A 72,089-nucleotide genomic window follows, 5' to 3' on the forward strand; every position below is an offset into this window, starting at 1 on the left:
GGCCGGGATGGAACCACAGATCTCAGAACTGTGAGGCCAGCGCTTTCCAGCTGCGCCACTATTCCGTCTCGTCTCCATAAAACTCTCCATAAAAGTGCATTAGCACAAATTAGCATTAGCTTGCTTGGCTGTGTAATGTTTTGATTGCTTGCGAGCCGTATCATATTAAAAATGTGTCAACATACCTCAAGCAAGTCATACACAAAGTCCTCTCCTGTCCTGAGCACCAGTGTCCACCAACTTGTTTTCCCCCCATTTTCTTCTGATAATACAGTTGGTGCGATGCACGAATGTTGTCATCCCACAGTATGGAATATATTTGGTCGCAAGCGAGTTGACAAGAAAAAGTTCAATGATCGTAAAAAACAGGCTGAGGTTGTATCGGAATACAAGATTTTATTGCAGTAGACTGACATCGTGGTAAGAAAACATAGTAGGAAAACCATCTCTGCAAGAAACCATCACTAAGGCCTGTGAGGTAGAGTGGACAGATGGAAGCGTGCCTGGAGTTTACCCAAAGACGCTTGAAGTACATTCCGATTAAGAGAGACAATATTCTATGTTCTGAGAATACAAAAATTGGCAAAAAAGGCTACTTCCACTGTGTGCTGTAGATATTTTTAAATCATTATTTTTCAAAAAATAAACAATTTCCCCAAAAATATTTGTGCGTGTCTGGGGGTGGTAATTATTTTTTAACATGAGAAATTGTGGAAAAAGTAAACTGTGAATACTTTACAGATACAGTGTAATCTGCTGAGATTAAGAGTGACATCCAAAAACAAATGACTTAATTTGTCTAATTTTTCTTGAATTAAAGAGGGAACCAAACTGATATTTTTATATTACGCCTCCATTTCAAATACCGAAATGAGAACAGTATTGTTTTTTATAAAACAAACTAGAATATAATGCAGGAAGTTACAGTAATATAATAGTGCTACCAAAATTTATGTTTTCAATATTTTTTGATAAAAATTGTGTTTGTATAATCAATGAAAATCAATGTCAAGGTTCACCAATCAGACATTCATTAAACTGGACAAAAAAGGAAGCAAAGACACCAGTTCAAGTCGAGAGAGGAGAGGAACTGTCTCGTACAATTCACCACTGGTTATCCTCTCCTCGGCACCTCTATTTATTTAGTTTTGAGACGCCCCTTATTTACATGGATGTTACAAAAAGGAGACGACAAGCAAAACAGTTTGAGACAAGGTGTAAATGTTTGTTCATGTGCGTGTGCATGTGTGGAAGATTGCTGATCACATGTGTGGTCATCATTTCTTGAACAGGCAGCAGTTCTAACAGTTCTGATGATTAGATGTTTTTGTTCTTGCTATCTACTGCTAGGAGGCTGCCACGTTATCTAGGGCAGAGCAAAGCATTTCTTTATTGTAAGCAAATGTATGATAATTATGATCACAATTATTCCTACAATCAAAATATAATGTAAAATGTCTTTATCAATCTGGTTTAACTGAAGGTTGTATCAAAACAGATCTGACATCACAGTAGTATTGTTTACTAAAACTCGGTTTTCAAAACTCATACATCTGTGTAAAGTTTTCATTTTCCCTGATGGCAAAGCTCCTGGGAAAAATACCGATATTCCCTGCACAGTGTCCTTCCAGCCATTCTTCGTTCACTATAATGAAAACAGAAAGAGAAACAAAATTAAAGGTGACAGTGATAGACTCTATCGTAATATTTAATTTTAACAACTTTCGAATGTCTTGTTTTTCTTTGTACAAAAGGAGGAGGTTACTTTTGGCTTGTCCCTTTCGGGGTCACCACAGCGTGTCATCTCAGATGAATGCACATATATGTTTGGCACAATTTTTACACCGGATGCCCTTCCTGACACAATCCTTCTCAGGGAGTGGAGGTCCCAGTGGGACACGAACCCAACCCACTTACAAAACCAGTGCTCTCACCACTGAGCTACGGGGCCTCCTTACTATGTATAAAAGCCATGTGTCATAATACTTCTTTCGATGAAATGTTGCAAGAACAATGCTGCATTATACCTTCACCCAGGATGTCAATGGTATCCCCTTCACTGAATTCTAAATCCTCAGGACCCTGAGCAGAATAATCATATAGTGCCACCATTTGGTATAGGATGGTATGGTTGCGCAGAGAATCTTCAGCCTGAAGTAGAAGAGTGCAGAGGCAGTTAAGATTCAGATTCCGGCATGTATAATTGTGCATTTTAAGTCATTGTTTGTGGCTGTTTATTTAATGTATGATGAAGGTAGTTTAGAAGCCAACTAGCATATCTCAGTACAGAGAAAAGCCATCACTTTGTGTGTGTGTGTGTGTGTGTGTGTGTGTGTGTGTGTGTGTGGTGTGTGTGTGTGTGTGTGTGTGTGTGTGTGTCAATTTTTCTTTGGCATTTTGTCATATGGAAAACCAATACATACTGTGGAAGAACAAAGAAATTGTTCTCCCTCTCAAGAAACAACAGGCTTGTCATAAGAGACACATAAAGTGGGCATGGAAAGAATGCAGATACCCTTAAAGATTTCATTGTTTGCTTTAATGTAGTCATATTGAAAGAGAAAAATTTAATTGTGGAAATATTTGCAGATGTATTAAAAGGGAAAAAATGAAACATCACACTGCCATAGGTATTCAGACCCTTTGCTCAGTATTTAGTAGAAGAACCCTGACAGACATAGTACATTGTATTCCCAAGCGCCAAAACAGATGTCAGAATGCAATACATCACTACATCTGCCTGTAATTTCTACACAGGCCAACAAATGGTACCGTGTGCACATGAGACTTCAAGACATGAACACGTTCTCAAAACAATTGGCTGAAATGGTTCAAAGTTCCACGAGGCTTCATCTCGCCACCACAACCAAATCAGAATAAGCTTTATTGGCCAAGTTTGTAAAAACACACAAGGAATATTTCTCTAGCTGTCGGTGCTGCCCTGATAGGACATTCAGAACAAAGAACAACAAAGTAACAAGAACAAAGAACAAGGCACATTTCTGTTTATAGGAAGTATTCCTTATAAGAGTCACAGATGTGCAAGTTGTAAAGTCTTTTTCATTTAGAACAGGTAGAAGAGGAGTGTGTCAACGTCCCTCATTGTTGAGCTTGTACAGAGTGTCTTTCCTGATTCGCGGTTTCTGTTGTAGTACAAAGAGAAGCCATCCCTTTGTGTGTGTATGTAGCAATTTTTTTTACATAGACTAGTGCAATGACAATTGTGCAAAGGGAGCAGTTTAAAGTGACGAATTGTGTGATAGTCTACAGTATATATTACTGATATTAATACAGTGGTGCCTTGGTTCTTGAACATAATCCGTTCCAGAAGGCTGGTTGAAAACCAAAACATTCGAAAACCGAAGCACGTTTTCCCATTGCAATGCATGGAAAATGAAAAAATGCGTTCCAAGCCTAAAAAATTTTATTTTTTTAAATCGATGTTTTTTAGCTTTTCCTGATAATAAACTGCATAGTAGAAATATATGTATTGTTTAAAAACTGTATATAATCAAATCATTTAAGAAATATATTTATTTTTGCTTAAAATGTATGCTTAAGGGTAGAAGATTATGCTAGGTTTGGAGTGCATTGCCGTATCTGTAGCGACTTGGCCCCCAGCCTTGTAAACCTTTGTTTTATTAAGAAAAGTAACCTTAAACAAGCAATAATGAGGGGGGAAAAATCAAGTTGTTTTTTATTTGCACAGAAAGTACGTAACGTAAAAATAAAAAACTTGCAACTCGAGGTAGGGTTAATGGAACAAAAGAAAAAAGCAATGCAAAACAACACTTTCTAATGTCGTCAGTGGGGGGACTCTCCCCTTTTTCACAAAGAACAAATCTAATGTTTGTTTCTGCCATCTTTTAAGCACTTTTCTGAAGTGGCTCATAATAGCATCATTAAAATTTTGCAACATTTAGCTTTATTCGGGTGATAAAGTTGTACAAAATTATGGATGTCGTTCCATTTAGCACAGATAGCTTTAATATCAGCACTTGAGACATTCTTCCTGCCTTCAGCCTCATCGGACAACATTTCCTCCCTTCCTCACCAACACTATCCCATGCTAACTGCTGCTTGTTCACGAAAATAAGAAGCAACTTTTCGACTTCCTCCAAGATTTGTGGCCTCTGCTTCGTCAACATGGTTGCTCCTTTAGCAACATCACTTGCTTTGAGGGCATCCTTGTGTTTCAGAATGATGCTGATTGTCGTTTTCGCCATGCCATACTTCTTCGATAACTCCGAAACACGCACACCAGATTCGTGTTCAGCTATGAAATCCTTCTTGAAGTCGACAGTTTTACGCACCACTTTCCTTCTTTCATCACCAGCAGTTCCACTTGCCTTCTTTGGAGCCATGATCAGGAGTTAATGTTGCTCAATTTGAAGAAAAAAGTCACTACAGTACTGGGAAACGTCCGCGAGCAGAGGAATGCGCAAGTCAATTGGTTGCGCCGGCACGTGCGTTACGTCTTTTACGTTTTTTTCGGGGGTGCATTCGAAAGCACAATAACAAATCGTCATGGGTCAGCTGGTTGGGGTGTTGGAATACCGATTTTTGTTCGAAAAACCAAAGCAAAAAAATCTCTAAATTTTCGTTCGAAAACCAATTTGTACAAAAAACCAAGACGTTTGAAAACTGAGTTACAACTGTACTACTATTAATACTAATACACTCACATCCTGATCAGCAGGATGTGTGTGTTGCAACAATTGCACAAGGCAGAAAATCGTAGGTTTGCTGATCAAGAATGTAATGACTTACTTGTCAGAGGGGGGAAAAATGTTCGAATGCCTGCTAGTTTTGACTTACATTGATCTGAAAGCGCTTTCCCGACAAAAGGAGCTGGAAGAGCTAGTGGCCAGGATGTCGAGGGTCCGAAAGGATCCTGCCCGCTCTGGACCTAGTTCGCGGAATGTGTGTCCCAACTACATGCGGATCATACTCCTCCCTGGTAAGGTCGATTTAGGGGTGCTGGAGAGGAGAGGTCCATCACGAAGTCGACTCTCTCAGCAGCAATGTGGCTTTCGTCCTGGCCGTGGAACATTGGACCAGCTCTACATCCTCGGTAGGATCCTTGAGGGTGCATGGGAGTTTGCCCAACCAGTCTTCATGTGTTTTGTGGACTTGGAAAAGGCGTTTGACCGTGTTACTTGGGGAGTCTTGTGGAGTGTTCCCCGGGAGTATGGGGTACCGAATCCCGTGATATGGGCTGTTCGGTCCCTGTACAACCGGTGTCACAGTTCTGTCTGCATTCCTGCCAATCAGTCGGATTCGCTTCTGGTAAGAGTTGGATTCCGCCGAGGCTGCCCTTTTTGTCACCGACTTTCTCCATAGCTTTTATGGACAGAATATCTAGGTGCAGAGGGTGTCTGATTTGGTAGTCACAGCATTGCATCTCTGATATTTGCAGATGATGTGGTTATTTTGGCTTCATCAAGCCGTAATCTCCAACTTTCACTAGAGCTGTTCACAGCCAAGTGTGAAGCGGCTGGAATGAGAATCAGCACCTCCAAATCAGAGACCATGTTCTCCTCATTCAGAAAAGGGTGGTGTGCCATCTCCAGGTATGGGTTGAGATCCTGTATCTTGGAGTCTTGTTCCAGAATGAGGGAAGAATGGAGTTAGAGATCAACAGGCTGATTGGTGCAGCATTTGCCGTGATGCAGACGTTGTATCGGTCCGTTGTGGTAAAGAGGGAGCTAAGTCGAAAGGCAAAACTCTCAATTTACCAGTTGAGCTGCATTCCTACCTTCACAACAAGGTTCTGGAAACAAGTGGTCAAAATGAGTTCCTCCACAGGGTGTCCGGACTCTCTCTTTGAGATCGGATTAGAAGTTTGGTCATCCGGGAGGGGCTCAGTGTTGAGCCGGTACTCCTCCTCATTGAGAGGAGTGTTAGGGTTCCTTGTCGATAAATCACTAAATGGTTTAGGTCCTTCATACAAGAAAGAAATGTTCATGGAATACCAACACAGTAGGGCTCTGAGATCGAACGACTCAGGTCAAATAGCGGAGTGGAGTGTCCAAAGCAAACATGGTGAAGCAGCACTGAGTTATAATCCAGAAAGGCAGATGTTTAGCAACAAAGTGTCTGCGTTGATAAAGTAGTTTCTGATTTTTTTCAGTGTTGTCAGTGACGTGCCAAGCCCACTGCCCTGTGCGCAGCTGCCTCTGGCAGCACCTCCTCACCTGCGCTTGATTGGCAAAAATTATGCCATATATTTAAGCCTTGTGTGTTCTGTTACTTGTTGCCAGGTCGTTGTATGAGACAGTGTGAGTATAGCATGACTTATGGCAAACACCATAGGTCGCAGTTCGACAATCAACTTTGTAGTTGTCTCATCGGACTTGGGACCACAAATCTTGGACACTTTAGTGAAGGGATGCACGGCGCTGTCATCTGATTGCCACCTGGTGGAGTGTTGGCACCGATGATGGTAGAAGATACCAGTCCGACATGGCAGGCCCAAAAGTATTGTAAGGGTTTGCCCGGCACGTCTGCCAAAATTCCCTGTCAGAATGTGTTTCAACTCCCAGCTCCGACAAAACTTTGCTCATGTTCCAGTGGAGGATAGCGACATTGAGTCCCAATGGACTATGTTCCGCAACTCCATTGCTGAGGTGGCTGACCGGAGCTGTGACTGTAATGTGCCTGTCGTGGCGGCAATCCCCAAACACATTGGTGGACACCAATCGTGAGGGATGCTGTCAAGCTGAACAAGGAGTCATTTCGGACATATTTGGCCTGTGGGACTCCTCAGGCAGTTGATGGATACCAATTGGCCAAGCAGAATGCAGCTTCAATGGTCAGGGAAAAAAACTCAGGTATAGGAGGAGTTCTTCCAGTAAATTCTGGTCCACCGTCCGGCGTCTCAGGAGGGGGAATGTGTGTACCATCAACACTCTTATTTATTTATTATTTTAAAGGAAGAGCTAGCGAAGAATGTCTTGGAGGGGAAAAGAGTATCAGAAATGAAATGGAGGGTGTTATGTATCATGTGATTGGCAGCTATACCCCACAGGTAGGATGTAACTTAGAGGTGAAAGAGAAATTCTGGAAGGAACAAGATGAAGTGGTTCTGGGCATCCCAGACACAGAGAGTTGTGATTGGTGTACATTGTAATTGACATGTTGGTGAAAGAAAAAGAGGCAACCAAGAACTGATGGGTAAGTACGGAATCCAAGAAAGTAACTTTGAGGGAAAGATGGTGGTGGACTTTGCAAAAAGGATGGAAATGGTAGTTAGTGAACACTTTTTTCCAGAAGAGGCAGGAACATAGAGTGACAGCAGAGGTAGAAGCACGCAGGTGGATTATATTTTCAGCAGACAATGTCATCTGAGAGAGGTCACTGACTGTAAAGTAGTGGTAGGGAGAGTGTAGCTCGACAGCATAGGATGGTGGTGGGTAGGATAATTAAGAAGACACAGGGAGAGCAGAGAATCATGTGGTGGAACCGGAGAAAGGAATAATCTTTTGCGGCCTATCAGAAAGAGGTTGTCATGATCCTGACGCTCCAGCACGAGCTGTGCGGGTGCCCGCGTGGGTGCCCACGTGGGTGCTCTGATTGAGGCGCACAAATGCGTCTCATGCGGGCTGAGTAGTCTGTGGATTTATATCACCCCGATGACGACTGGGTGCCCGCCAGTTCGTTGAGCTTCATGTCCCGTTCCAGCACTCTCGTATCCCTGATCGTCAACCTATGTGTACCGACCTTCGCCTGTTCTCCGACCAACCTTGTAAGCCTGACTCCTTCATTACTTCTGCCTGCTTTGATTGTTCTCCTGTGTCTCGTGCCTGCCCACTCACCTGCTCTCTTCGCCCGACGTCCCAACTACCGCTGCTGCACCAGACTGCCTGCTCGATCCCCGACCTCGGCATATAATAAACGTTTCTCCTTGAACTACCTTGCATCGTCCGAGTCCTGCATTTGGGTCCTACCCCCGTTCCGATGGGTCGTGACAGAACGACCTGGCCAAAATAGGACCCAGCGGGAGACCATCTGCCGGAGGACCAAGCCTGTCCAATCCGGGTAGGCTCCCTGACGTCCTACGCTTCCGTGTCATACGACCCGCCAGCGAGCTATGAATACGTCCCGACCAGGACCCGTCCGGCTCGTCATATTCTTCTGGACTCTGACTTTTCGGAATATGAGGAGGACCATGATTTGTATGACCGGCTGCCTGAGTACGACTCCGATGACTTTGATTTTGAATCTCTTTGCCCGGCTTTTCATCCCAGTCTGTTTGCTCCACCTCCCCGCATTCCCAGCACCCGAACGTCTTCGCCCGGTGGATACAATACACCAATCCGTTTGAGGGAATCCGCTTGGCCATCTACCCGGGACCTCCGCATGGCGGCCAGAGGAGACGCCCCGGCCGGGCGCTCCCTGGTATCTCCCGCTGCGCAGCAACGAAGACACCCTCCTCCCACTCCTCGCCGGCAACGGTGAGACCGGCAGACCCGCAGCTGGTGGCGAAGCTTCCAGCCCAGAGGGAGGAGGAGCCACCAAATCACGAGGCGTTCTGCCGCGAAATGCGGGCGGAGATAGAGTGGCAGAGCGCCGAATTGGTGGCTCTCACGGCCCAGGTCCGGCAAGGATTGGCGAACCAGCCGAGCTACGCTGACGTCGCAACGGCGACGGACTCGCTGCTGACGCATGTTCACGTCGCAGTTAGAACTGACCCGCTCCCGAGAGATGCCCACGTGTCAGTTTTGACTGACTCTCTGCCTACTCTCGTTTACGTCGCCGTTGAAACAGACCCGCCCCCTCGCCAAGCGCACGCTGCAGTGGGAACGGACTCACCACCTTGCCAAGTGCACGTCGCAGTGGGAACGGACTCGCCACCTCGCCAAGCGCACGTAGCTGTGGAAACTGACCCGCTTCCTTGCCATTCGCACGTCGAGGTTTTTTGCTGTTCTGAGCGGAGCCCACGCGGCAGTTGGAACTGACCCGCTCCCGAGACACGCCCACGTGTCAGTTTCGACTGACTCTCTGCCGACCCTCGTTCACGTTGCCCTGGAAACGGATTCGCCACCGCGCCACGCCCACGTTGCTGTTTCAACGAATGCACTGCAAGCTCACGTGGCAGTGGGGACCGACCCGATGCCGCCTCACGTTGCTGTCCAGGAGGCGACGTCTCCACAGCCGCTTCCCGTCCGTGCCCTGGAGTACCAGTGGCGACCGGTCCGCAGTCGCTCCCCGTTCTTGCTCTGTCGGCGACCGGTCCGCGGTCGTCCCCTCTTCCTGCTCCGACGGCGACGGGCACCTCCATATGTTCCCGTCCAGGAGGTGGCGATGGTGCCACCACCTTCTCACGTTCCTGTCCAGGAGGAGGTGGCGGTGAGGGTCTCGCCACCTTCTCACCTTGCTGTCTAGGAGGAGGTGGGAATGGCGATGGTGTCACCGCCTTCTCACGTTGCTGTCCAGGAGGAGGTGGGGATGGCGATGGTGTCGCCGCCTTCTCATGTTGCCATCCATGTGGGGGCGATGGCACCGCGGCCTCCTCACGTTCCTGTCCAGGAGGAGGTGCAGTTGGTGATGCTGCCTCCGCCTTCTCACATTCCTGTCCAGGAGGTGGCAACGGTTCCCCAGCCACCTCACGTTGCTGTCGAGGAGGGGGCGATGGCACCGCGGCCTCCTCACGTTCCTGTCCAGGAGGAGGTGCAGTTGGTGATGCTGCCTCCGCCTTCTCACGTTCCTGTCCAGGAGGTGGCAACGGTTCCCCAGCCGCCTCACGTTGCCGTCCAGGAGGGGGCAATGGCACCGTGGCCTCCTCACGTTCCCGTCCAGGAGGAGGTGGAGTTGGTGATGCTGCCTCCGCCTTCTCACGTTCCTGTCCAGGAGGTGGCGACTGTTCCCCAGCCTCCTCACGTTCCTGTCCAGGAGTACCAGCGGCGACCGGTCCGCGGCCGTTCCATGCCCGTGTCTCGACGGCGACTAGAGCTGGGGAGTTCTGATGAGCCACCCCGGACCTGGAGAGACTTCGGGATGGCTGTGATGGTAATGGTGGCGGTCATGGCTCTGGTCCTTCTCTCCATCACCCTCGTCGCTCCTGAGGGCTCCCAGCCGCTTCAGGACCTGGCCTCATTGGTGACCAATCCACGGCCTCCTACTGACCAAGGCTCGGTGGCGACCAATCCCTGGTCGTCTTGCAACCACGGCGTGGGAGGTTCTCGTCCGGAGCAGTGGCCTGCCTCGTTCTGGTTCCTGCTTTGCCATTTGGTTCCTCACAGAGGTCGTCTGCCCGAATCGCCCCGTGGGGACCCTGGTGCTTGACGTCCGGGTCGTCCTCCTGACCTGTCCACCCGGACGACTCGCGTTTGGTGGCCTGGATGGCCACCAGACTGGGGTTCAGGGGGGGGCGTGCCCTCTTCCGAACCCCCTTCCGCCCACCCCTGCCTGTGTTAATTATTGTCTGTTTTTTCGTTTAGGCACGTCTGGGAGCCGTGCCTTTGAGGGGAGGTACTGTCATGATCCTGCCGCTCCAGCACGAGCTGTGCGGGCGCCCGCGTGGGTGCCCGCGCGGGTGCGCTGATTGAGGCGCACACCTGCGTCTCATGCGGGCTGAGTAGTCTGTGGATTTATATCACCCCGATGACGACTGGGTGCCCGCCAGTTCGTTGAGCTTCATGTCCCGTTCCAGCACTCTCGTATCCCTGATCGTCAACCTGTGTGTACCGACCTTCGCCTGTTCTACGACCAACCTTGTAAGCCTGACTCCTTCGTTACTTCTGCCTGCTTTGATTGTTCTCCTGCGTACCGACTTCTGCCTGCCCACTCACCTGCAAATGGATGAATGAAGAAAATGAAAAAGAAGGAAGAGTAGAAGAGGGAAGTGTGAAGAACCAGGAAGTAGCAATGATCAGTAGGGGGGAAGTTAGAAAGGCCCTGAAGAGGATGAAAAATGAAAAGGCAGTTGGCCCTGATGCAATCCCTGTGGTGGTATGGAAACAATTTGGAGAGGTGGCTTTGGAGTTTTTGACCAATTTATTCAACAGCACACTAGCGGGTGAGAAGATGCCAGAGGAATGGAGGAAAACTGTGCTAGTTCCTATTTTTAAGAACAAAGGCGATGTGCAGAGCTGTGGGAACATAAGAGGAATAAAGTTGATGAACCACACAATGAAGTTATTGGAAAGAGTGGTGGAGGCTAGACTCGGGACAGAAGTAACTGTCTGCGAGCAACATTATGGTTTCATGCCTAGAAAGAGTACCACAGATGCATTATTTGCCTTGAGGATGCTAGTGGAAAAGTACAGAGAAGGTCAAAAGGAGCTACATTGTGTCATTGTGGATCTTGAGAAAGCCAATGACAGACAACCAAGAGAGGAACTGTGGTACTGCATGCGTAAATCTGGTGTGTCGAAGAAATACGTTAGAATAATGCGGAACATGTATGAGGGCAGCACAACAGTGCTGAGGTGTGCTGCAGGTTTGACAGAAGAATTTAAGGTGGAGGTGGGACTGCATCAGGGATCAGCTCTGAGCCCCTTCCTGTTTGCTGTGGCAATGGATAGACTGAGAGATGAGTTTAGACTGGAATCCTCCTGGGTCACGATGTTCGCAGATTTCCAGTGAATACTGGGAGCAGTTGGAAGAACAATTAGAAAGATGGAGGTATGCACTGGAAAGGAGAGGAATGAAGATTAGCCAAAGTAAAACAGAATATATCTGGGTGAAGGAGAGAGGTGCAGGGGCAAGAGTGAGGCTCCAGGGAGAAGAGATAGTGATGGTGGATTACTTCAAATACTTGGGGTAAACAATCCAGAGCAACGGTGAGTGTCATAAGGAAGTGAAGAAACGGTTCGAAGAAGGTTGGAACAGCTGGCGGGTGTCTGGTGTGTTGTGTGACAGAAGAGTCTCTATTGGATCCAGGGCAAAGTTTATAAAACAATGGGGAGGCGGCTATGATGTACGAGTCAGAGACGGTGGCGCTGAAGGGACAAATGTACGTAGAGCGAAAGTTGGATGTTTTGGAAACAGGGTTCCAGAAAGCAGACTTTGATGGTTTGGACATGTCCAGAAGTGAGAGAGGGTGCTGAGGATGGAGCTGCGTGAGGGGAGTGGGTGTTTGAGAGGAAGATGCAGGAGATAGGTTTCGATGGAAAAGGATGACTCACTGTGCTGGTCCTAATGGGACAAGCAGAACGGAAAAGTTTGACCGTGTCCCTTGGGGAGTCCTGTGGGTGATGCTTTGGGAGTAAGGGGTACGTAACCCTCTGATACAAGCTGTTCAGTCTTTGTACGACCGATGTCAGAATTTGTTCCACATTGCCGCAGTAGGTTGGACTCGTTTAAGGTAAGGGTTGCACTCTGCCAAGGCTACCCTTTGTCACCAATTCTTTCCATAACTTTTACACAAGGGGGAAACCCCGGGGTGACCCAGGACATGCTGGTCTGGGAACACCTCAAGATCTCCCCCCGAAAGATTTGGATAAAGTGGCTGGGGAAGTCTGGGTGACCCTGCTAAAACTATTTCCCCCATCACCTGACCTCATACAAGTGGTAGAAAAAGGATGGAAGTACTGTATCTATCTATTGTGGGTGTGATGTAAACAAAAAGAAAGATGCTTTTGGGAAAAAATAAGTTACGTTCTCACCTGGCACCACAGAGTTGTTCTGCCACCCTCTGAGACCTCTTGTATGGTCCTCCCTGGCTCTAATTCCCATTCAAGAGGGACCAGTAGCCGAGAACCATGCTTCTTATGTCTAATGAGAGAGCAGGAAAGAACAGATTTTGAGGGAGTGGGTGTGTCAAGAAAATGAGAATAAAATATCTCTAAATATTTTAAAATTGATTATTTTGTGTGGAATGGGGAGGGGCAGAAGAAGGACTTTGACTTTTTCAAGAAACTTTTTGAGTACAACTTTTGATAAAACTCAAATATGCATTTTGTAAAATCAACAGTAATCTTGCTCATCTACAGAGCACATAATATTTCAGATCGGCAACATCTCCACAAAATCCATCCATTTTCTTTTGCCGCTTATCCCCACGAGGGTCACAGACAGTGCTGGAGCCTATTCCAGCTGTCAATGGGCAGGAGGCAGGGTACACCCTGAACTGGTTGCCAGCCAATCGCAGGGCACATGGAGACAGACCACAGTCATACTCATAATCACACTTAGGGGCAATTTAGAGTGTCCAATTAATGCTGCATGTTTTTGGGATATGGGAGGAAACAGGAGTGCGCAGAAAAAACCCACGCATGTGCGGGAAGGACATGCAAACCACAGACAGGCAGGGCCGGGATTGAACCCTAGACCTCAGAACTGTGTGGCCAACGCTTTCCCGCTGCGCCACCGTGCCGCCCTCCACAAAATCATCCAGTTTATCGATAATTTTATAAAAAGTGTGCTTCACACTTGGACAGGCTGTCAGCAAGCCTCTCTGACCTGTGAAGCTGATCAGCCCAACCACCTCCTAGCATTTTATTATTCCTGCTTTTCCATATAGGCAATTTTGCAATAACTTATTCATTCATTTGGACAAGCCAGTTAAATACTCGTAGAACATAATCTGGTCAGATGAGACCAAAAATGAACTGTTTGGATGCCACAATGCATTTCAAGTTTAGAGGATGTTGAATGTTATTGCACATCATCCTAAAAACACCATACCGACAGTGAAGTTCAGAGGTTGGAACATGATGATAATCTTCACATTATTGAAGGAAGGATGAATGGGCAAATGTGTATAGACATTCTTGACAAAAATCTGCTCCAATCTACAAGGATGATGAAAATGAAATGAGTGGACATTTCAGCAAGTACTGGCAAAGAAACTATCAATTGGTTCCAAAGGGGGGGAAAAAATTAAGCTGCTAGAATGGCCCAGCCGATCACCTGAGATGAAGCAAATCGAAAACTCATGAAAAAACCTGAAACTCAAGGTCTATTAAAAGAAGCCCACATATTCTTCGAGATTTGAGGACTGCTTGTGTGGAGAAATGGGCCAAAATTACACCATGCATGCAACTAGTTTCTCCATATGGAGGCGTCTTCAAGCTGTCGTTGCAAAAATTTTGTACAAAATATTAAATGTAAACAAATTGCCATGTTCAATACTCTTTCGCTGTCATTTTACATTATCATACAAGTTAATTTCCAAGCTTATCAGATGTGCTTGTTTTGTATATATGGATTTCATGAGTTGTTCCCAACATCTATGAAAATTTCATGTCAATGAATGGGTTTCCAATTACGCTATCTTGTCTGTCACCAACACCCTTAGACCAATCAGATTTCTGCCAAACCGTTACCATTTGGGATATGCTGGACTCGACGTGGTCCGATTAAATCCCCATTCATTGGCATTCTTCTTCCCTCAGCTTGAGTGGACGGCCTGCTCTAGGAAGGGTTCTGGTCATCTCAAACGTGTTCCGTTTTAGGATTATGGAGGTCACTGTGCTCTTAGAAACCTTTAGTGCAGCACAATTGTTTTTTGTAACCTCGGCCAGATCTGTGCCTTGTCACACTTCTGTTTCTGAGCTCTTTAGACAATTTCTTTGACCTCATGATTCTCATTTGCTCTGACATGCCCTGTGAGGTGTAATGTCTCATGTAGACAACTGTGTGGGTGTCCTAATCAAGTCCAATCAGTATAATCAAACACACCTGGACTTCAATGAAGGTGGAGAACCATCTCAAGGATGATCAGAAGAAATGGACAGCACCTGAGTTAAATATATGAGTGTAACAGCAAAGGGTCTGAATACTTATTGCTGTGTGATATTTCAGTTTTTCACATTTAATAAATCTGCAACAATTGTCATGACCCATCGGTACGGAGGAGGACCCAAATGCAGGACTCCGGAGACGCAGAGCCAGTTTGGGAAAAGTGTTTATTCGTTCCAAGGTTGGGGATCAGGCAGACAGTCAAGAAGAGCAATGGTAACTAAGACGTCAGCCGTAGAGAGCAGGTCCGCGGGCAAGCAGGGGTCGGTACACGGGAGATCGATCAGCGATAGCAGGAGTATCAAAGACGTCAAGCTTACGGGGTTGATTAGGAAACAGGCGGAGGTCGGTACACCAGGATTCACGATCAGGAATGCGGGAGTGCGGGAACGAGACATGAGTGGCAATGATCTGGCAAAGGCAGACCGTCCACTGGGTCCAATATATACAGGTTAATCTCTGCCGATGAGGCGCAGGTGTGCACCTCCTAATCAGTACAGCTGTAGGGCTGGACCCGCAAGACCATGACAACAATTCAATTTTTTTAGTCAATATGGGATGCTGTCTGTACATTAATGAGGAAAAAAATAAAAATTATTTTTGCAAATGGCTGCAATACAACAAAGTAAAAAAATTAAGGGGGTCTGAATACTTTCCGTATGTGTATATATGCATCTACCTATGTTTGTCTCAATCTACCTCACACTTCTCTTAACACACACTACAAAAGAAGAAGAAGTAGATGGACAATTTTTATCCCACAGCATGTAAATTCACTGGCTTATTGATATTCTCAGACATTCATCTTAAAAGACAAAACACAGTTTGCATAAATGCTGTAAATGTTTAAACTAAATGAATTGTTTCAAATAACTTGTTGTTTTATTCAATTCAAAGGGACAGACAGAGAAGTTACCTGAGCCGTAAAGAAGATGGTGGCTGATCCAAATGTTGAGCAATTTCTTCCTTTAGTTCATTGTGCGACATATTTGAGGGAACTGACAGTGCCACAGTGTATGTGTAGTGAACCTTTACAACCAAAGAATCTGTTTCTGCTTCTGCTTCTTGGACTGAGTTGTCATCCTGGAAATAAGAAAGTAATAAAAAAAGAACACGTCAACCAAAAAAAACTACACAATAAAAACTGTTGTTGCAAAATTACTTGCAGTAGATAACATTTATATAATGTTTATATTTCATGTATATAACATTATAATGTATTCTTTTATGGTTCCATAAGTCAGTTACACTTCCACTGTAACTTTGCAAAGACCGCTATGCAGTGTGTGCCTGAACAGCAGGCTATTGTTATGTCCATAGGACAGCTGCACTGCTGCACTAGCTATTGTGTACTCATTGAAAACTACTGGATTGAAGGTCGTCTTCATCTGTGTTTTTGACGACACTGATTCGGAGTGTGCTTATTGAGCCATCGTCTCATGAATTCTCAAAACAGTGAAATAAATCATTGGGTGATACTTGTCACACAGGTTAAGTGGGAACTGTATTATAATAGAGACTAACCGTGTTTGAATAAATTAACAAGCAATTTCTAAGTATCGGGAGATATGAATGAAAAAATATTCACAATGTCTAAACCATCCATCCATCCATTATTTACCGCTTTTCCGGGTCGGGTCGCAGGGGAAATAGCTTCAGCAGGGCCACCCAGACTTCCCTTTCCCCAGACACTTCTTCCAGCTCTTCCGGAGGGATCCCGAGGCGTTCCCTAGCCAGCCGACAGACATAGTCTCTCCAGCATGTCCTGGGGGGTCCTCAGGGTCTCTTTCCGGTGGGACATGCCCGGAACACCTCACCAGGGAGGCGTCCAGTAGGCATCTGAATCAGATGCCCCAGCCCATCTGGCTCCTCTCAATGAGGAGGAGTAGCAGCTCGACACTGAGCCCCTCCCGGATGACCGAGCTTCTCACCCTATCTTCTAAGGGAGACCCCGGACACCCTGTGGAGGAAACTCATTCTCATCCCGGCCGCTTCACACTCAGCTGCGAATCGCTCCAGTGAGAGCTGGAGATCACGGCTTGATGAAGCCAACAAAACAACATCATCTGCAAAGAGCAGAGATGCGATGCTGAGGTGACCAAACCGGACACCCTCTACGCCTCGGCTGTGCCTAGAAATTATGTCCATAAAAATTATGAACAAAATCGGTGACAGAACTCTTTATTCACTTATCAGTACAAGTCTTTAATCATCTGATGCCAAATTTTCTCTGCTCATTCCCTGTGTCTGGCCAATCTGTACAAGTACCTTTTTCCTTCCTTTATGTGTAACCTTTGGACACCTCATTGTACACTTTGTTATTGCCCCTTCCCCAGTTAGTTCTATTGTGATCCCATTTCATGTCATCTTGCCCAAACTCTTTTTCTGTCCAGTTTCCTGGATCTCCTTGTCTAATTGAACTTTACTAGCCAAGAGGATTTGCCAAGCACATTCCTCATTCTCTACTACAATTACAGCTTCTGTATCAATCTAATCATTTGCAAGTTCCCCTTACCAACATATAGTGTGCAGGCACCAGGGCGCCACAAAGGACCATATGAGTATTCATGATTGTCTTCTCAAAATAGTTTAGCAGTAATTTCCTTGGAATGTTGTAGAAGTGACCATCTGAGAATCCATGTATCCAAACCACTTATTCTCACTAGGGTCATGGGCATGCTGGATCCTATCCCTGCTATCTTCATACAAGAGGAAGGGTACACCCTGAACTGAGCGCCAGCCAATTGCAGTCATTTGAAAATGTGTAAACTCATTTGTGTTTTGTCCCTTAGTAAATCATTTTTGAAAATTGTGAGGAATCCTGAACATAATTAGTGTCTTTACATAGATGAAAATAATTATTCATCCAACACTATTCTGGAACACTTATCCACGCTAGGGTCACAATTGCGCTGGGAGCCTAAGCTAGATGACTGGGCGAGAGGTGGGTTTGACCCTGGCTTGGTCACTGACTATAAAATAATTGTTAATACTATCAAAACTTGGACAAAAATGTCATCCATTTGTGTATAAAACTTAAATTGATGATTAACATTTGTTTTGAATTAAATTTTTTGAATGTGTTATGAGGCGGCACGGTGGCGCAGCTGGAAAGCATTGGCCTCACAGTTTTGAGGACCCGGGTTCAATCCTGGGCCTCCCTGTGTGGACTTTGCATCTTCTCCCCGTGCCTGTGTGGGTTTTCTCCGGGCACTCTGGTTTCCTCCCACATTCCAAAAACATGCAACATTAATTGGATATTCTAAATTGCCCGTAGGTGTGATTGTGAGTGCGACTGTTGTCTGTCACCATGTCCCCTGCGATTGGTTGGCAACTAGTTCGGGATGTACACCGCCTCCTTCCCTTTGAGAGCTAGGAGAGGCTCCAGCACTCCCCGAGACCCTCGTGAGGACAAGTGGTGAAGAAAATGGTTGGATGGAAAATTTGGCATTTTAGGCTGCAGACCCGTGCTCTAACCAGACGTGTCACCCCGCCACCCATAAAACATCCGCCCATCCATTTTCTTAGCCGCTTATCCTCACAAAGGTTGTGGGAGTGCTGGAATGTGGGAGGAAACTAGAGTGCCCGGAGAAAACCCACGCAGGCACGGGGAGAACATGGAGGTCCGGGATTGAACCCGGGACCTCAGAACTGTGAGGCCAACAGTTTACCTGCTGCCCCACCATGCCGCCATGCCAAAAAATTTAAAATGTAATTTCAAAGGAGCCATGCATTATTAAAAAAAAAAATACGAGTGTATTTGCACGTTTATGTAGGAGCAACACTTTAAATAACATTTTAATGATGTTACTAACCGAAAGTACTTCTTACCAATAATCTGACTTCTGGTGCAGCACGGTTTTGCTGATGGCTTTGTTGTCTGGTTCATATGTCGTCAGATTAAGCTTCATGCAGACATTGAGACTTCCATCCGTTAATCGCAAACGTAATTCAATTTGATTTGCCATCATGATTGTATGATGGTGAAGTTTATGCTGACAAAGGCATGACTGTTATTCGTTTGATTCTCTGCAACATTAAGCAGGAATATTTTGGCATACTCCCCCATCTGTGAATGGCTGTGCTGTCTTGCCGAAAACTGTAGAAATCTTCATCTTTTTTTCTTCATCATTTCCACAATTAGTTGCTGCATTGGACCCTTCTGCGCCTGCGCACATCGACTCTCACAGCTCTGCGAGCGATATGCAACCATCAAAAGAGCCAGATATGGCACGCGAGCCATAGGTTCCATCCCCTGGGTTAAGGTGTTGGCCTCACACCTTTGACAACTGGGATTTAAATCCCAGCCCTGCCTGTGTGGAAATTGCATGTTCTTGCGGTGCATGCATGGGTTTTCTTCAGTCACTCTGGTCTCCTCCCACATCACTTCTTCTTGTTTGCCTTTCAGCTTTTCCCGTTAGGGGTTGCCACAGCGTGTCATCCTAGATGAACGCATATTTGTTTGGCACAAAAACATGAATTAATTAGAGACTCAAAATTTCCCTTCAGTGTGATTGTGAGAATGCTTGTTTGTCTCTGTGCCCTACGATTGGCTGGAAAACAGTTCAGGGTGTTCCCCGCCTCCTGCCCAAAGTTAGCTGGGATGGGCACCAGCACTCCCGCAAAACCTTGTGAAGATGAGCGGCAACTGTCACCAATGACCTGACCTGGGACAGGCACTAAAATTACACTGGCCTCCACTGGCTAGTATGCGGCTCTTCAAAAATGATTTAACTTACCTTTTTGCTGCCTGAATTGGCTGTATACTTGGGAGGTTCTGGGGATGGCAGCTGTGAATGGGTGGCAGACGAGTAAGATGGGGGTGGCACGTCCGAAGATAACTGTCCCCCTGCAAAATGTAATATATATACAGTGTGAAGAAACACTAATCTGATAATAAATGGGCAATTTAGAGTGGATAGTTACACTGAAATATAAATTACAATTTTGTCAAACATTTTAAAAGAGCACGACTGTGTCTGTAAACAGTGGATTTCAAGATTACATATTTTGAAGGTTAATTAAATTTGGCTTTGCAAATAAATGCAGTTACCAATTATGTCTTGAGTCATGTGTAGGAATGTGAGTGAGCTGTGTGTGCCCCTACACTATCATGATTTTCAAAAAGAACACAACAAAAGTGTTAGCACGAGATTTCAGTTTACCCCAAGCAGGAGCTGCTGAACTTGACAATATTTGTGGACGAACAGGTGGCTTTAGTGCTGGAGGGAGGGGAATCCCAGTAGGAAGGGTCTGAAAGATGAATAAAGCAAAGTGATGATAAAACCTCCTCTCTTCATCCTATCAAAAAAATATACAATAACTATGATATCAATCAAGTGACCTCTGACCCCTGTTGACTTTGAGTAGGTTATTTTTTTGTGTGTTTTTTTCTCCCTTGATCATGGGACTGGTCAATACTGTACAAGGAAATGTCACAGTACAGTACTTGAACTGTATCATAATGTTTTCAAGAGTTAATAAATTTACCAGACTCAATGATTGTGGCACCTACCGGTGATGGCAGCACATTTCCTCCCTTTCATGGTATAGGTGTTTTAAAGTACTGGCTGAATAAACATAATTAGGTGCTGGTTGGTTACAACTGTATACTGTATTTACTCCCTCTCCCAATCGAAATGTCTGTGTTATAGCTATAGAACATAGGTAGCAACTTAGAGGCTGTTTAAGTCCACTATTATTAGTTACTAGGCTCACTTTTCCAGCTTGCACTTTGGGTACATTGTGTTTTGCTCACCGCTGTGAGCTAATGCTTAAGGGCATCTGTTGAAGTGCATTTCGGATTCTGGTTGGTTAGGAGGGATTTCATTCATTCATTTATTTTCTGGACCGCTAATAATCACTTGGGTCACTTGCGTCCTGGAGCCTATCACAACTATCTTATCCTAGCGAGAGGCGGGCTACAAACGTCAGTCTCTTGAGAGTGCTTCCTTCATTTGCTACCGAGACACGAGGGGAAAATACCCTTCAGACGCTAATGGAAGTTAGAACTTATTCAGTGTCACGAGGATCAGAAAATTGAATCAGAGATATAATGTCATTAAAATGGTCATCTGAGCGCAATACTGTGGAGCCACAGAAATCACAAAAAACTGTGTAATATTTAATGAAATAATGAATTACATTTTCAGTTTTGCCTTTGGTCTTCTTGATATCTGCTGGCTTTAGCAAAGACATTGGCACAAGTCCTCTCTGGAAAGAAAATATTTTAAATCAACTGAAGCATATTAACTTTTGTATTTTATTGTTTGTATTATACTATGTTCGCTTTCTCTTACCTGTCCATCATATATGACAGTTGCCATCCCATCCTTGTCCTGATCTTCAAATAAAAATACCTTGGACCCTCCTGGCACTGTCAAATGACCTGGGCCTCGAGCCATGTAAGGAACTGTCATACACATGTAGCGAGATTCCCTGTCAAATAGTAAATAAATAAATAAATAAATGGAAACTTTGTATTGTCTGCAAATAATATTGGATTTTCATGCAGAAATTGGTGCTTGGACACTTGGGCCTTCAAATTATATATCTTTTTTTAATGCATGTAAGGGCGTATGCTAAATCGTTCCTTTATTAATCACAATGCACCGGTAAATTTTGCCTTTAAAAAGATAATCAGCCTTGATTTTACCATATGCTCAAAACTGTTCCAAATAGTTTGACATTCTCATCGATGAGGTAGCCAAAATATGACAAGTGGCTCTGGTGTGGTATGGTGAAGTGCAGCTCTACAATATTGAACACCACCAATAAAAATACTGCTAATACCTTTGCCTGTGTCAACCAAAACGCAGAAGGATTATTTTCAGAACTGTTGATACAGTTCAGATAATTTTAATATTATAATATTGTTTGCAGACAAAGATGAATGACATCAACAACAGTGGACCAGTAGTTATGGAAGGAACAGTTATGGGCTTCTGAAAAACATTTCTAAGAAATAAAATATTGTACAGTCTACGGAGCGTTTAACACAATCAGGGCTGAAGTGAACGGTGAAGATGAACAAAAGACATTCTTATAATGACTGATGATTACATAAAGCATAAATATATAGAGTTGTACAAGCAAAGTCTCCCCTCCCCTTTTTTTCGTACAACAAATAATATTCTGGGGCCTTCTATGTGAGATTGAAGTTGGTAAAAATTCTGTGAACATTGGCAGAACATCAGAACACACAAATACATTTCACTTATGCTTTCCACTGACACTTCCTGTCGAGTGTCTGCGGTATATCAGAATCTATCTCATCTTGATGTCAACAGATTTCCATCTTTATCCTTGATCACCCTTACCTGCTGCACATCCTTCCCATCTCTATCCTTCCGTCTGGCCAAACTGTAGAGATGCTTTTCTCCTTCTTTCATGTCCAACCTGGTGTACATGTCGTCATATGCCTCTTGTTTAGCCTTCGCCACCTCTACCTTTTCCCTACGTCGCATCTCAATGTATTCCTTTCGCCTCTCCTCACTCCTCTCACTGTTCCACTTCTTCTCCACTAATCTCTTTCCTCGTATGACTTCCTGTATTTTAGGGTTCCACCACCAGGTCTCCTGTCTCTGATCACCTTGGCTGTAGTAGTCCAATCTTACGGAAGCTCCTCCTGTCCATCGAGAGCCTGTCTCACCCCTTTCTGGAAGACCGCACAACATTCTTCCTTTCTCAGCTTACACCACCTGGTTTACCTTTGTCTTCTGTACAAAGTGATAAATACTGAATACTTTTTACCTATCCTTTCACATGATCCTACACGATTTAATTTCTAATCTTATTTGTTCTACCTTTTTGTATGAATGGATTACTTGGCAGCACTGTGGCCAAGTTGCAGATTGTTAGCCTCACAGTTCTGTAGACCATGGTTCAATCGAGACCCCGCCTGTGTGGAGATTGGATGTTCTCCCCAGTGCCTGCATGGGTTTTCTTCGCACACTCCGGTTTCCTCCCTCATCCAAAAAACATGCATTCATTGGATGGATGGATTACTTGGGTTGTTCGCAGCATCTAATTAAGTTTCCATTGTCAATATCACCTTCAGAAATATCCATCCATCCATTTTCTTAGCCGCTTATCCTAACACGGGTCACGGGGAGTAGCCTATCCCAGTTATCAACGGGCAGGAGGCAGGGTACAACCTGAACTGGTTGCCAGCCAATTGAGATTGATCCCGGGACCTCAGAACTGTGAGGCCAACGCTTTCCAGCTGAGCCACCATGCCCCATTTGGAAATTTTAATATGAAAAATATTGACGTTAAATACTTATTTCAGCCGCTGTAAACCATGTGTCCGCTTCTTTTCCTTTCAACTAGTCTCATTAGGGTTCGCCAGAGTGCATCATCTTTTTTCACGAGAGCCCCTCTTCCGCATTTTCCTCTCTAAAATCAAGAGGCCAAATGTCTTCTTTCACTACATCTGTTCTTCCATCCATCCATTTTCTTCACCGCTTATCCTCATGGGGGTCCCGGGGACTGCCAGAGCCTATCCCAGCTGTCAATGGGCACGAGGCAGGGTACACCCTGAACCGGTTGGCAGCAAATCGCAGGGCACATAGAGACAAACAGCTACACCCACAATCACACCTACAGGCAATTTAGAGTGTCTAATTAATGTTGCATGTTTTTGGAGGAGGAAACCCATGCAGACATGGGGAGAGCATGCAAACTCCACACAGGCAGGTCTGGGATTGAACTCAGGACCTTAGAAGTGTGAGGCCAACGCTTGCAACGTTGCAGCTTCTACACCAGTGTGCTCAACATATAATTTTACGGTAGTCCAAGAAGTAGGTAATTGATTGTAAATGACTTTGAGTAAAGGTACGGAAACGCAATACAAGTGAAATCCAATTACCATTCACCTAGAATGATTTATTTATGATGTTTCCACTTCTGAACTTGCAGCATCAGTAAAAACACCAGCTTGTTTTGGGATCTTGTTCATTTGGTCATCAACCACAGGTTATTACCATAGGAACGTAGATCGATAAATAAATAGGGCTACACCTTTCGATTTGGCTCCTTCTTTATCACAACGAACCAATACAATGTCTGCATAGGCGCTGAACCAATTCGCTTGTTGATGTCACCTTCCATTCTTCCCTCACTCGTGAACAAGACCCCAAGATACTTTACCTCCTCCACTTGGGGCAGAATGTTATTTTTGACCTGGAGAGGGCACGAGGATGATGGTCTCAGATTTGGGGGTGCTGATTTTCATCCCAGCAACTTCACACTCAGCTGTGAATGCTCTAGTGTTGTGGCTTTATGAAGCGAACAAAACTCCATCGTCTTCAAAAAACAGATGCAATACTAAGGCGACCTAACTGGACCCCCTCTATGCTTGGGCTGTGCCTAGAAATTCTGTCCATATGAGTTCTGAAGAGAATTGGTGACAAAGAGCAGCCTTCACTGACTCCAACCCTCACGGGAAATGACTATGACTTACTATCGGCAATAAGGACCAAACCCTGACACTGATCTTATCGAGACTGCAGGCCGGACACAACCCCGGATAAATGCAGAGGGTTGCATCAGGAAAGGCATCCGGCTTAAAATTTTGCCGAACAAATATGAGAATTCATCAAAAGAAAATCCATTACCAGGTCGTGGCCCGGGTGAACAACGTCCATCCCGGCACCGTTAACCTGCAGGGCGTCGGTGGAAATTTAGCTACTGTGGGTCGAAGACAAAGAAGAGGAGGAAAGCAGATTTGTCAGCAGAAGAAGAAGAGGAATGCAATGTCTAAAACTGAGTGTAGGGACTTTGAATGATGGGACTACGACGAAAACCTCAAGAGTTGGTTGACATGATAATGAGGAGAAAGGTTGATACATTCTGCATCCAAGAAAGCAGGTGGAAAGATAGTAAGGCTAGAAGTTGAGGGGCAGGGTTTAAATTATTTTACCATGGAGTAGATGGGAAGAGAAATAGAGTAGGGGTTATTTTAAATGAAGAGCTGACGAGAATGTCATGGAGGTGAAAAGAGTATCAGATCGAGTGATGAGGCTGAAACTTGAAATTGAAAGTGTTATGTCTAATCTGATTATCCCACAAGTAGGATGTGACCTAGAGTTGAAAGAGAAATTCTCGAAGGCACTAGATGAAGTAGTTCTGAGCATCCCAGAGAGAGAGTGTTGTGATTGGTGAAGAATGTAATGGACATGTTAGTGATGAAGAAGTGATGGGTAAATACGGCATCCAGGAAACGAACTTTGAGGGACAAATGGTGGTTGACTTTGCATTAAGGATGGAAATGGCAGTAGTGAACACCTTTCTCCAGAAGAGATAGAAACATAGGGTGATCAACAAGAGTGGAGGTAGAAGCACGCAGGTGGATTACATTTTGTGCAGACAATGTAATTTGAAGGAGGTTACTGACTGTAAAGTAGTGGAAGGGGAGAGTGTAGCTCAACAGCATAGGATGGTGGCATGTAGGATGAGTCTGGTGGTGGGTAGGAAGATAAAGAAGACAAAGGTAGAGCAGAAAACCATGTGGTGGAAGCTGAGAAAGGAAGAATGTTGTGCGGCTTTTTGGAAAGAGGTGAGACAGGCTCTCGATGGACAGGAGGTGCTACAGGAAGACTGGACTACTCCAACCAAGGTGATCAGAGAGACAGGCAGGAGAATACTCGCTCTGTGTTCTGCAAGAAGTGGAGAAGGAGACTTGGTGGTGGAACCCCAAAATACAGGAAGTCATACAAGGAAAGAAGTTAGCAAAGAAGTGGGACACTGAGAGTACTGAAGAGAGGCGTAAGGAATAAATTGAGACGTAGGACAAAGGTAGATGTGGGGAAGGCTGAACAAGAGGCATATAACAACATGTACACCAGGTTCGACACTTAAGAAGGAGAAAAGGAAGTCTTCAGGTTGGCCAAACAGAGGGCTAGAGATGGGAAGGATGTGCAGCAGGCAAGGGTGATTAAGGAAAGAGATGAGAATGTGTTGACTGGTGCCATTAGTGTGCGAAATAGATAGAACCAATATACAGAGTAAGTAGAAGTTGATGAATGAAAAAAAAGAAAGAGTCGAAGAGGCAAGTGTGATGGACCAGGAAGTGGTAATGATTAGTTAGGGCGAAACACAAAAGAGGACGAAAAATGGAAAACCAGTTGCTCCTGATGATATGCCTGTGTAGGTATGGAAGCAATTTGCAGAGGTGACTTTGGAATTTCTGACCAACAGAATACTAACGGGCAAGAAGATGCCTGAAGAATGGAGCAAAATGTGCTAGTTCCCATTTTTAAGAACAAAGAGGATTTGCAGAGCTGTGGGAATGTAGAGGAATGAAGTTGATAAGCCACACAATGGAGTTATGGGAATGAGTAGTGACGGCTAGACTCAGGACAGAAGTATCTGCTGGCAACAGTATGATTTCATACCTAGAAAGAGTACCACAGATGCATTATTTTCCTTGAGGATGCTAGTGGAAAAATAGAGAGAAGGTTAAAAGGAGCTACAGTGTGTCTTTGTGAATCTCGAGAAAGCCTATGATAGAGTACCAAAAGAGAAACTGTGGTAATGCATGTGTAAGTCTGGTGTGGTGGAGAAATTTGTTAGACTATTACAAGACATGTATGAGGACAGCAGAATAGTGGTGATGTGTGCAGTAGGTGTAACAGAAGAATTTAAGGTGAAGGTGGGACTACATCAGCGATCAGCTCTGAGCCCCTTCCTATTTGCTGTGGTCATGGATAGGCTGATCGATTATTTAGACTGGAATCCCCCGGACCATGATGTTTGAAGATGACATTGTAATCTGCAGTAAAAGCAGGGAGCAGGCGTAGGAACAGTTAGAAAGATGGAGGTATGCACTGGTAAAGAGATGAATGAAGATTAGCTGAAGTAAAACAGAAATTTTCTGCGTGAATGAGAGTGGTGGAGGGGGTGAGGCTCCATGGATAGGAAATAGTGAGGGTGGAGGACTTCAAATACTTGGGGTCAACAATCCAGAGCAATGGTGAGTGTGGTAAGGGATTGAAAAAAAAAAACAGTCCAAGCAGGCTGGAACACCTGGCGGAAGGTGTCTGTTGTGTTATATAACAGAAGACTGCTAGGATGAAGGGCAGTTTATAAAACAGTGGTGAGGCCAGCCATAATGTACGGATTAGAGACAGTGGCACTGAAGAGACAACAGGAAGCAGAGCTGTTGGTGGCAGAAATAAAAATGTTGAGATTCTCTCTCGGAGTGACCAGGTTGGATAGGAGTAGGAATGAGTACATTAGAGGGACAGCCAAAGTTAGATATTTTGCAGACAAAGATTCGAGAAAGCAGACTTCGAAGGTTTGGACATATCCAGAGGTGAGTGTCACATCCCATCGGAACGAGAGTAGGACCCAAATGCAGGAACTCGGAAGACGCAAGGTAGTTCAAGGAGAAACGTTTATTATATGCCGGGGTCGGGGATCGAGCAGGCAGTCCGGTGCAGCAGCGGTAGCTGGGACGTCGGGCGAAGGTCGATACACACAGGTTCAATCAGGGATACTGGAGCACACGAACGGGACATGAAGATCAGCGAACTGGCGCCGGCCAGTTGTCATCGCGGTCATATAAATCCACAGCATAATCAGGCTGCATGAGGCGCAGGTGTGCACCTTCCAATCAGCGCACCTGCGCGGACACCCGCACAGCTCGTGCTGGGGCGGCAGGATCATGACAGTGAGAGAGTGCGTATATTGGTAGAAGGGTCTTGAGGATGGAGCTGCCAGGCAAAAGAGTGAGAGGAAAACCAAAGGGAAGTTTGATGGATGTTGTGAGGGAAGTCACGAGGGCAGTGGGTGTTCAAGAGGAAGATGCAGGAGATAAGCTTACATGGAAAAAGATTATGTGTTGTGACAACCACGAATGGGATAGGCCGAAAGGAAAAGAAGAAAGTACTCCATACTCCCGATGCACCCCCCACAGGACTCCCCAAGGGACACATTTGAAGGCCTTCTCCAAAACACATACAGACTGGTTGGCCAAGCTCTCATGGACCCTCGAGGATCCTGACGAGGGTGAAGAGCTGGTCCACTGTCCCATGACCAGAAAGAAAACCACAAAGCTCCTTCTGAAACAGAAATTCGACTTCCTGATGGACCCTTTTCTCCAGCACCCCTGAATAATCTTTACCAAGTAGGAATGTGATACCCCTGGAGTTGGAACACAGCCTCCGGTCCCCCTTCTTAAAAAGGGGGACCACCAGCCCAGTCTGCAAATCCAGAGGCACTGTCCCTGATGCCCACGCGATGGTGCAGAGGTGTGTCAAACAGGACACCCCGACAGCATCCAGAGCCTTTAGGAACTACAGGGGAAGCTCATCCACCATTGCAGCCCTGCCACCGAGAGCCTGCCTGAGAGACCGAAGACTATGCTTCCTCATGGGAAAGCACGTTAGTGAAATTGATGATGTCTTTGAAGTATTCTCCCCACCGACTCACATCATCCAGAGTCAAAGTTCACAGCATCCCATCCCCACTATACACAGTGTTATTGCACTGTCTCCCCACCCCCTCCCCGAGATGCAGGATGCTGGACCAGAATTTCCTTGATGCTGTACAGAATTCATTCACCATGGCCTCACCGAACTCACCCATGTCTGGGTTCTTTCCTTAGTGACCACCAAAGCTGCATTCCCCTTGGCCAGCAAGTACCCATCAACTGTTTCAAAAGTCCCACAGACCAAAAAGGCTCAATAGTACTCCTAATTCAGCTTGACGACGTCCTTCACCATTGTGTCCACCAAAGGGCTCTGGGATTGCCGCCACAACAGGCACTGACTACCTTACAGACACAGCTACAGTCGGCTGCGGAACATGGTCCACTTGGACTCACTGTCCTCCATCTTCCACGGAACGTGGTGATGTTCTGTTGGAGGAGGAGGGAGTTGAAACGCCTTTTTACAGGGGATGTTCCCAGCAGACACTCAGTGACAAGGGATTCAGATGTTCCCAGCAGACACCCACTGACAAGTGATTCAGATGTTCTGAGCAGACACTCACAATACGTTTGGGCCTGCCAGGGATCTTCCCCCATCATCGGAGCCAACTCACAATCAGTGGCGCTGGCAATCACTGGCAATCAGTAGATGGCTCCACCTCTCTCTTTACCCAGCTGTCCAAGACATCTGACCCCAAGTTCAATGACTTGATTACAAAGTCAATCATCGAACATCAACCAAGGGTGTCCTGGTGCCGTGTGTATATATGGACACCCTTTTCCCATGGACAATCTTTGATGATGTAGAGAAGCACCACTCGGGTTCCGATTGGGTGGGAGAGAGGGAGGTCAATCACACCCTTCCAGGTCTCTCTGTGACTGCCCCATGAGGGTGTGTTTCCATCTGAGTTGCAATTTCCCATTTCTCAAAAATTTGCTTCACACTGGATCAAAAGAGGACTTCACTCAGCATTACATCCATAGAATATGTGGCCGTGTCAACAGTTTTCCCAGGGAAAAGATTCAACACATACTTCTCCCACAGTTTTTGCACCAAAGACAATTGCTCACATGACGCTTCGGTGGCCACAGCTCTGTGGTACAGGTGCCTGCGCGCTCCTCCCTTCACGTTTTTGCTAACTGTACCAAATCCAGAGAGAGCAGAGAATTAAAATTATATCTTTAAAATAAAAAAAGGTTAATACTTTCATCCCAGCTAGATGAATGCATCTGGCCTGTGCTTACAAATGTCCCAAATTCACACACCACTATGGCGAAAATGTAGTTTTGATTCAATGGTACTCACCGAGCACCATCCACTTTGGGCTGATAATAACCAGGTTTCTGTTGAGAAGACATGAAAGCAGTCAGTGATGAGGGTTTTAATATATATATATATATAAAATGAATAACTAGAGCCTTACTTGTAATCGGAGAGGTTCAAATCCCCCAAAATCATCATTTGGAATCATGGAGGAAATCACCTTCAGGTAGCAAGCAAACATTTATAAATATTTTGTATTCCATATTTTTAAATATTGATTCAGTAATGACAATTTCTACTCTGCAGACTTGGTGGATTTCACACAAATGAAACAAATCAATGCTTTTTACTTTCATTTACAGTACATACAGTACAGCCAATATGCATTCTCACACATTTTTCAGCAGTTTAAGTCGAACTGTACATTCTATAAGCAGTACAAGTGTGACATTTTTTTTTATTCTTTATCCCCATAATGATTTCTTTTGTTATTTGAATGTGCTATAATTCTTGCAGATCCATTTAACATCTGGATCTGATGCACAATCTTTTAAGTGACTGCACCCATTCTTCATATGAGCAAACTTATTAGTGAGTGCCACGCATTACATTGATTATTTAATATAAAATCTCATTGAATGTCTCATTGAAAATCCTTTTCACAATTGAATTTGAGTTGTGAAGACAAGATAGAAAAAAACACAAAAACCAGAGAGTTGAGTGTGCGTGAAAATCAAGATATTTTGAGGGTGACAGAAAAAAACCTGAAACATGGGCCAAAAGCAATACCATAAGCAATACAACCACTTGGAACGTTCTCAAGAAAAAGGAAACTGCTGGTAACAGGTGTCAAATATCAATAAAAGAGAAGAAATTGATGACAGAAATACCTTTACAATCAGAATCAGCTTTAATGGCCAAGTACGTAAACACACACAAGAGACTTTTCTCCAGCAGTCGGTGCTGCCCTGGTACGGCACTCAGTACAAGGAACAACATAGCAACGAGAACAAAGAAGAGGAGACATTTCTGTTTATAGGAACTATACCTTATAAGTGTGTTAACAATGTCAATTGTGGAAAGGGAGCAGTTTAAAGTGACAAATCATGCAGTCTACAAAATAGGGGGGGGAAAAAGAAAATATATATATATATATATATATATATATATACAGTGAATGCAAATAAGTGTTTAAACACCTGTCCATCAGCCAGAATTCAGACCCTCAAAGACCTGATAGTCCGCCTTTAAAAGTCCACCTCCACTCCATGTATTATCCTGAATCAGATGCACCTGTGTGAGGTCGTTAGCTTCACAAAGACACCTGTCCAACCCATAGAATCAGAAAGACTCATACTTGTAACATGGCCAAGACCAAATTGTACATCTCCAAACAGCAGGAAAGGGTTACAAGAAATTACCAAGTGGATTGGTGAAAAAAGGTCCACTGTTGGAGCATCCATTTGAAAATGGAAGAAGCTAAACATGACAGTCAATCTGAATTGGAGTGGAGCCCCATGGAAGATATCACCTTGTGGGGTCTCAGTGATGAGGCCAAAATGAAACTTTTTGATCATAATTCCACTAACTGTGTTTGGAGGAAGATGAACGATGATTTCCATCCCAAGAACACCATCCCTAATGTGAAGCATGGGGGTGTTTTTTTGCACATGGGACAGGACGACTGCACTGAGTGCATGACTGTGGCCATGTACTGTGAGATGATGGGGAACAACATATTTGTCTCAGTCAGAGCATTGAAGATGGGTCGTGCCTGGGTCGTTCAACATGAAAATGAACCGAAGTACACAGCCAGGAAAACCAAGGAGTTGGTCCGTAAGAAGTATATCAAGGTTCTGGCGTGGCCTAGCCAGTCTCTTGACCTAAATACAATAGAAAATCTTTGGAGGTAGCTGAAACTCCGTGTTTCTCACAGTCAGCCCAGAAACTTGTCTGATCGAGGGAAGATCTGTGTGGAGGAGTGACCCAAACTCGCTCCTGCAGTGTTTTAAAACCTGGTGAACAACTACAGGAAATATTTGATCACTGTAATTGGAAACAAAGGAAACTGCAAACTGTACCAAATAATAACTTTGGTTTTCTCAGGTGTTCAAATACTTATTTTCAGCTGTATCACACTAATAAATCACACAGGTGCATTTGATTCAGGATAATACATGGAGTGGAGCTGGACTTTTAAAGGCGGACGATCAGGTCTTTGAGGGTCAGAATTCTAGCTGATAGACAGGTGTTCAAATACTTATTTGCAGTTGTCACACAAATAAATTGTGGAAAAAAAAATCATGCATTGTGATTTCTGGATTTTCTTTTTCGATTATCTCTCTCACAGTGGACATGGACCTACGATGAAAATTTCAGACGTTTCCATGATTTCTAACTGGGAGAACTTGCAATATAGCAGGGTGTTCAAATACTTATTTTCTTCACTGTATATTGTACATCCAAGAGAGAAAGTGGAAAGGGAGTAAGGCTTGAAGTTCAGGCGCAAGGTTTAAATTAATTTATCATGGAGTAGATGGGAAGAGAAATGGAGTAGAGGTTATTTCATAAGAGCTGGCTAAGAATGTCTTGGAAGTGAAAAGAATACCAGAATACCAAATTTGAAATTGAGGGTATTATGTATAATGTGATTAGCGGCTATGCTCCACAGGTAGGATGTGACCTTGAGTTGAAAGAGAAATTCTGGAAGGAACTAGACAAAGTACTCCTGAGCATCCCAGACAGAGAGAGTTGTGGTTGGTAGAGATTTCAATGGATGGCAATGGTTGGCAAAGGAAACAGGGGTGATGAAGAAGGGATGGGTAAGTACGGCATTCAGCAAAAGAACTTTGAGGGGCAGATGGTGGTGGACTTCGCAAAAAGGATGGAATTGGCAGTGGTGAACACTTATTTCCAGAAGAGACAGGAACATAGAGTGACCTACAAGATTGGAGGCACACGGGTGGATTATATTTTGTAAGGACGGTGTAGTCTGAAGGAGGTTACTGGCTGGTGGGGGTGAGTGTAGCTGGACAGCATAGGATGGTGGTGTGTCGGATGACTCTGGTAGCAGGTAGGAAGACTAAGAAGACAAAGGTAGACCAGAGAATCAGGTGGTGGAAGGTGAGAAAGGAAAAATGTTGTGTGGCCTTTCACAAAGCGGTGAGACAGGCTCTAGATTGACAGGAAGAGCTCTCAGATCACAGGAATACTACTGCCAAGGTATTCAGAGATGCAGGCAGGAGAGTACTTCGGGTGTCTTCTGGTAGGAATGAGGAGAAGGAGACTTGGTGGTGGAACCCCAAAATACAGGATTTTATCAGAGGAAAGAGATGAGCAAAGAAGAAGTGGGACACGGAGAGGAGTGAGGAGAGGCGAAAGAAATACATTGAGATGCATAATAGGGAAAAGGTAGGAGTGGGGAAGGCTAAACAAGAGGCATATGACGACATGTACACCAGGTTAGATACGAAAGGAGAAAAGATTCTCTACAGGTTGGCCAGACAGAGGGATAGAGATGGGAAGGATGTGCAGCAAGTAAAAGTGATTAAGGATAGCCATGGAAATATGTTGACTGGAGCCAGTAGTGTGCTAAGTAGATGGAAGAGTACTTTGAGAAGTTAATGAATGGAGAAAATGGGAGAGAAGGTGGAGTAGAAGAGGCAAGTGTGAATGACCGCGAAGTCACCATGATTAGTAAGGGGGAAGTGAGAAAGGCACTGAACAGAATGAAAAATGGAAAGACAATCGTTCCCGATGACATACCAGTACAGGTATGGAACCAATTTGGTGACGTGTGTGTGGAGTTTCTGACCAACTTATTCAATACAATACTCGCGGGAGAGAAGATGCTAGAAGAATGGAGGAAAACTGTGTTAGTCCCCATTTTGAAGAACAAAGGCAATGTTCAGAACTATGTAAACTATAGAGGAGTAAAGATGATGAGCCACACAATGAAGTTACGGGAAAGAGGAGTGGAGGCTATACTCAGGACAGAAGTAAGTATCTGCGAGCAACAGTATGGTTTCATGCCTAGAAAGAGTATGGTAGATGCACCATTTGCCTTGAGGATGCTTGTGGAAAAGTATAGAGAAGGTCAGAAAGAGCTACATTGTATCTTTGTAGACCTAGACAAAACCTGTGACAGAGTACCAACAGAGGAACTGTGGTAATGCATGCGTAAGTCTGGTGTGGCGGAGAAATTTGTTGGAATAGTACAAGACGTATGAGGGCAGCAGAACAGTGGTAATGTGTGCAATAGGCGTAACAGAAGAATTTAAGGTGAAGGTGTGATTGCATCAGGGATCAGCTCTGAGCCCCTTCCCGTTTGCAGTGGTAATGGATAGGCTGACATATGAAGTTAGACTGGAAACCCCTTGGACCATGATGTTCGCAGATGATATTGTGATCTGCAATGAAAGCAGGGAACAGGCGGAGGAACAGTTAGAAAGATGGAGGTATGCACTGCCAAAGAGAGGAATGAAGATTAGCTGAATTGAAACAGAATATATGTGCGTGAATGAGAGGGATGGAGGAGGAAGAGTGAGGATACAGGGAGAAGATTACTCGAGGGTGGATTACTTCAAATACTTGGGGTCAACAATACAGAGCAATGGAAAGTGTGGTAAGGAAGTGAAGAAACGGGTGCAAGTGGGGTGGAACAGTTGGCGGAAGCTGTCTGTGTTCTATGTGACAGAGGAGTCTCTGCTAGGATGAAGGGCAAAGTTTATAAAACAGTGGTGAGGCCAGCCATGATGTACAGATTAGAGACGGTGGCACTGAAGAAAGGAAGCAGAACTGGACGTGGCAGAAATGAAGATGCTGAGTTTCTCGCTTGGAGTGAAGAGGTTGGATTGGATTAGAAATGAGCTCATAAGAGGGACAGCCAAAGTTGGATGTTTTGGAGACAAGGTTAGATAGAGCAGAGTTAGATGATTTGGACACGTTCAGAGGCGAGAGGTGAGTATATTGGTAGAAGTGCGCTGAGGATGGAGCTGCCAGGCAAAAGAATGAGAGGAAGACCAAAGAAAAGGTGGATGGATGTTGTTAGGTCAGTTGGTGTTTGAGAAGAAGATGCACGAGATAGGCTTAGATGGAAAAATATGACACGGTATGGTGACCCCTAACAGGACAAGCCGAAAGAAAAAGAAGATGGATCCTGCCTGCTTTGGAGTTTGTTCGCGTTGCGTAAATCCTCAATAGTGGGTTGAGTCGTGCCGATAATCCGTTAAGATGTATAGATTGTCCGTTGCAGTTGGAGTTTGTCCTTTTTGGTGGCGGCCCCAAACCAGACTGTCATGGAAATGCCCCCAAAAAAACTCTTTTCAAAGAATAAGAAAACAGCAGTTCCTTGCTAACCATCATCGAGTCATTTTTCGAAATCGCCGAGTTTGTTCCCCGAGTTACTCATCGGCACACTCTATGGAGCGTAGAGGCAAAGACATCGGAGGAGCACTTGAGGCAGAATCCAAATTAAAAAGTTAAACTCCGCAGAGAGGACACAGACAGGCGCTCCCGTGAATTCATCTCATGAAGGTACGCTCCTTTCCCAATAAAATGGATGAACTTCATCTTCTGACAATGACTTGCCAATACTTTGGACATTCTGCGGCTCTGTTCTTCACGGAGACTTGGCTTTGTAAGGACGTTCTAGATGTAGCGGTAATACTTCCTGGCTTTCAGCTTCACTGGGCGGATCCCATCGCGGAGTTGGCAGAGTAATTGAAAGGAGGTAGGATATGATCCTGTATCAATGATGAATGGTGCACGGACATCACACAATTTAGCAAACAGTGCATCCCACTTTTAGTCATTATACTTGAACTGTAAGCCATTTTACTCGCTGCATGAGTCTGCATCTTTCATCCTTGTCGGTGTCTATTCTGCTCCAATCTAGCATGAACGCAGCACTGCTAACACTTGCGGAACAAGTAAACAAGTGAGAAAAAAAACGAGACTCACCCTTCATTATCCTAGAATATTTTAACGAAGCTAAACTTGAAAATGAACACCCAAAATGCAAGCAGCACATAAAATGTCCGACAAGGGAAAATAACACTGCTGCTCACCGCTTGCTGTACTTAATACCTACATACAGGCAAGCACTTAAATGTGCAAAGCCTTTTGTAAAATCAGTTAAAAAGTGAACCAATGTGGCACAATTAGAACTTCAAAGCTGCTTTGACTGCACAGACTGGAGTGTCTTTGAAAATTCGGCGTGCAGCCTCAATGAATTCACGCATATTGTTACCACGTATTGTGAGGAGGTGTGTGTACCACCTAAAACTTTTCACACGTCAATAATAACAAGCTGTGGTTTTCATCCAGACTTGGGCAAATCTGGCAGGCTAAAGAGATTGCATATCGTAGTGGGGACAGGGCCCTCTACAATCGCACTAAAAACCAGCTGACCAAAGAAATTAACATTGCAAAGAGGGACTATGCAATTAAACTGGAAAAACACCTCAGCCCTAATGACTCCAAATCAGTTTTCACAGAATACATCCCTCACTAATTACAAGCGACGTTCACCCCCGGTAGAAAACAAAAGCGGGCTAGCCGATGACCTAAGTAGCTTTTACTGCAGATTCAAAACAGACACTTCCAAACTACACACCCACCAAGCCACACCACAAGCCGCACCACCTTCCACTCCACCGTTTAACATCCATGAATGCGACGTTAGACAGATCTTCAAAGAACTAAAGGCCTGTTGCCTTGACATCTGTGGTCATGAAGTCCTTTGAATGCCTTGTTCTGGACGACCTCAAGAGCGTCACAGGTCTCAAATTGGACCCACTGCAGTTTGCCTCCTGAGCTAACAGGTCTGCGGATGATACCATCAACATGGGTCTGTACTTCATCCTTGAAGATCTTGACAGCGACGTAACCTATAAGAGGATCTTCACAGAACCCTAATTGGGAGACAAACATCAACTCCATCCTTAAAACCCCAGCAAAGGATGTACTTCTTGTGGCTTCTGAGGAAGCACGGCCTGCCACAAGTGCTGCTGAGACAGTTCTACACAGTGATCATTGAAGTTGTACTGTGCACATTCATCACCCGTCTGGTTTGGCGCTTCCACAAAAAGGACAACCACTGACTGTGTGTATCAGATCTATTTGTAAATATTGCACCAGACAGAAAAGATGAACGAGTGATCTAGTGCTAAAATAAAACAATTGATCTCACTGTTCCAAAACAGGAGAGTTTATTTAAAAAAAAAAAAAACAGGCACTGAATATACTGTCAAACATTTTGCACCTTGTATCGAAAGGGGTCAGAATTTTTTCATGGTAAATTAAATATCTCTACATACCTTTGCTTTTCCTAAGAAGTCTCTCTGCTTGAGCTGTTCCACATCCTTTTTTCTTGGACGAAACACCACACCCTCAGGTACCAGGAGAGGCGCAATTATTTCTTTTCTCTGTTTTAAAAGAGAAACATCCTTACTTAAAGGAATAACCTCTGTTGTTTTAGCTAATCAATGTTAGGATGAACAAACAGTAGCATAACATAATAGTAGACCAGTGGTGGAAGTAGTAGTAGTCGTAGTAGTAGTAGTTGTTGTTGTTGTCATAGTGACCACTATTAGTGAACGTTATTTCAAAACAAACATTTCCTGTAGTTGTTCACCAGGTTTGCACACACTGCAGGAGGGATTTTGGCCCACTCCTCCACACAGATCTTCTCTCGATCAGACAGGTTCCTGGGCTGTCGCTGAGAAACATGGAATTTCAGCTGCTTCCAAAGAGTTTCTATTGGGTTTAGGTCTGGAGACTGGCTAGGCCACGGCAGAACCTTGATATGCTTCTTACGGAGCCTCTCCTTGGTTTTCCTGGCAGTTCGCTTCAGGTCATTGTTATGTTGAAAGACCCAGCCATGACCTATCTTCAGTGCTCTGACTGAGGGAAAGACGCTGTTCACCAAAATCTCACAATACATGGCCAAGTTCATCCTCTCCTTAATACAATGCAGTCATCCTGTCCCATGTGCAGAAAAACACCCCCAAAGCATGATGCTACCACCCCCTGGCTTCACAGTAGGGATGGTGTTCTGTGGATGGAACTCATCATGCGTCTTCCTCCAAACACCTAACACGTTAGTGGAATTATGACCAAAAAATAAAATTTTCTCATCTGACCACAAAACTTTCTCCCATGACTCCTCTGTATTTTCCAAATGGTCATTGGCAAATTTAAGACGGGCCTTGACATGTGCTGGTTTAAGCAGGGGAACCTTCCATGCCATGCATGATTTCAAACCATGATGTCTTAGTGTATTACCAACAGTCACCTTGGAAACGGTGGTCCCAGCTCTTTTCAGGTCATTGACCAAGTCCTGTTGCGTAGTCCTGGGCTGATTCCTCACCTTTCTAAGGATCATTGAGACCCCGCAAGGTGATATCTTGCATGGGGCTCACTCTGATTGAGACTGACCGTCATGTTTAGCTTCTTCCATTTTCTAATGATTGCTCCAACAGTGGACCTTTTTTCACCTGGCTGCTTGGCAATTTCTCCATAGCCCTTTCCAGCCGTGTGGAGTTGTACAATTTTGTTTCTGGTGTCTTTGGACACCTCTTTGGTCTTGGCCATGTTCCAAGTTTGAGTCTTATTGATTGTATGGGGTGGACAGGTGTTTTTATGCAGCTAATGACCTCACACAAGTGCATCTGATTCAGGATAATACCTGGAGTGTAGGTGGACTTTTAAAGGTGGACTAACAGGTCTTCCAGGGTCAGAATTAGAGCTGATAGACAGGTGTTCAAATACTTATTTTCAGCTGTATCATACAAATAAATTTCTGGATTTTTCTTTTTAGATTATCTCTCTCACAGTGGACATGCACCCACAATGAGAATTTCAGACCCCTCCATGATTTCTACGTGGGAGAACTTGAAATATAGCAGGGTGTTCAAATACTTATTTTCTTCACTGTATAAGTGAACATTTTTTATGACATCCCGTCACCATTGTTCTAATACATTTGTGAACTGAAATTACTATTGGATTCAATCAGTCCACTGCCCTTTTACACAAAAACTAGTGACACTCACCAGGATGTTATCCAAAGCCAGGTCCAAGTTCCCCCCTTGACTGTGTGACAAGAGAATATCTCTGGCTTGCTCCCACTGGTCCATTCGGCAGTACACAGCTGCTGTATTATGTAACACCTAGGAAACATTTCAAGATTAGGCTGATGCTTCCCTATGTTAAACTGGATCAATCATTAATTGATTCCAAAATGTCTTTTGAACACATTCTCTACTGAAGAGACTGGTATTTATAACTTCATTAAACACTATTTTGCCGTGTTCACACTTTGTATTTCCGTAGTATGAATGCAGATATGACTGTGGTTTGTTTAACATAATCATGACCGTTGTCACCACAGATATGTATTGATAGACATGCATTTTGAGTTCTGTGTAGACGCTAAATTATGGAGGTCAAAGTTGTTTGGCCATTCCGTGTGTGGACAGTGAGACTACCAGAGGATCAATGATGCCACATAGGTGCATCAGTTACCCGAGGAGCTACATTGTGTTGACGTACTAACACATTCATATGTCAATTTCCTCAGTAAGTGCCAGTCTTAGTCTTAAAGGGGTACATTCCTAATTACAAACACCGCACACCACCAGTGTTTTAATTAGCAACACAGTCTGGGCAACGTAGAGCAAAGAGAGTTAGACATGCTGCTTATGTTTACTCGAAAAAAATATGATAAAAAAATGTGCTGTTGCTTGAATGAATGTTGGGGTATGTGAATAATCGAAGAAAAAATGGTGAAACTGGATGAGATTTTCTCTTTTTTGAGTAAAATAGGTCTGGTCTGAAGCCAAAGTAGAAAGTACAAGATGAGATGATGTATAATGTTAAAATTCCACCTTAACACAGCCTGATCGATGATAAAAGCACAGACAATACAGTGCACAAAAAGCTAACTTGTATTTTAAATATAGGAGGCAACATAACATTAACCTTAAAACTGAAAGCATCATTCAGCTTTCAACATGCATTGCTAAAGATATTCTGCAAGCAATAATTCAATTTTACACCTAAGAACAACAGACAGGAATATCATCGTGGGTTAAAAAAAAATGAAACAAAGTTGGAAGCGATCCTTCAAATTTATAGTTCATAGTTGCCTTGGTTTCGTTATTTTTTTGTTTTTTTGACATTTTCGTTGTAAGTTTGGAAAAACAAAATTGTTCTTAAAAATATTCTGATGGGAATACAAATGCTATAATCTGAATCTTTGAATCAGCCATGTAACTTCAATGGATAACACTGATCTGACCACAGTGCATATGTCTGATGTTGCCCACGGTGGTCAAAGGGAGGGCTCACAGGCTGAGTGTGTTTGCTCAGATGTAAAAAATTAGAGGGAACGTTGGTCTTGACATTAATTTACATGTTACAAGCTTCTTCACGTACTGCGAGCACATTTACGTCAAACGTCATCAACAACTTCAGTTACGCTGATGTATTATGGAGGACTAGATGTTAATAACTCTATTCATGCATATTTCGCCTTCGATGAGGCTCTGCAGGATATTTAAATAAGTGATGAGACCCTACGGGTTATCAAGTGGGCTTCCTTCCGTCATCAAGTGTTTCGCTGATAGGACCACAACACTCTCGAGAGGGTTCAGCAGTGAATCCCAGCGTCCCAGGTTTACCCCCTAGGTGCCATCAATTCTCCTAAAGGCCTAATTGGGGTCTTTCCTTTTTATCCAAGCCACTCTCTGACCTTTTCCACCGCCTTGGAGAGATCTCTGACTGCCTGCCAATGGGCCTTCCCTCGGACTCCCCTCTCTCTGAGTAGCCTGGATGTTGAGGAGGCTATAAACCATAGGTGTCAAACTCTGGCCCGCAGCCCGCAAGGCAATTTCAAATTAAAATAGAGCTGGCCTACCGGTATTACAAGTTTTACACAATTGTTTGGTTCCATATTAAAAGGTTAATTTGTTCAACCTTGGCCCAACCTTTGTTCAATTTAAAATTTTGGTCCTCTGCAGCCAACTTCCACCGAGCGTACCTCTGGCTGGACCTTCCTGTTGCACTTTGGCCGGAAGTCCTGCATACCTCAGCCGCTTCCACTCATATGCCTCCTCGACTGCCCCCTCCTAGGTCACTGTTAGCGCAATAATGTAGACGAGCTTGAGAGAAGCAGACCAAAGCACTAAATCTGGTCGTAGGGTGGTAGTTGCAATCTCAGATGGAAAGCAGAGCTTCTTGTCCAGGTCTGCCAGCTACTTCCAGTCTCATGCACTCCCCAGCTGTCCGCTGTCTGGTGGCTTTTTGGTGTGGCCGGTTTGACTGCCCCTCCTGAACAAAGAGCCTTGGTTGCCAATTGGCTGACAAGGGTGGGAGGGCGTTCACCATCATCCGCTGGTTTTCCAGAACACCAGAGAGACACATCAACACTTGGTTGTGCCGCCAGATGTATCGGCCTTGAGTAAGGCTGGTCTTGCAAAGCAACCAGGATTTGCTTCAGTGTGGCAGGACTTGGGCAAAACAGGCACTTGGGATCTTTGGCATACCTCTGGTTTAGGTTCGTGGGAGAAGGCAAGACGTCATATACAGCTCTGATGGTAAAGCTTGCCCTGAATGCCTCCTTCTCCCAAAGCTCTTTCCAGGTAATCTAACTTGCCTCCACTCCTTCCCAGGCCAACCACTGCCCTTGCTTGGCCTGCGACAGAGCTTGGGCGCACCTCTGTGCTTCCTCTTCTCAACGTACCTCCTGGAACACCAGCTTGCGCTGCTCAGAATTAGTGGCCTTGCTCCATACTGGTCTACTGTGCCCAAGCTTAAGGTCACTTCTCCCCTCCTGCACTTGGTCAACGATGTCCTTGTGTCTGAGTGCTGCCTCTGCCCGTTCACCAGAGCATCAACTTCCCAGGAAGCAGGGTTCTGTCAATTCTTTTCAGGTCACTGGCCACCTCCGTACTGAGCTGCTCTGCTTGATCCTTGTCCTTAAGAGAAGCATCGTACCACCATTCTAAGTTCTTTGCAGGCTTCTCAAAGAGAGTTGGAATTGATTGATTGTTACCAATGTGAAAATGGTGGTTTGACAGTTTTCCCTTGACGATGGAGATGCTGCTAGATTTACTCGGCTTAATCTTCATGCGAGCCAGCTCAATGTTTTCCTGGAGCTTTTTGTTAGTGCAGGTCTTGGTTGTGGTAAGTGTGGTAAGGTCATCCATATAGGCTCTGATTTGAGGCAGCCTCACTCCAGGTCTTATTCGCTGCGCACCAACCACCCAGCGAGAGGCTCGGTTGATGACCTCCATGCCCAGGGTGAATAGCAGCGAGGAGATGGTACACCCAGCCATGATTCCCACTTCCAGGTGTTGCCATTCAGTGGTAAACCCTGCTGTTGTAACACAGAGCTGGATATCCTTGAAGTAGGCCCTAAACAAAGTTGTAAGCGCCGCTAGAACCTTGAAATACTAAGCGCAGTCCACAGAAGATTATGAGGGACTGAGCCAAAGGCGTTTGCTAGGTCCAGGAACACCACATGAAGATCTCTTCCCTCTTTTTTGGCGACTTGGATCTGATGCCAAATGACGCTAGTCTGTTCTATGCATCCGTAGAAGCCAGGTATTCCTGCTTTCTGGATTGACGTGTCAATTATGTTGTTACCTCGCAGGTATTCTGCTAGCCTATGAGCAAGCACGCTGAAGAAAATTTTCCTTCGACATTTCGGAGGCTGATCTGTCGGAACTGCCCAATCTCTGATGAGTCTTTCTCCTTTGGGATAAGAATCCCTCCAGTTCTATGCCATGCAGTTGGTATCTCTCACTTCTGCCGCACAACCCTCATCAGCTTCCAGAGGAAATGCAGCACATTGGGTGTGTTTTTGAAGAGCCAGTATGGAACTCTATTGGGACCCGGAGCTGATGCAGCCCTTGCTCAACACAGAATATAGATTACCTCACCACACCTGGGTGGACTGACGTCCAGCTCGTTCTCTGGTGGATCGATTGGTGGCATATCCAGTGGGAGCATAACTTCTTAATGACAGCAGTCATCGGTGCAGGATTTTTTCAGGTGTTCTTCCAGGATGGCTTTCGTCACAGAGAGACTTCAGCTTTTTTCCTTTGCAAAGAGACTCTTCACAAAGAGGTCTTGATAGAAGCGTGATCTTGCATGCTCTTTCCTTCTACATGCTTTCCGAAGGTTTCCAGCTCTCCTCAGTGCTGACAGCCTATCCTGGATTTCTTCCTGCAACAGTTTTATGTCCTCCTTCTTCTCCTCTGTGGCTTCCTCCACAACGTCTTCGCCTGCCTCCTCTCCTTGATCAGGCGATCTATCTTTTTCTACCTTCTGGACTTTTGGAGGATAGCTAGGGCAGCCTATTTGCCTTCCACCAATCCAAATTGTTCCGTCCCATACGTATAAATGAGGTCACCCATCCTTTCCAGCTTCTTTGTACTTCTGCCTCTGATCCCTTCCAAAATGCCGCAGAGATCCATGTTGACCTTCTTCCCCGAAGCCTTTTCGCAGGCCTCTGGCCATTTGATCAATGGATCTTCCTCTCTGTGGTTGGTTGTAGTGGTGGCTTGGGTCCAGGTTGCTCTCCTGTGCCCGGTTCCTCCTCCTCCTCCACTGGGAAGAGGGGTGTTAATGTCCTGGAGACTATGGTGTGCATCCTGCTGCTGAAAGTCTGTCGACTGACTCGACCTGCTTCTCAAAAAGTAACTGTCAATGCAACCTACCCACTGTCCCTTCTTTAGCTACTGTTTCTGGCCCTGGTGAATCTTCAGGCCCTGAGTTGAGGTAACCTTTGCCCAACCACAAACGCAGATTTGGAGCTTAAGTCCTGCTTCGACCGTCGGAGCTTTATTTATGCTGATAAACGTTCTCAGTCTTTTCCGTTCCTGTGTTTGTTACCATGTTGTCTGCTGATGGGCCATCTTCCGCCCCCATTCAAGGGGTGTTTTCTTCTTAGAGTTTTCTGTTGCCATGTTGGGTGGAACCCATAGAGCAGTTGTCCTGGGCGCCTCGTGCTAGCTACCCGTGGCGGCCCCATTAGGGTATATTCCCTCCTGCCAGCTGTCTTTCCAGGCTGACCCAAGGTCTTTCTCTTGATGTCATCTGCCCTTTCACAGCAGTCACTGGTTTCCCAGATTATTAGATGTATTATGTATGACTAGATGTTAATATCCCTGAAAACATTTCTGGGCTATAACACAGGTAAATTTTCAGTATCTAACTACAATAAGTATGAGATTGTGATTTTCTTTGACTTGATCTCAGTTCTAACGTTAGTCTGTCCATATATCTAAATGCGAATGGTCATTTTTTCCCTTGGTACCGCATTTCCTTGAAGTTGAAAATTTTTCCCCTCTACATGCTTTAGGAAGATAAAGATCATCTACTGATAGCTTTTATCAATGGATTGACAACAGATACCACCGTAAATTATGGTAGATTATAACAATACATCATCTATCTATCCATCCATTTTCTCTGCCGCTTATCCTCAGGAGGGTTGCGGGGAGTGCTGGAGCCTATCCCCGCTTTCAACGGGCAGGAGCCAGGGTACACCCTGAACTGGTTGCCAGCCAATCGCAGGGCACATCGAGACAAACAGCCACACTCACAACCACACCTAAGGGGAATTTAGAGTGTCCAATTAATTTTGCATGTTTTTGGGATGTGGAAGGAAACCGGAGTGCCTGGAGAAAACCCACACAGAGGAGAACACGCAAACTCCACACAGGCGGGTCCGGGATTGAACCAGGAACCTCAGAAATGTGAGGCTAACGCTTTACCAGCTGATCCACCATGATGCCGACAATACATCATGATGAAATAAAATTATTTGATTTTATGAATATTTAGTTTTGAAAATGAATGGCTACTGACCTCTTCAAAAATGTCTGCCTGTGCAGTGTCAATAAATTATGATTATGGTATTAGGTAACAACTACATACTCGGTCGGGTATAACAACTCAGTAAGTTATTTTAAGGACTTGAGATTCCATCCCTAATCACACCTGCAACTTTATATCTGCGGGCATTACTGACCACACCCACACATTTTTCGAATGTGAGTGACTGGGATAGCCAATCATACCACCATAAATTTGCCTCAATCAAGTGGTCCTCACAAGATTTTTGACAGAGGAGTGCAAAGAATAATCAGAATTGTGTTCCAAGACCCAAGCAGCACCTGTGGCGAGCTTCAAAAAGACCTGGAATTAACAGGTACAGTTGTCACAAAGAAAACAGTGAGTAATGCATTCTGCTCCCATGACCTGTATACATGGTCAAAATGCAAATCCCATTGCTGAACATCCAAAACATATTGCTAAGGAAACTCACAATTGGTTTGAACAAGCTGGTAGAAAGGACCAGCCACACACCTGACTTGAATCTAATCGAAAATCAATGGAAGGAACTGAAGCTCAAGGTCAATAAAAGAAGTCCATGGAACCATCACAATTTGAAGAGTGCTTGAGTAGAAGAATGAGCCAAAATAATCACACCAGCTTTTGTTTGCATTAAATAAATACTGGTTGCCGTGCGGAAGCACGGTGATGCAGCTGTATACTGTTGGCCTCACAGTTCTTGGGACCGGGGTTCAAATCCCGGCCCCGCCTGTGTGGAGTTGGCATTTTCTCCCTGTGCTTGCGTGGGTTTTCTCCGGCCATTCCGGTTTCCTCTCACATCCCAAAAACATTGCATTTATTTATTGCCCTAGGTATGATTGTGATTGTGAGTGTGACAGTTTGCTGTCCCCATGTGTCCTGCAATTAGCTGGCAACCAGTTCATGGTGTACCCTGCCACCTGCCCGATGATAGCAGGGATTGGCTCCAGCACTCCCATGACCCTCGTGAGGATAAGCAGCTCAGAAAATGGATGGATGGATGGTTGGTGAGTTCAATACTTTTTGTATGTCATTTCACATTATTACACATAACTTAATTTTTTATACTATTTGTTCTACTTTCTTTATATGTATGATTAACTTGGGTTGTTACCGTCTGGTGAAATTTTCATGTCAATCACCCCTTTGGAAATATATTCAATGGAAAAAATGTTGATGTGTTAAATATGATTTTCAACCGCTGTATAACATTCTTGTCAGTAGGGTTAGGTGTGCAGGGTTAAGTGGTCTCATCATCTGAGACAACTTTTGACTTTTGTAACATTTTATTATAAGCACCTGTAAATTCAGTCCAAATTTAGGAAATGTTGAGGATGCATTGTGATCTAAAAATATTATGAGTAAGAATTGCATGTGCATGTGGAGACCCGTATCACACCTGCCAGCTGTAGAGCTTATAACGCAGCCCAAGTTGTCTATAGTCAATGACCATATTTCCTCTCAAGTGTTTCTGTGCCCAGACACAGTCAGACAGTGCCTCTTCCAACCTGCAGAAGAATAGAGAATATACTGAACTGATATAACATCATGCATATCAAATAGAGTGATGCAATGCAGAACTAAGGACATTTTAAATAATGTTTAATTCAAGAACTTCTTTTTAACTTCCGTTTAAATGCTGGAGAATTGGTTCGTAACTAGTATGCCATTCTTGTAGAGCACAATACCTTCTCCGTTGAGATAAAGCGGGCTGGAAAGGTTAGCACAGTTGAAGAAAGTGCAGAATGGTATCATTGATTATTTGCCAGGAACATTTATTTAGATTGTAATGAAAATTTCACCCCGATCCCACTCTCTCCGCTATCTAAGAAGACAATCTGATACATTACAGTTGAGATTAAGACTTTTATTTGAAAATGCTGGTGGATATTCCAAGGATTGACATGGGACACAGAAACACTGACAAATTACAGCATGATAAAACAGTAGGAACTTGGGGAGGGTTTTGAATTTTGTGTGTGATGATATAAGTAGACAAATAAGGGTAAGAAAAAAGAAAGACTGTTTGTCCAGAAGGACATTCTGACAGAGGCTTTGTGGCTTGTAAAAATGCATTTTGTCAAATTCATTTCGGTGACCATTGTAGGGCTTCTTTTCTTTGATGAAAAGGTTGTAACAATTTTGTTGGTGCTGTCTTCACAGAAATAATAATGTACCTTGGGTAAACTATGGAAAATTCTGAAAAAAAATATTCCAAGTGCAAAAAGTAAAGACACTGATACAGATATCAATTCTCAACACAAAAACTACAAAAGACTGGCCCGTGTCGTGGCCATGTACTCCATCGACCCGGTGCACACCTGCTCCTGACGGAACGAATTGGCCATGACATTGACCCAGCCGACTCAGATTCGGTGCGCAAGGCTCGCCAGCCCTGTGGGCTCTGCCTCGCCCAACATGAAGAACTTTTTCTGGTGTTTGGTCACCAGTTCGAGCACCAGGACACCATGTTGCGGCAGGTAATGGCTCCCCTTAGTTCCCTGCTCGAACCGGAAGCAGACGCAGAATCCTGGCGTATCCACAAGTCAGTCACCTTGCCGGTCCCCACCACACGTGTGTCTGCTCACCACTCTCACGTATGGAGCGATTCTTAGGGGAATCTGGAAATATCAAGCCCTTCATGACACAGTGCGAGCTCCATTTCAAGGTACAGGCAGCCGCCTTTCGCCTCTGACAAAATCAAGATCACTGTCGTTATTTCCCACCTGACACAACACACGGAAGCGTGGGCGACCACTCTGATGCGGACACGTGCCAGACGTGGATGTCCTTTGCGAAGTCCATGGAGCAAGAGTTCCTATATGTGACCCCTGAACGTAAAGCAGCAAACTCTTTGATCGCGTTGCGCAAGGCATTCTAGCGGCCGAAAGTCAGCGGAAGAAAATAAATATTTGAACACCCTGCTATATTGCAAGTTCTCCCACTTGAAAATCATGGAGGGGTCTGAAATGTTCATCGTAGGTACATGTCCACTGTGAGAGAGATAATCTAAAAAGAAAAATCCAGAAATCCCAACGTCTGTTTTTTTTTTCACATTTTATGTGTGTGAAACAGCTGAAAATTAGTATTTGAACACCTGTGCATCAGCTAATTTTGACCCCCAAAGACCTGTTAGTCTGCCTTTAAAAGTCTACCTCCACTCCATGTATTATCCTGAATCAGATGCACCTGTGTGAGGTCGTTAAACTCAAACTTGTAACATGGCCAAGACCAAAGAGCTGCCCAAAGCCACTAGAGACAAAATTGTACAACTCCACACACCTGGAAAGGGGTACGGAGAAATTGCCAAGCAGCTTGGTGATAAAAGGTCCACTTTTGGAGCAATGATTAGAAATGGAAGAAGCTAAACACGATGGTCAATCTCAATCGGAGTGGAGCCCCATGCAAGATATCAGCTCGTGGGGTCTCAATGATCTTGAGAAAGGTGAGGAATCAGCCCAGGACTACGCGACAGGAATTGGTCAATGACATGAAAAGAGCTGGGACCACCGTTTCAAAGGTGACTGTTGGTAATACACTAAGACGTCATGGTTTGAAATCATGCACGGCACAGAAGGTTCCCCTGATTAAACCAGCACATGTCAAGGCCCGTTTTAAGTTTGCCAATGACCATTTGGATGATCCAGAGTAGTCATCGGAGAAAGTTTTGTGATCAGATGAGACCAAAATGGAACTTTTTGGTCATAATTCCACTCACCGTGTTTGGAGGAAGACAAATGATGAGTTCCATCCCAAGAATACCCTCCCTACTGCGAAGCATTGGGGTGGTAGCATCATGCTTTGGGGGTGTTTTTCTGGACATGGGACAGGATGACTGCACTGTATTAAGGAGAGGATGACCGCGGCCATGTATTGTGAGATTTGGGGGAAGAACCTCTTTCCCTCAGTCAGAGCATTGAAGATGGGTCGTGGCTGCATCTTTCACCATGACAATGACCTGAAACACACAGCTAGGAAAACCCAGGAGTGGCTCTGTAAGAAGCATACCAAGGTTCTGGCGTGGCCTAGACAGTCTCTAGACCTAAACCCAATAGAAAATGTTTGGAGGGAGCTGAAACTCCGTGTTTCAGTGTCTTTGATCAACACTTGGGAAGTGGGGGGTGATCATGTCCTTTGTTCAGTCATCAATGAATTCCTTCCCCAGTCATGTTGTGGAGTCATGAGGAGACTTGCAGAGCTTCTGTGTCTCCACAATGAAGTCATTGTCCTTAGGATTAACCGGTGAGGTCAAACCTAAGGACAACCTAAGGATAAGAAATTCTCGAACACAGTAGGAGGATCCGTAATTACAAAATGTAAATACAACAAACTAATGTATCAAAAAGAGAAAGCCTGGGATGCATCGGAAAACAAAAAAAATATCAAAAGTTCCCACATTTTTCCCTCATTGCTTTTTTGAAAAGTACTCACTGGAGGAGTCAGAAAAGTAATAAAATTTAGCGACAGTCACAAAGTTGGCAACACTGCCCAGAGCCTTTTTTTAGATTTTTTTTCATTGGTTGGTGAATAAAGCATCCTTTGCCTGAGTGATGGATATCCAAAAACTCTGCTTCCCATTTGCATGCTGTATTTGTGGGAGTGATGAGTATTTCTTCATTCAAAATCAATGCAAAAAAATCTGAAGAATTATGCACTCTGTGGGGAGTTAAATTTTGTGGATTTTGTCATGAAATAAACAAAATCCATTGCCAACTGGCAAAAGTAAAATGAACTAGTGTATAGCTAAGCACCCACACATACATTTAATCCCCAAACCTTCTAACGAAGGGAATATATAATTGTAGTTTTTGTAGTACCTGTCAAGCTGGATCATAACTGCTGCTCTCTGGAAAAATGCAACGGAGAGACGTTGATCCTTCACAATTGTCAGATCTAAAGCCTAAACAGATAGAACGAGATAGGTTAAAAACATCATTTTAAAAATGTTATTCTTGTACCTGCAGCTCTATTTATTCAAACAGTCAGTTTTATTTTTTATTTGGATTTAATGTAGAAATATTCTCAATAAATCATTGGCACACCAGTATCTTTAAAAGTATTACTTTGTAATATTGTTTGTGCAACCATTACGGTTAAAGATTTTCCATCAGACAAGAGAACCAAAAGGATTTGTAAGTCTGTCTGTCATGATGTACCTCATTTGAACATTAACACTTTTTGCAAAATAAAAAAAAAGTGTCCCACTTTTATTCAGGAGATTTTAAAACATGTATTTATTTGTACTGCTTCCTACATATATCTTCCAGTTCAAGAAGAATTTATAAGAGATGGTGTATGTAACATTCACAATTAAATTTAGGATGCAATGTTTTGTTTTTGTACGACCATTACGGTTAATGGGGCTCAATATCCCTCTGTTAACCAAGCAGGGTTCCAGGTTATCTAAAATTGTACAACACTGGTCAATAATGGCAAATGCCAAGTAGGTAAACTGGAAAAGGGGCCTTAATGTATTATGTGCAAAAATGCAACATGGGTCAACAGAAGGATAAAAAGTGCCTGGTGGCCTTGCCTTGAACAATGGGGCCCAGCTGAGCGCAGCCCAAGAGGGAATGTGAGTCTTTATTTCCACTGGCAAGCTACTTGCAGATGTGGCCAAGATGGTTGGGTACCTTGCGAACCTGGTGGTAACCTTGGCACACCCATCAGTGGCTAAGATGGCCTGAATGATGGGGAACCTCTCTGGTAGGGTAGGAGCCTGAGCCGGTGTGAGACGTCAAGAGGATCTTTACTAAATATGGTTCTGCTTATCTCAACAAAGTTTAAGCTCTGGTACAAGTTCTCTTGAGATGGCTTGATTTTCTCCTGGTGAGAGATACTGAACAATTAACGCAGCCCCAGACCTGTCACATTAACACCATCATGTTTACTGGGCTCCATTTTCACCATATGTAACCAGACACACACTTTACAAAAATTAACAAATTTATCCTTGTCAGTCCATTGATTATTTTCCTCAACGTCTTGGGACTAATTCAAATTTACTTTTGCTCCGATCTCCTACATGACTTGTAACTGTGTTCTGGGGTAATATATAATGGCCACTGTTACATCTTTTTTTCATTTGAGGACAATGGGTCTCAGCAGTGAATGCTGGAGTCCTAAAGCGCTAGAATGGCTTTGTAGCCCTTTTAAAGAGCGATATATGGCATATGACAGATAGATTTTTTTTTTCTCCTCTGTTCGTGAATTTCTTTGGATTGTGCCATTTTTGTTCCAGCTTTTTAAGAGGTTTGGTCAACTTGATTTTGTCAGGTTGTTTTTCAGTGATTTCTTGACTGAACAGGTCTAGAGCTAATCAGGCTTGGGTGTGGACAGAGAAAAAAACAGCTTTCGAAAAGCTGCAATTAGCCACAGTAAAATAATGATTTTCACAAAGGAACACCTTACTTTGTTTCCACAGGCCCTTGTAACTTTGAATCTTGTTTTTCCCTTGATAAATAAATTCACAATTTCAAAATTATTTTGTTTACAAGAGTTATTTTTGTCTATTTAAATTTGTTTTATGATCTTAAAGTGGGGAAACAATGCGAAATAATAAATTCTGAGAAATTTTGACTTTTTCAAAGCAGTGTGTCTTTCCTTTACGTCTACTAATAAGGTTTTCTTGAACTAGATCTTGTAAATCAAAGCATGCAATTCACCTGAAGTGCAGAATCCAGCTGTCCCAGACACAGGTGTGCTGATGCAGCATTGAAGAGAGTACGAGATGTAGGTTCAGTGATCTGTTCCAGTTTTTCCAGAGCACCTTGCCAGTCCTTGTTATCCATTGCATGCACTGACTCATTCCACAATTGCAGTAACTCTGTATAAAGCATCCTGACTGTTGAGGGCAAAAAAAAGAGCACTTATCATTCCCTACTTCCATCCTTCCATTTTCCTCCTCTTATCCTACGTTGGGTCAATTGTAATATACTGGAGTGATGGGCATTGGGATAGCAACGGATGGATGGCGAAATTTAGGGAGCGGTTTCACACTAGTGATTTTATCTGTTTTATCTGTAAATCTGACTGATATTTACTGGGTCTTTTCCAGAATAACTCAGATCCCTATGGAGATCAGGCATTTTTCATCGCTGTAATTACAAGGGACAGAAAGTTGGTCAAGAAGATATGGCACCAAAAAAGTAGAACTTCCAACTTAGTGAGGATAAAATATGAGTTTATCAAACCATTCTCTCCAGCCATCTCTGCGAGACTAGCTCTCTTTAATATCAGGTCATTGGGTAACAAATCAATGTTGATCAATGACATCATTACAACGTATGGTCTGGACTTTTTAGAAATAAATGAAACGTGGTTAACAGAAAGTAGCTGTAATACCATTTTAAATGAGGCAACACCAGCAGATTTGAATTTTATGAACAAGTGTAATACAGGGAAATAAAGGTGATGGTATTGCTGTTATTTTTAAATCATTATTTCAATGTGAAGAAATTATACTGGGTGATTTTAGCTCTTTCGAATATCTGTGTTTTTTTGGTTAAGAGTGAGCCAAAGGTTATCATTTTAATCATTTATAGACCTCCAAGATACAATGTAAAATTTATGGAGGATTTTTCAGAATTGGCGTCAGTTATTTGTACTGAGTACAACTATTTTGTTATAACAAGGGAATTTAACATTCATGTTGACAATAACATGGAAAAAATATCCAAAGAACTTTCTGGAATATTAGACACGTTTGACCTCTCTCAACATATTAAAAGTCCAACTTACACTCAAGGTCACATCTTAGACCCGGTCATCTCTAAGGATGTTGAAATTCTATCAATTGACATAAAGGATATGGCTATTTCTGACCATTTTCGTGTATTTTTTGAATTACAGATTCTTCCAAAAGTTCAGACAACCTCTATCTCCATCAGGAAAAGGTACATAAATGAGAGTACTGCCACTGAGTTTATGGAGACTGTGGCTGTGCCACAAACTGTGAATGCTGAGACATTCGACGAACAAATGCCACAAATGCTGTCACTCCTGTTAAAACTAAGACCATCCTGAGGCGACCTAGAACACAGTGGAGGAGCACAATGATGGTCAAGAGATCTAAATTGGAGTGTAGGAAAGCAGAACACAAGTGAAGACAAACTAAACTCCAAATTGACTATGACCTCTACAGACAGTGTCTTTGTAATTTTAACCAAGAGTTAGTTAGAGCTAGAGAGCACTTTTATGAAATTATCAGTAAGAACCTCAACAATACTCGTGCTCTATTTGCTGTGGTTGACAAGTTTACAACCCTGCCCCCCGAATCAGATAAATCCAGAACTCGTAACAGCTGACAAATGCAATGATGTTGCCTGTTATTTTAGTGAAAAAAATACAATCCATCAGGTCAAATGACAGCATTGTGAAGTCACTGCTACATGATTTGCAGTTGCTCACTTCAGTCTGGTGGGTTTCCCAAAGCTTTCAAAGTAGCTGCTGTTAAGCCTCTTCTAAAAAACAGAGCACTGGACGATTCCATTTTAGGAAGCTATAGACCCATCTCAAATCTCCCATTCAGAGCCAAGATTCTTGAGAAAGTTATTTTTAATCAACTCGGGAATTTTTTTAATTTAAATGGACTTTTTGACAAATTTCAATCAGGTTTCCGAACTCATCACAGTATAGAATCTGCTCTTATCAAAGTGCTAAATGATATAAGGTTGAATACTGACTCAGGAAAGGTGTCAATTTTGGTCTTGTTGGATCTCAGTGTGGCTTTTGATATGGTAGAACACAAAATACTGCTAAACAGGTTGGAAACATGGATGGGACTAAATGGAACGGTCCTTAAATGGTTTAGGTCCTACCTTGAGGAAAGGAGCTATTTTGTGATCATTGGAGGTGCTCGGTCTCAGCTCATGGCAATGACCTATGGGGTCCCTCAAGGGTCAGTTCTTGGACCTCTCCTGTTCAGCCTGTATATGCTACCCTGGGGTCAAATTCTTCAAAACTTTAATTTCGACTACCTTAGCTATGCAGATGACACAGTTATATTTAGCAATGTCTCCAAATGACTACAGTTCAACTGTCAAAATAAATAAAAAATAAATAACTGGGTGAGTCAAAATTTTCTTCAACTAAATCACAACAAAACTGAGACAATTGTTTTTGGCAATAATGAAAAGGCAATTGCTGTTAGTAAACACTCTATCTTTAAAAACCAAAGACCAAGTCTGAAACCTTGGTGTTTTGATTGATTCAGACCTGACTTTCAACAATTACATCAAATAAATCACAAAAACTGCCTTCAACCATCTGAAAAATATATCTAGAGTCAAGTCTTGTGTCACTAGCAGATCAGGAAAAGCTCATCCATGGTTTTATCTCAAGTAGACTTGATTACTGTAATGGTCTTCTGACTGGACTCCCCAAAAAAGAGTATCTAACAGCTGACCAAAACAAAGTGGTCAGAGCATATAACGCCAATCCTAAAGTCTTTGCACTGGCTTCCAGTGAGCTTTAGAATAGATTTTAAAGTTCGGCAACTGGTCTATAAATCACTAAATGATTTAGGTCCTGAATACATGAAAGAAATGCTTACGAAATACAAACCGAGTAGAGCAATGAGATCGACTGACTCAGGTCAAAGAGTGGAGCGCAGAGTCCAAAGCGAACATGGTGAAGCAGCATTTAGCTATTATGCAGCACACAAATGGAATAAGTTGCCAACAGAGGTGAGGTCAGCCCCAAGTGTGAATGTTTTTAAATCCAGGTTGAGAACTCTTCTTTTTTCCCATGCTTTTTAGAATATATTCACTTTTTGATCATATTACTTGCACTGTATGCGGTTTTAATTGTCTTGTTTTTTTAATATTTTGTTTTTCTTTTTGTCAAGGATGTTTTATCTCTTTGTTTTCAAATGCCTTAAATCATGGAAAGCACATTGAGTTACCTTGTGTATGAAATGCGCTATACAAATAAATTTGCTTTGCTTTTAATGGATTCTATACCTTTAATTTCTGACTTTTGCCTTAGTCTATTTTATGTAGTCGACAATGTAGAGACGAACTAAACCCTCACAATTTTAGTGTAGAGCGTGACTAGTTTTGAAAAGTTACAAATAAAAATATTTTATTCCTGTATACAGTTAGAAGAGTGATGAAATGGCTACCCACAGAAACTGTGATAACATATAAAGCAGTTAGTACTACATTTTCAAATTGTATTTTTTGTTATTTGTTGAGTGTGTATGGGTCTTGTTGATCTGTGATGTTTAGAAAGCTAGTTTTCTTTACACCCTGTGAATGAAGATAATGTGCCGCTGTCATTCTTTGCAGTCCATAAATTGCTGGTGAGTTGTTTCAAAATTTGTTCCACGGTGTCTTTACATACCTATGAAATCCCTCCATCCACATCCACTAATCTGGGTCAGGTCAGGTCGCGGTAGCAGTAGCTTTATCAGAGACGCCTAGACTTCCCTTTCTCCACCCACTTCATATAGCTCTTTCGGAGAGATCCCGAGGCATTCACAGGACAGTTGAGGGACAGATGCAGGGACAGGGCACGCCGCCCTTTTTCGACTGCCCCATGGGTACAGGCCCAGCCACCAACTGTTCGCCTTGAAGCCCCACCTCCAGGCCTGGCTGCAGAAGGGGGTCCCGGTGAACTGTGTCTTGCCAGGGGAAATGTAAATCCAATATTTGTATTTGCCATAGGGGTTTATGTAGCCATACTTTTTTTTCGTCCCTAACCTAGGACCTTTTTGCTATGGGTGACCCTACCCGGAGCGTGAAGTCGCACACAACTTAGCTCTTAGGATCATTGGGACACACAAACCCCTCCACCAAAATAAGGTGACAGCTCAAGGAGATGATTTCTATAAAATATTTTCATAAAAATACATCGGTTTCCTCCCACATCCCAAAGACATGTATTAATTGGAGATTCTAAATTCCCCCTAAGTGTGATTTTGAGTCCGACTGTTGAATTTCTCTGTGTGCCCTGCAATTGTCTGGCAGCCAGTACAGAGTGTACCCTGCCTCCTGCTTGATGATAGACTCCGGCACTACCACAACCCCTCAAGAATTATAGCTTTCCTAACAGTCTTTGTTAATCCTTATTGAACTACAGTGAAGAAAATAAGTATTTGAACACTTGGAAATCATGGAGGGGTCTGAAATTTTCATCATAGGTGCATGCCCCCTGTGAGAGAGATAATCTAAAAAGAAAAATCCAGAAATCACAATGGAGGATTTTTTTAATGATTTATTTGTGTGAAACAGCTGCAAATAAGTATTTGAACACCTGAGAAAGCCAATGTTAATATTTGGTACAGTAGGCTTTGTTTGCAATTACAGAGGTCAAACGTTTACTGTAGTGGATCATGAGATTTGCACACACTGCAGGAGGAATTTTGGCCCACACCTCCACACAGATCTTCTCTCGATAAGGCAGGTTTTTTGGGCTGTCACTGAGAAACACTGAGTTTCAGCTCCCTCTAAACATTTTCTTTTGGGTTAAGGAAGCAATCTAACAAAAGAAATTAACACCACAAATGGAAATTAAGAGGAAAAGACAGAAAAACTATTTACTGCTAATAACTCTCAGTCTACCGAGGATTAGAATAGCTAACAGAAGTGACCATCCCCCAAAGCATAGAACAATAAAGGACTAGCTGACAAGTTGAACACCTTCTATAGCAAATTTGAAAAGCGCACTTGTATAAAACAAACCCCCACCCCAGTCTGTCTGGTGGCCATCTCGGCCACCAAAAGTGAGAATCTTGGCTGAGTAGTTCAGGAGGTTGGCTAGAACGGCAAGCACCAGGGTCCCTACTCTGGTGGATGTGAATGAAGGGGGTCCCAATGGCAACGCAGGAACCAAACAGGAGCAGGAGACAGCTGAGGACGATGCCCTGCTGTGGCATGGTCGAGAGCTGGCTGCTGGTTCTGGTTGGGAGACGGGGGCTGCTGATGATTGAGCACCATCAAGGTGTGGGCAAGAGGCGGCTTGGGGACAAGAGCCGCCAAGGCTTGGGAGAGAGACAGGTCAGGGTCGAGGACCAGATATCACAATGTATGATTTTTATTAATGATTTATTTGTGTGATACAGCTGCAAATAAGTATTTGAACACCTGTCTATCAACTAGAATTCTGACCCTAGAAGACCTGTTTGTCCGCCTTGAAAAGTCCACCTTCACTCCATGTATTATCATCAATTAGATGCACCAGTGTGCGGTCATTAGCTGCATAAAGACACTTGTCAACCCCATACAATCAGTAAAACTCAAACTTGTCACATGGCCAAGACCAATGAGGTGTCCAAAGACACCAGAGACAAAATTGTACAACTCCACACTGCTGGAAAGGGCTACAGAGAAATTGCCAAGCAGCTTGGTGAAAAAAGATCCACTGTTGGAGCAATCATGAGAAAATGGAATAAGATACACATGACGGTCAATCTCAATCGGAGTGGAGCCCCATGCAAAACTGGTCCTGAGAAAAGTGAGGAATCAGCCCGGGACTACACGACAGGACTTGGTCAATGACCTGAAAAGAGCTGGGACCACCGTTTCCAAGGTGACTGTTGATAATACACTCAGACACATGGTTTGAAATCATGCATGGCACGGAAGGTTCCCCTACTTAAACCAGCACATCAAAGCCCGTCTTGAGTTTGCAAATGACCATTTGGGTGATACAGAGGAGTCATGGGAGAATGTTTTGTGGTCAGATGAGTCCAAAATTGAACTTTTTGGTCATAATTACACTAACCGTGTTTGGAGGAAGACAAATGATGAGTTCCATCCCAAGAACACCATCACTACTGTGAAGTATGGGGGTGGTAGCATCATCCTTTGGGGGTGTTTTTCTGCACATGGGACAGGACGACCGTGTATTAAGGAGAGGATGACCGCGGCCATCTATTATGAGATTGTGAGATTTTGGGGAACAACCTCTTTCCCTCAGTCAGACCATTGAAGATGGGTCCTGGCTGGGTCTTTCAACATGACAATGGCCCGAAGTACACAGCCAGGAAAACCAAGGAGTGACTCCATAAGAAGCATATCAAGATTCTGGCGTAGCCTAGCCAGTCTCCAGACCTAAACCCAATAGAAAATGCTTGGAGGGACCTGAAACTCCGTGTTTCTCAGTGACAGCCCAGAAACTTGTCTGATCTAGAAAAGATCTGTGTGGAGGAGTGGGCAAAAATCCCTCCTGCGGTGTGTGGAAACCTGGTGAACAACTACAGGAAACGTTTGACCTCTGTAATTGCAAACAAAGGCTACTATACAAAATGTTAACGTTGGTTTTCTCAGGTGTTCAAATACTTATTTGCAGCTGTATCACACAAATAAATAGTTTAAAAAAATCATACATTGGGATTTCTGGATATTTCTTTTGAGATTATCTCTTTCACAGCGGACATGCCCCTACGATAAAAATTTCAGACCCCTCTGTGATTTCTAAGTGGGAGAACTTGCAATATAGTAGGGTGTTCAAATACTTACTTTCTTCACTGTATGTCTGGCCTAATTAGTCTCAATACAGTGCAGCCCCGGCCAGGGCAGTGGCTTGGCCATGCCCCTGACAACAAGAGGAATTAGTATTACAGCTTTAGATTTATTAGCTTCCTACCTTTTTAAATCCATCCACCCATCCATCCATTTTCTGTACTGTTTTATCCCCACAAAGTTGCGGGTGTGCTGGAGCCTATCCCAGTTATTTATGGGTGAGCGGCGAGGTACCCTCTGAACTGGTCACCCAGCCAATAGCAAGCCACAAATAAACAACCATGCATTCTCACCTATGGGCAATTTGGAGTCTTTAAACACCCTACCACACTGGGATAGGCTCCAGCACTTCCCGCGACACTCATGAGGATAAGCGGTGAAGAAAATGGATGGATGGATGTATGCTTGAAACTGTCAGATGAAAAAATGTTGTCAGCATATTATTTCTGTTTGGAAACAAAGTCTGACCAATGGAAACATTTATTATAGCTGTCTTATAATAGGAATGGAAATACAGTACTGTATATGAGTGTCATTGCCACAGTCATCAGAGATTCACACGTTGTCCTTGTTGGCATTTTTTTCGTTACACTACATAAATTTGGGGGGGTGAGGGGAACGGATGCCGCACTCACAGTCATAGCTGGTTTTCTTCAGAGTAAACAAGGAAATAGTCCATGCGTCACTCTGTGCATAATAACATGTTCTGTCTATCGTTGTCAGACTGGACACATTAATCAAAGATGGCTTGTTAAATTAATTCCATAGATAAGACTTTTTTTACCTTCTGGTGTGAAGAGTTGTCTTCTGAATTCAAAGTTCTTGTTGCCTTGCGATTTCCTTTGCTGTGAAACACGGAAGTGAGACTTACTAAAACAGGTATACACCTCTGAGTCTCCACCCTGCTGAATAGAAGGAAGTGATTTCATCACATTCTCAAAAAGTACCTGTCTAGAAAATGGCTCTGGAATTCACCTGTCTACACAACTCCTGCCATAAACAATTACAACATATTGTACACAAGTAGCATAGGAGTCTTAAACCTGTTGCTCCTGAACATCTGCATACTGATCAGTGTTGTGTAGCCTTAACTTTGGAAACATTTTCAGAACTTTGATTTATATATATATATATATATATATATAATATATATATATATATATATCCATAAATCTTCTGAGTCGCTTATCCTCACAAGGGTCATGGTCTATTTTCGAGTAGGAGGCAGGACTGGTTGGCAGCCAATCACAAGGCACATAAATTACAAGTGAAACTATTTGAGGGGTAGGGTATGCAGTAAGGAACAATCAATACTGAATGATGTTGATATAAGAAGGAAAAACTTTGGTTTAGTAATAATAAGAACCTCACAGCTAATTAAAATACAAATTAGTCTAGATAACATTGTGGTTCACATAAAGCTGTGCGGTCAACTGCATTGTCTGTTTCCTCAAAAATAAATGCAAAACTTAGTTGGCTAGGTAACCAGTGTATCTGGAGCATTTATGGACCCCCTGGCCAGAAGGACCATAGAGGCCTCCGACTAAAACAAAAACAATGAATAAGAAATAGTAAATAATTATTAATTATTCAACAACCAACACCAAAAGCTTCTAATCTTTAATACTGTACATTCATTCAAGAATTGAGTGTCCATCAAAGACTCAAGATGTTGTATGCAGCAACAAATTCAATGGTTCATGCTATAATCTTAAATGAGTGGAAGAGATGATGCGTAACATCATCCCGCACGATATGCATCATCTCTTCAACTGTGCTCAAAAACCGACCGCACTGACGGTTGAACACCTGTGGAGCGCCCCGGCTCATGTGGCTCACTTTCTGGACCTTGAAATGGAATAACAACTGTCGTACTTGGGTAGAGAAACATCTTGTTAAATGTAACATTATGTCTACACCAGTAAGTACAGGGAAATACAGAAATCCAAAATACTGCAGTTATTTCAACTGGTGGGTCAGAGCCATTTTGGGTGGGTCACGGCGGAGTCATAAAAATTAGGGGGTCATCAGGTTACAACGAGAACAACATTTTGGGGTTACAAATGGCATAAGAAAAACTTTTCACAAAGTACGAGATGGCACACAACACTAACACTATTTACTTTTTTTCATCGTATTGTTTATGGTCTACAAATAATTTTTCATACAAATATCTCATTTTAATCAACTTAAACTACATACATCTTTTCTCTCAAATATACAGTATAACATATTCCTCTACTCTTCAATACAGGCACAAGCACACGAGTATTTCGTGGATGGATAGTTTCTGACATGGTGACACCTAGTTGTGCCCATCAGAAATATAAAAAGTACTGGTATTCAGTTTTTATGTAAAACTCATGAACAGAAAACAACACTGAAACCACTCCCTTACTTAAGTAAAAGTACAAATGTACACACTTATAAATGTACTTCAGGAAAAAAAGTAAATAAACATTTTCAACACAATAAAATACACAATATAGTGAGAGTTTTGTATCTCTTCAGATGAGTGTTTTTGGGGGGCAAAAATGTAAAAAACAAAAATAACAGGTAAGCTTTAATGAAAAGATCAGGATTTATTTGTACTGTTAAAATAAAGTTACAGCATATACAGTGCAACATAAAATGAAACAAAAAAGCTAGCTTTGTTGGAAAGATTTTATTAGGCAACTGCCAAACTGGGGGAGAGGCCAAAGAGGAGATGACTGAAATGGTGGATAACAAGCAAATTGTGGCTACTGTTTTGCTAGTTGAGTAAATAAATATGACGAAAATATATTTTCAAGAGGGTCTAAGCAGATATCTGTGTTTTGTTTCCAAATACATAACATATGTTTGAATATAAGTACTGAAAACATATGCAAAGAGAAAATTATGTCATGGTGACACATTGAGATACAACTGAACTGAACTCTTTTTAACCGTTTAATTGCCCTGATTTTGTGAGCATCCCCGTGAGGTCACCTTGATAGGGTGACTGTCTTGTAGTGCAGGGGTCGGCAACCCGCAACTCCGGAGCCGTATGCGGTTCTTTAGCTCACAGGAGTTTTTTCAAAAATGTATGAAAATGGAAAAAGATGGGGAAGAAAAATATGTTTTTTGTTTTTATGTAATTTCTGTAGCAGGACAAAAATGACAAATATTTTTTATGTTTTCTAATGTTGTAGAAATGTATGGAATGAATATTAAATGGGCGGCACAGTGGCGCAGCTGTAAAGTGTTGACCTCACAGTTCTGAGGACCTGGGTTCAATCCCAGCCTTGCCGGTGTAGACTTTGCATGTTCTCCCCGTGCCTGTGTGGGATTTCTCTGGGCACTCCAGTTTCCTCCCAAATCTGAAAAACATGCAACATTAATTTCCCCTAGGTGTGCCCTGCGATTGGCTGGCAACCACGTCAGGGTGTACACTGCCTCCTGCCTATCGACAGCTGGGATCGAACACCAGCACTCCTGCGACCCTTGTGAGATTAAGCAGCTAGAAAACAGAAGAAAATGAGGAAACAAAGCAATTAAAATCCACCATTTGGGCATTTTTAAGGCTTTGGGGCTCCAGCAAACCATTATCAGAGCCATTATCCACAAAAGGAGAAAACTGGGAACTGTGGGAAATCTTTCCAGGAAAGCACGACCAATTAAAATTACTCCAAGAGTCTGACGACGACTCATCCAGGAGGTCACAAAAGAACCTCAAAAAACATCTAAAGACCTGCAGAACTCACTCTCTTCAGTTAAGCTCAGTGGTCATGACTTTACCATAATAAAGTCACTGGCCAAAAATTGCATCCACCGGAGAGTTCCCAGGCGAAAACCCCTGCTGTCAGCAAAAATACTAAGGCTCGTCTCACATTGGCCAAAAAATATCTTGATGATCCTCAAGACTTTTGGAGAAATATTCTGTGGACTGAGGAGTCAAAAAATGTAACTTTTTGGAAGGTGTACATCCCTTTACATCTGGCACACAGCATTTGGTTAAAAAAAAAAAAAAACATTATGCCAGCAGTGAAGCATGGTTGTCCCAGTGTGATGGTCTGGGGCTGCCATCATTTCATGCCCTCAAACTCAAATGGTCCTGGATCATGCAGCAGAACAATGATCCAAAACACACCAGCAAGTCCACCTCCAAACGGCTCAAAAAAAAAAAAAAAAAAAAAAAAAACAAAGGTTTTGAGTGGCCAAGTCAAAGTCATGATGTAAATCCAGTTGAGATACTATAAGCCATAGTGACACCACTCATGTATATTTGACACTACAAAAACCATACAGTTAACAAGCCTATCAAATTTTAATCGATAAAAAAAATATATATATATAATTTTAAAACGCATATAATACGGACAAGATTAATAAATCAATCAAAAGCCTTTACTGTCATGATATGACATGAGATAAGCGCCACTCCACAACCAAAATAAATACAATAGAATAAAACATATCACATCTATGATAAAGTAACTCAGATGAAATATTTACAATCAACACAGCCAAACGGGGGCACAAGGCAGTGCAATCTGTAGGCCGGTTCCAAGTCCGGATTAATGCAGAAGGTTGCGTCAGGAGGGGCATCCGTCGTAAAACTTTGCCAAACAAATATGACCGTGGATCTAAAAAAATCCCATACCGGATTGGTAACAATGTTCACCCCGGGCACCGTTAACATTGTCGGGCATCAGTGGAAATTCAGCTACTGTGGGTGGAGGACAAAGAAGAAGAGGAACGCCGATTCTTCGGCAGAAGAAAAGGAGGAATGCACAGAGCCTACAACTGAGTGTAGAGAATGTTGGGACGATGACAGATAAAGCCCAGGAGTTAGTTGACATGGTGATTAGGAGAAAGGTTGATATACTGTATTGTGCATCCTCGAGAGCAGCTGGAAAGGTAGTCAGGCTAGAAGTTTAGGGGCAGCGTTTAAATTATTTTACCATGAGTACAGTAATCCCTCGTTTTTCACAGTTAATTGGGACCAGAACCACCCGCCAAAAGTGAAAAAAAGTGAAGTAGGGGATGTATGTGTGGGTACCAGAATGTTTAAGAATATGTAAACATTATTTGTACTTTGCATATTTGAGACAAAAGAGGCAGTTAAATATTTTAATATAAATACAAATTTTATAATATAATATTATAATATAATTTTATAATATAAATACAAATTATAAAACACTATTATATTACTGTATAATTTCTATTCATCACGAAGACTTCTGCTGGATGCACTGGCGATGGAGATTAGTGTTGGATTAATTGTATATAGTTATCTCATATTTGCTTTTGTTTGCTTTTAAATGCTCTTTTTCTCAATACTACATAGTTGGCTTTGGGTTTCTTTTAATGTTTCTTATAATACTTGAATAATATGATGCAATGGAGAAATACGCACTAACATTACGTCCGAGAAGCGCTTCACTACAGAGAATGAGGCATCACGACGAGGATGACATCACAAGACTGAGACGAGGAGACGACGACACCAAGATGCAACACAAGCGCTCAACACGTTAATGAAGAACGTGCAGCATTTCGTTTCTCTTTATTTGCCGTAGTACTTTGTTTTCGTGACTCACGTTTGCATTGCATGTCACACCTGCTTACGGTTATGTTTTCTATCGTGTTTGCTACGTTTTGGATTGCAAAGTTAATAAAAAGGGGAGATGTGGAAATGTGGGTAGAACGGGTTGGAGATTGTGAAAGAGACACATCCCACGTTCTCCTCGCGAGCCAGAAGTTCCTCTTGTCTTCCTTCCTTGTTAATTTTACTTTAAATGTCCGAGGCTGTTTAAACCTGACAATTAGTATTTTTAGCTTTGGGATGAAGAGTTGTTGTTTTGTGTGTGTGTGTGTGAATGTATGTGGGTACCAGAATGTTTAAAATATATCAACAGTACAGTATTTATACTTTGCAAACTTGAGACAAAAATTACAACAGTACAAGTGTCTAGTTAAATAATAACAATAAACATTTTTAATACAGTACATAATTAACATCCCTCACTCAGAGAATCTTCTGTTGGATCCCTTGGCGGTGTACATACCTGAGTTTTTTAACTTTGAGATGAGTTGTTTTTTGTGTGTATGAGAGTACAAAAATGTTTAAAATATGTCAACAGTACGTATTTACAGTGAAGAAAATAAGTATTTGAACACCCTGCTATATGGCAAGTTCTCCCACTTAGAAATCATGTAGGGGTCTGAAATTTTCATCGTAGGTGCATGTCCACTGACTTCTTAAAGAAAAATCCAGAAATCACAATGTATGCTTTTTTAACAATTTATTTGTGTAATACAGCTGCAAATAAGTATTTGAACACCTGAGAAAAACAATGTTAATATTTGGTACAGTAGCCTTTGTTTGCAATTGACCCCTCCGTACACGGCACTTAACCACGCCTTCTGAAGTCACGTCACCCCGCTGTTGCTAACCTCAGACAAACATTAGACAAAATGGCGTCGCAGGAAGAAAAGTCGAGAGCAAAATTGTGCGATTTACCATCTGATTTTTACTCGCATTCTTAGCGAATAGTGAAATATCGTTGAAGAGCAGACAGCAGGACTTCAAGTATTTCAGCGAGGGGTATTTCAATGGTATTTCCATGCATGTCGACGGAGAAACCATTGATATTAGCGCAAGATCTTTCCGGAGTCAGAGGAAGACCGAGAAGCCACATAATATAATATATTATAACCCAAAGACGAATTCGTCATTGACAGTTTCCTATTTTCGTGTTACCTATCACACTTGTGTGCAGAATCTGTATGTGTAGCTGTATAGCCGTTTGTGAACCGCCGTATGAAGGAAAAGAACAAGGCGAGGCTTGATTTACGAGTTGTTTCTCTCCTTTTCTTTGTGTAACGTCACGCGCTCCCCTCAATAATTATTCTTGAATTAGTGCCGAACCTACGTAAGTCCCGACCGAGTATGACAATCACTACTTTAGTGTCCTCAAACATCCTTCCTTCAGTCTTGGTGTCTCGGTGCACGTCGAAGGCTTTTAGGACTCGCTAGTCCGGTTTAGCTTAGCTCGCTAGCCGGCAACAAAGAGACACGTTTGTGCAGTCAGGTCCTCACAAAGTATCGCTCAACACAGATCAAGTGTGTCAATCATTCACACGTAGCTATGTTATGCAAGCGAAGAACTGCTAATTCATTTATATGAGACATGTATTGAAAATCAAATATAGGGCTTACCTTCGTGCAAACATAGTCCGGTTTAGCATAGCTCGCTAGCCGCCAACAAAGAGACACGTTTGTGCAGTCAGGTCCTTGCAAAGTATCGCTCAACACAGATCAAGTGTGTCAATCATTCACACGTAGCTATGTTATGCAAGCGAAGAACTGCTAATTCATTTATATGAGACATCTATTGAAAATCAAAAATAGGGCTTACCTTCGTACATATCTGTTCCGGTTGATTTTAGATGGATTCAGTTGATCATGCGGTCTTCCACAAAGTTTGATCCATCGAAGACATTTTTCGTACTCGGTCTTCGATTTTGGAAAGGGTACAAATTGAACTCCACCAACTAGACTATCAGGATACCTGTCGTCACTATTACAAAGGCCGTAACTACACCTCTTAACCATATCTATTGTTAAGACGTGATAAAACGCAAACAAAATCTCTACTGAACCATGCGACTTTGTCAGTGTTCTTGGGATGGAACTCATCATTCGTCTTCCTTCAAACACGGTTTGTGGAATTATGACCAAAAAGTTCAATTCTGGTCTCATCTGACCACAAAACCTTCTCCCATGACCCCTCTGTATCATACAAATGGTTATTGGCAAACTAAAGACGAGCCTTGACATGTGCTGGTTTAAGCAGGGGAACATTCCATGCCATGCATGATTTCAAACAATGACGTCTTAGTGTATTACCAACAGTCACCTTGGAAACGCTGGTCACAACACGTTTCAGGTCCTTGATCAAGTCCTGTCGTGTAGTGCTGGGCTGATTCCTCACCTTTCTAAGGATCACTGAGACCCCACGAGGTGATATTTTGCATGGAGCTCCACTCCGATTGAGATTGACCGTCACGTTTATCTTATTCCATTTTCTCATGATTGCTCCAACAGTGGATCTTTTTTCACCAAGCTGCTTGGCAATTTCTCTGTAGCCCTTTCCAGTCATGTGGAGCCGTACAATTTTGTCTGTGGTGTCTTAGGACAGCTCTTTGTACTTGACCATGTTACAAATTTGAGTCTTACTAATTATATGGGGTGGACATGTGTCTTTATGAAGCTAACAACCTCACACAGGTCCATCTGATTCAGGATAATACATGGAGTGGAGCTGGACTTTTAAAGGCGGACTATCAGGTCTTTGAGGGTCAGAATTCTGGCTGACTCCTCCGTATCATCCAAAGGGTCATTGGCAAACTAAAGACGGGCCTTGACATGTGCTGTTTTAAGCAGGGGAACCTTCCATGCCATGCATGATTTCAAACCATGATGTCTTAGCGTATTACCAACAGTCTTAGTGTATTACCAACAGTCACCTTAGAAAGGGTGGTCCCAGTTCTTTTCAGGTCATTGACCAAGTCCTGTCATGTTGTCCTGAGCCGATTCCTCACTTTTCTAAGGATCACTGAGATCCCACGAGGTGATATCTTGCATGGGGCTCCACTCCAATTCAGATTGACTGTCATGTTTAGCTTCTTCCATTTTCTAATGGATGCTCCAACAGTGGACCTTTTCCACCAAGCTGCTTGGCAATTTCTTGTAGCCCTTTCCAGCTGTTTGGAGTTGTACAATTTTGTCTTTGGTCTTGGCCATGTTACAGGTTTGAGTCTTTCTGATTCTATGGGTTGGACAGGTGTCTTTATGCAGCTAACAAACTCACACACGTGCATCTGATTCGGGATAATACATGGAGTGGAGGTGGACTTTTAAAGGCGGACTAACAGGTCTTTGAGGGTCAGAATTGTAGCTGATGGACAGCTGTTCAAATACCTATTTGCAGCTGTATCACACAAATAAACTGTTAATAAAAGGTTGAAGTTGAGGTTCGTCAGCACTTTCTTCAGCCTCTTCATCATTGTTCCCGGGCCTTTTTCTGCACTCTACTATCCACAAGGCTAACACAGCTTCCATCCGAACAACTCATATTTCTCTTGGAAATATTTCTTACTTATTGAAAGCTATTGAAGATGTTTTATGGATTTTATGCACCGTGGATTCATTCACGCCATAATGGTGTGCCACAAAAGCGGAGCTTCTGCCGTCTTTCATCATATCCAAAAGTTTTTAGTTTTTCGCTGATCGGCATCATCTTCCTTTTATTGTGAGCTTTGGAGGAAGCTTTCGCATCAGCACAGCCCTTACCTTACCATAATCTTAAAGTTTTAGTTTTTCGCTGATCTTCATCATCTTTCCCTTCCTCTTGGGTGCTGCAGAGGAATCTTTCACATCAGTACAGCATTTCAGCAGCATTGTGAATTACGCCATAATGGCGTGCCACAAAAGTGTAACTTCTGCAGTCTTTGATCATATCCAAAAGTTTTTAGTTTTTCGCTGATCATCATCATCTTCCTTTTATTGTGAGCTTTGGAGGAAGATTTCGCATCAGCACAGCCCTTCAGCGACATTGTGAACATGAGAGGCTATTGCCCAGATAGTTAACAGCATAGAAAATGGCACAAAGGAAGGACAAAGGAGAGGGTAGGACAGAATTTGCTATTTGATGCTTCGATGTGTCGCAGCCAATCAGCTCATGAGATAAATCCACGCATGCTTTCATTTGTCAATGTCGCGCTGGGGACCAATCATGTGCAGTTTATCTTCCCGCAATATGCCCAAAAAAAAGACAGATTGCTTGTACTAATGTGGTGATGACATGGACCAATGAAGCAAAAAATAATAAAAAAAAAAAAAAGTACTGTAGCGGGAAGCCGCATTGATAGGGTATAATGCGGCATCCCAAGCAAAACGACATGAACCAATAAAGCGAAAAAAAAAAATATATATATATATATATATATATATTTTTTTTTTAAATAAATAAGTCCAACATACACGAGCACAGTAGTATAGCGGGAAGCTACATTGACAGGGTATAATGCAGCACCCCAGCAAGACGACATGGACAAATGAAGCAAAAAAAAAAAAAAAAAAAAAAAAACACCATAATGGGAAAAAAAAAAAATCACCAGCATACATTAGTAGAGTCATAGGTGTCGGGAATCCATGGGTCGCGAGCCATACCTGGCTCTTTTGGTGGTTGCATATTAGTTCTAGAGTGACCTTTGCATTTCAATACTGCCACCGCTGTTGGGAGCATTAAAGCATCTCACAATTCCAGAATGTCGTCCTGATGTTTAATGGGTGTACCGGTTGCAGTTTGGAAATCGTTTCGCTGCCATTCTGTTTGTCAAGTTGTCTTTAACTCCCTCTGTTCTTTGCCCCAACTTGAAAAGGGCCTTGGTCTTCAAACACATGAGCAACTCCTCTTTTCACAGTTTATTTATGGTTAAGGTGGTTAGAGGGTGATTGGAGGGTGATTTGAGGTTTATTAGGTTGAAAACCTTGACCAAAGAAGCACATTGAACAGATTGCATTATTTTTAGTTTAAATAAATAGGTCATCAAAGCATTACTTTAACCTTACTAATCACATTTTAAGTAAATTAATGACATACATTTTACACCATACATTAAGTATTCAAAAGTAACAAAGTAAAAAGTAAACAAGCAATATAACTGATTGAATAAACCAAACAAAAGCCTCCACTTTTTCTCCATGAATACTTTAGTTTAATTCAAAAGTGAGACAAACACAAAGAACATCGTTTGTAGCTGAAATGAAAAAAAAATAACCAATTAGCATCCAAGTCCTTTCCCTACCAGTTGCGTCTGACCGGAAACTGAGGGGTATCTTTGAGTTTTTTAGTTGCTTCAGTTGCGTGTTAGTGATGTATTCCTTCTGCTGGTAGGCCTTCTTTGAGTGATGTAGGGCTTCTTTGTTCCACACAAGCTCACATGCTGTCTGTGAGCAATATGGCCGCCCCTAGCCTCTGACAGGAAGTTTGAAGAGTTGTGTGATTGAGGTTTCTCTGCCTCCTGCAGGCCTGGAGGGGGACAGGTGCTCTTCCTGTTAGTTGACTTGACACTGTTCATGCAACATGAACTGTCATGTATGCATACGCCAAATCTGTGTAATCTGTTAACTGACTGATTTTTTGCCAACTTGAGAGCTGCCGTTAATGTCAAAATTTCTGGTCTTTGTGCTGACTGGGAGCCTGGAAATCTTTCTGCTTGCACTTCTTCAAAACCTGTTTCTGTGGGTTGGGTTACTGCAAATCCAGATTGTAGGCAATCGTTGCCTTTGAAGCAACATCCGTCTTTTAAAAGAATCAAGTCCGGGTTGTCAAGAAGTGTCTCGTAGAATACAGTGCAGTGAGTTTTCTTCCGTAGTTCTTTGTACACAACAATGCGGTTCTCCTCCGAGCAGACCTTCAGCCATGTTTACCCCTTCATGAGTAAAGAGAATATGTGGTTGTGTTCGGTCACGGTGAAAGCTTGACTTGTGACATAGTGGACTGTACTGTGCGATGTTCGCACAATCAGCAGGTGATGAAGAACAATGTGAGATGTCTTCTGAATAACTCTGGCTAGAGCAGATGCGAAAGAAGCACAAAGTGACTTTGCCCGTATTTTTCCAATGAAGTTGATGCATACAGACAAACTTGTCGACTTCAGCCTTCTCCTTTCTAATAAAGAGCAGCAGAAACACTGCTGATCTTTTCAGACATGTCAAGATAGAACATGTGACTGTAATCTGGAATCGCAAGCACTACAGCAGTGGAAAGATGTTGTTTGAAGGAGATGAAGGAAGTATGTGCTTCCGTGGTCCAACAAAGAGTGTTAGTAAGATTGCGCATACCTTGTTCATTGATCATCCGTCGGAGTGCGTGAGTGAGTTCAGCAAAGCTTGGAACTTGATGCCTGGAGTTGTTGCAAAGACCAAGAAAGGTCAGCATGGTTTTCACATTTGTTGGTTTTGGGTGATGGAGGATCTTGTCTTTGTGAGAGGGAGACATTCCTGTGGCATGGCATGCGATCAGATGTCGGAGAAAGGAAACCTGTGGTCGGGCAATCTGGAGTTTGGACTTGGAACACTTCAGTCCAACAGTGGCCAAATGAGAGAGCAAAGACCTGGTGGCTTCAAGACAAGAAGTTTCAGATTGAGCCGCCAGCAAGAGGTCATCCACATACCAGGAGAACCCCCACTAGGCAATTCAAGCAGAGACAGCAACTGACGAAGACAGTCACTGAACAGTCCAGGTGAAAGGACAAAGCCTTGAGACAGGCGATTGTAGGAATAGCAAACACCATTCCAACTGAAAATAAAAAAAAAAATTCATGGAAGGATGAAGCAGAATGCAAAAGAAAGCATTAGAAAACTCAATGCAAGTGAAATGAGTGTGGGCCGATGTAATTTGGGACAATGCCGAGTCCGGGTTGGGACGGACAACGTGAGGGTTAACATGGTTGCATTAATTGCTCACAGGTCATGGACCATGCGAAACTTTCCAGTGTTTTTCATTTCAACAGGCAAGATGGGGGTGTTAAAATCAGAGCCAGGAATTTCACACAACAATCCTACTTTGAGCAAGCCATCGATTGTTTCCGAAATGCCAATCATCCCAGCCTCTTTTACAGAGTACTGGGGAAGATATATTTGTCCTGGTTTCCTTGGAAACACAACAGGTGATACATTGCAGAGACCAACATCAGTCGTATCCATGGACCACAGCGATGTGGGAAGGGAATCAAGAAGTTGACCAGCAAAATCGCTGTCGGTTGTTTCACGTCCATGGTGCCTATCCAGGTGCTGGTGCTCCAAAACAGAAGTGGTTAAAAATGTGTTAGACTGAATTTAATAAGCATCAAGTGACGGGGAATAGAGCAATAGAGAGTGAAATGAATTTTGCTTATCAGTGGCCTGTGTGCATGCCAGGACAAACGGACCGAGATCCTTCGCTGTGTGCTGAGGAGAGACCATCAAGGAGAAATGTGGGTGACAAGGAGGCAGAGAAGGATCCGGGGTATGCGCCATTCTGTACCATTTGAGTTGTTCAGGAGTCAGGAAGACCGAAAAGGCAAGACCTGGTTTGCCTGTAAACAAATCACCCATGTTCATTTCCCATATGTTGTTTTCAATTTCCTGAAATGCCTCGCTATAGATCTCATCTCCTAATTTGTCATAGTACAGAGTGCATTATATACAATCAGTTACCATATCATAAGAGCTGAGGTTGCGAAGAGCAAAATGTGGAATTCCAGAGGATCAAAGGGAATTATTTAACTCCCATTTAAAACAACACTTTCTGAATCAAGTTCGATCAGAATTTTGTAATTACATGAAGAAGCATAATTTGAGTTGGCCAGCTTGTCCAATGGAGGAAATCCTAAATTATGCAAGAAATTATGAATGTGTCGAGCAGAAAAAGAAAAAAGTAGAGCGTCCTGTGGTAAACATTAACTTTACAGGAAAGCGTCGTGACACAAAAGGGGACCACGTGACGGGAGCAACAAAAAACTTCCATTTGACTTGTCCAAATTATCACCCAAAAAGCAAAAGTGGTTTAGAGAAGGCAAGTGTCTTAACTGTGGCGAAGAGGGTCATCGGGCTCGCCATTATAAAGGCAAGGCCAAGCCTAGTCGACGCCGTGTTGACGATTCATCTGATGATCAATGACTACGCCGGGACTCCAGAGGGGCTGTGGACCGCAAATTGGTGACCCACCCTCTGAATTCCTCCTCCGATAGTGACAATGATAAAAATGTTGAGGAAAAAATTAAACACATGTTCGACCTCGAAAATTATTTGATGCGTCATCAGACTGAACCCATGATGAAACCATAATTAACTTTACTAGTCCAGGGAAACCAGCTGAGTGGATACGGGCGCTGATGTTTAGAAAAACGGGACCCTGCAACAGTTAAAACAAGCCGAAAAAAGGTTTACATGCGCGGAGCTCATGGTTGAGTTCAACCCTTAGTTTTGTCCCATACTATCGAGTTGCGCAGTCCCGATGACCCAAATAAAAAGCCGAGTGTGGAAGCAGTTCTACAGCCAAGGTGCCCACTCAATTTATTAGGCCGTAACACATTGACACAATTAGAGATTAGCATCACAATTAATAAACGGGGGCGAATGGAAGCAAGCATCAAAATTCAAGAAAATGGGGCACATTATTGTTGGTTGCTGGATTTACCTGAGGCGGAATGTGGAGGCGGCAGGCAGTACCGAAATAATTTACGTCACCATTAGGTACAAAGAATACCCGGCCCCGGATACAGATTACATCAAATTGATTTTGGAATTGGCTGAACAACAAGTGGAGGTCAA

General features: G+C 43.2%; 1 protein-coding gene across 1 annotated transcript; it reads right to left on the reverse strand.

Annotated features, from left to right (window-relative positions):
• Window positions 1-389: 389 nt before the first annotated feature.
• On the reverse strand, window positions 390-58,705 carry noxa1 (NADPH oxidase activator 1). The gene is made up of 16 exons (XM_061816489.1): window positions 58,521-58,705; window positions 50,936-51,114; window positions 49,088-49,170; window positions 45,670-45,778; window positions 38,441-38,557; window positions 36,704-36,811; window positions 29,545-29,604; window positions 29,427-29,464; window positions 20,988-21,126; window positions 20,833-20,901; window positions 19,854-19,941; window positions 19,428-19,537; window positions 15,605-15,771; window positions 12,612-12,720; window positions 2,028-2,151; window positions 390-1,645 (listed from the first exon to the last, which is right to left on the reverse strand). The coding sequence occupies exons 1-16, from the start codon at window positions 58,663-58,665 to the stop codon at window positions 1,539-1,541; spliced, it is 1,752 nt and encodes a 583-aa protein (XP_061672473.1). The 5' UTR covers window positions 58,666-58,705; the 3' UTR covers window positions 390-1,538.
• Window positions 58,706-72,089: the final 13,384 nt, after the last annotated feature.

Source organism: Syngnathoides biaculeatus, chromosome 4 (assembly GCF_019802595.1).
Source record: "Syngnathoides biaculeatus isolate LvHL_M chromosome 4, ASM1980259v1, whole genome shotgun sequence".
In the NCBI taxonomy this organism is placed as follows: Eukaryota; Metazoa; Chordata; class Actinopteri; order Syngnathiformes; family Syngnathidae; genus Syngnathoides; species Syngnathoides biaculeatus.

Coding starts and splice junctions, on each gene's coding strand:
- noxa1 (XM_061816489.1), bottom strand. CDS start 58,665: ATGAAATCACTTCCTTCTATTCAGCAGGGTGGAGACTCAGAGGTGTAT. Junction 51,115..58,520: donor ACAACTCTTCACACCAGAAG/GTAAAAAAAGTC, acceptor TGCCCTCAACAG/TCAGGATGCTTTATACAGAG. Junction 19,942..20,832: donor CCAAAGGCAAAACTGAAAAT/GTAATTCATTAT, acceptor TTCATCTTTCAG/ACCCTTCCTACTGGGATTCC.